Source organism: Melitaea cinxia, chromosome 8 (genome assembly GCF_905220565.1).
Source record: "Melitaea cinxia chromosome 8, ilMelCinx1.1, whole genome shotgun sequence".
NCBI classification, from domain to species: domain Eukaryota; kingdom Metazoa; phylum Arthropoda; class Insecta; order Lepidoptera; family Nymphalidae; genus Melitaea; species Melitaea cinxia.
This window is the reverse complement of record NC_059401.1, coordinates 17,082,075-17,154,163: the sequence shown is the minus strand read 5'-3', so window position 1 is coordinate 17,154,163 and position 72,089 is coordinate 17,082,075. Positions and strand designations below refer to the sequence as shown.

The window sequence follows — 72,089 nt, the reverse complement described above, 5'->3', positions numbered from 1 at the left end:
AAGAACAGTCGGAATGAGTTGGTTGGATACAGGAAATGATTGTGTAATGTCCCTTTGTATTCTTGAGGGATAATACAAAGAAAACTTCGTCGTTTCAAAAGAAGTTTTGTGACGTTGATATACACAGACAAGATGTGAAGTCATAAAGAATAACTTGTTATTTTCTGTTCAGAATCTCGTTATACAGTTTTTTATACTACAAAATCGGCTAACAAGCGTACGGTTCACCTGGTGGTAAGCGATTACCGTAGCTTACAGACGCCTGCAACACCAGAAGCATCGCAAGCGCTTTGCCAACCCTACCACAGATCCTCCCCAGAAACTTACATAAGACTTTGAATATCGAGAAATGGAACTGAAAACGTATTTCAATTAAATTGAATCTTACCTATTAAAACTTTTACTCTTTATTACAATGTACCTTAATGAAATTTGTTGTTCAAGTTATAAAACTTAGAACATATAAAATTACATTGTCTTGTGTGCAAGCATTCTCAAAAAGTTTGTGGTAAATAATCTGAAATGTAATAAAAATAGTTAATTAGAAACTCAAGTAACATTTTTGTAGAATTTGTGTTTATTTGTAACCCTGCCCATTTTATATGTATACCAAAAGTCACTTTTCATATTTAAATTTGCTCGTTTCTTACCAGGTTTATTGTTTTGTTGTGGTCCCTATACTTCATAAATGTCGCAATCGCCAAATCGGGTTTCATGGTAGGTAACATGGTTTCATGGTATATTAGGATAACAAATAAAAATTTAAATATGAATAAGTTGTGTATGTAACTAGTTTTGTGTCTAAGTAAATAAGTATGACTGGTCTCTTGACAGAGTTGGCAAAGCCTCTTTTGCACTCCTCGACGGTTTAGTATTTACTTGTATGTGTATATATTTGTCTTTTATTAATATACAAATGTACATATTAACAGGTTGTTACCTAAAACATTGACATTGACTTATTCATTAAAATGTATTATTATTCCTTTCAAATAAATTTTATGGCATACCAATTCCTACTACTTTTTTCGATTGACCTTTAACATCCTACACCTGGGGAAGGTTACCTTTCTCTATATAGGTTCAAACCTTGTCGCTTGAAGCTTAATTTAGGTTCATGCTCCACTGCGGCTTGGCTTTCAATTTTACCCTAATAGTCAAACCATCATAGCTTTTTACCTCTTAAAATAATCGTTGCGCGGGCAACCCAATGCAATATTGCGATCAGACAATCAGAGACTAATTGGACGTGCGTTTGAAGTTTAAATGTTCGAACGCTCTCGACCGTTTGTATAATCGATCGCTGCATTTACCTGACAATTCGAACCATCACGGACGAATTGGTAACGCTTGTGATAATTTCTTTTGAAAATCTGAATTGTTTCCGCTCAATATATATGTACCTTTATAAATTATAATGAAGCAACTGATTTTTCACTTGTCATCTTTTTATAAAATTCGCATTTAATGCTTATTGTTTTGCTATATATATATATATATATATATGTATATATGGATGTAACTATAGCAATGAGAAATGGCTACCAAAGTTATGAAACTATAAAATCAAACGGTATAAGAAATTATAAAGGGTATATTCAAAGACTCTATTTCAGTCTGTAATATCCCACTGCCAGATACAGGCCTCTTTATCCGTGTAGTAGAAGGAGTGGAATTTTTTGTAAATTTATTGTGTTTTATTTTAATTGCATAATATTTTCATTGTTTCCAATTTAATTATTTGTAATAACTACAGTTATATTTTAATGAAGTTTTATCTTGTAATGTCGATTTTTTGTCTAGTCTTTGTATATGTTTGTATTTTGTCTAGTATTTGTATTTTATCGATGTATGTATTCGAGTGTGAAAAAACGACTATTATTATTAATCCACCACCCTGAACCACTACAGGTTGGCGGATCTATTCCCTACTATGAGTAACGATTGCTATTAGCTGTATATGATAACAACCGGGACCGACTGTTTTAAGTGCTCTCCAAGATACACTGGGGAGACCCACAAGGACAGACACCCAAACCGGAAATAAATATTTGTACAAATACAAATATCTATCCAGAGCAGAAATTGAACCCGCTAACCGTCAGTGTTTAGCGCGTACATGGTGCAAGCAACACTACACCTAACTGGATTAAAAGATTAAAAGGTTCCTGAGAGTGGTTTAGTTCAGAAATCGTATTAATGCGTTGGATGATCTACTTAATGCTTATCATTTAAGAAAAGTCATTGAATATTTAAGTATTGAATAGAAATATTTCTATGCGCTGTCCTATACCCAAAGGTTGTCTGGAAGAAATTGCTCCTTTAGCGATAAGACCACCTTTGTACATCTTCCTCTAATTATACTACTTTTGTTTGTAGCTTTTAATGGTGTGCAATAAAGAATATTATTATTATTATTAATTTTTACATCTATGTTTGTAATATTTAACATAATCGAAACAACTTATTATGTAATTAATTGATTTAATTTCATTGCTTACAAAATAGAGAAAAAAAATTATAATCCCCATTCTGCCTTGTTTAAAATTGGAATATTTTAGTATTTATTGGCAATTGGCTAAACTTTGGACAAATACTTCATTCAAAAAAACTTTAAATGCATCTTAAAGCTACGAAATGGAAAACGGAACGGTCCTTTAATTTATCACGACTGAAGGAATCGATCGGTGCATTTGCTTAATAATTCAAGCCGCTGCACCGTGACGAAATCGCTAATTAAGATCGTCGAACTGAGTTATTAGTACTATTCATCTCTTTGAATGGACGACAGTTCTTTCTACTTCCTTGTATAGCTTTGATTGATTCACTTAGAGTTTATTTGATTAGTACTGAAATTTTGTTTTGAAATTACAAAGTTGAGAGATTTGATTCAAAAATAAATCAAACATTCAAATCCAGCGCTTTTTGAATCAAAATTGTGCTGTAATGTCTTCTTTTAACATCATCAACCTGCCTTAAATTGGAAGTGTAGATTCTAATGGAAAATTTGTTGAGATACTAAACATTTACACTTTAAAAAATGGTCAATATGTGAATTAAAAACATCTTCCATCGTTAGTTATTCTACTTGAACCACAAACGTATCGTGACTCGACCTGATGAGATGCGAAAATATTAAATGACTATAAAATTGCACGGCGAAAAATCAGGTGTGGTTTTTGCAAAATTATATCTCAATAATATTTAATTTAAATAATATAATAAGTATTTACGGCTGTCGTAAATACATCAATTTTGCCATAATAGTACAGATATGGTAATCGATATCAATACCGGTGGGTGCGGGTTAAGCGAGAAGTGACAAGATAGACATACTAGCACTGGCAACAATATTAATACAGACTAACTACTACGCGTGATTTCATCTGTTTGGAAGTTAGCTTTCTATTCCTGAAACGAAAATTCTTTAGAAAAGTAGCCTGAGCTGATATTCCCATCAGCTTTTGATAGTTCTGTTAAAAACATGTCCAATAAAAAAGCGAAGTCTCATACGTAAGTACTGATTGGCTGTATTTAGAGGAGGTGGTGATAAAGATGTGACAGATAAAATAAATTTTAATGCTGAAAAAAACATCATAAGCTTTTATCTTTTGGATACTTAAACACGTCAGATAGATTTACCAGCAACCCTTCAAGGGGTTCAAGTAAGGCCTTAAAACGTTTTTGACGTTACATGCGTTCATGTATATTCCGAAAAAAGATATCATTTTGTTATTTCAAACGTACGCCTCAAAATATTTTATGTATATGGGATATATGCGGGAGGGTAGATTGAAACCTAGTAGACCGAGGTTGTTGTTGAGCTAGAAGGAAATTTCCGGTCTGTCTGCCTTCAGCCTTAACCGACGGAATTAATGGAGATTGATTGGTGCAAATTGATTGCAGTTCGACGCTGCTCGTGCTCGTGGGCTTGCATTCGAAATATTCTATATTGGGCTCCAGTTTTAAACGGATTAAGGAATCGAGGTGTAAACGTTACAACAAACTCCGATCAATAAACTCAATGTAATACTTTTTTAATTTTATATTATAGTGATAAATAGGCATAAAAATAATTAAATAATTTAATTTATAAAATGAAGATTCGATAGTGCTTTTGAAGCCTATTTGAATAAGTTATTTCCGATTGATTATTTCTATTAAATAATTTTTTATTAAATAATTGATAGATTATAAAAGCGTAACTCTAGGACTTCTTATCAATTCTTTGTAAATTCTATATTCCTAATATGTGATAACATCACATAAATTAATTATGAAATATGTTGAAAAATAAATTAAATGAACTTTTAAAACCTACTTGAATAACAAAAAAAGTGTGTGTGTCAGCTCCGACGCACAACTGGAGCTTACTCCTTCAGATCGACTGTCTAAACAGGCACAAAAAACGACTTACTAATCTAAGAAAAAGATTAATCTAATGTAAATAAGCGAATCAAATAACGCCATCTATCGGAACCAAATGGCGTTATTAGAAAACATCGTTACGCCTTTAGACTTTACGCGATAGATGGCGTTATGAGAAACGTAACGAGGTCATTCATTCAGTAGATTTTACTCCTTATATGAACATCGATTTTTAAGGTATAAACTGCAAAAAAAATCACATACAACATTTGCACATTATATTACTGACATAAGAATACTTTATGTATCATTAGACTTATGTCTACGAACTTACGTACTACGTATAAACCTATCCACATTTTTTCAGAGTTGTAACTCCTGAAGAAAATGGAGGTAGAGCTTTTAGCTCATCCTCCGTTTCTTTGATTCATGCAAATCATACATTGCTTTAGCAATCTAACACACGTTTGTGTACACAAAATGAAAGAAATAAAGAACGAAAACTTCATTCACCGTACTAAAAAGTTTACAATTGTTAAAAAAGAAATAATATAAAATAATAAATAGCACAAACATAAAAGAATAGATAAAAAAAGGGAAAGGGGACACAAAGACAGCGACAAAAAGGAAACGCCAACCAGGATACTGCCTCAGCATAGTTTTTGGTAGCAAAATATACAAAGACGTAAAAAACACAGCAAATACTACTAGTATTTGGATAAATGAGACGAAATACTATTCCCAAAACCTTTTAGGAAATACTTGTAGTACAATATAGCTGTAACACAAAAATGGACACGAATGATATCGGAAATTAAACTATTGTTAATATTTTTATTTTAGTTTATTATTAAACAATTCTACATTTAGTTTCTTACAAAGAGACAGACATATAAAAGAGGATTGAATGACTATTTTGTACTAAAATATATATTTCTATTTATAACCTCACAGCTAGACAAACCCTACCGGATATCCGGCAAAATGTTACGGATATGAATGTGTGTGTATTTTATTACTGGTAGTTACATATTGTACGTATTATATTTTATTTAGTAACATCGATAGCAAGTAAGGTGACCTGGGGGGATCGAGGTAGGGTCGGAAACGCACTTCCAATGCTTCTGGTGTTACAGGCGATAAGTGACGGTAATCTCTGATAAGAAGCGGAAGAGAGTGGAACAGGCGGACAGCTTTTACGATGAAGGAGTTAGATTTGAAGGAACTTGTGTGGGAAGGAGTTTCTAGAAGCTATAAATAAGAAGTAGAGTCACTGCCACTAAAAATACTATATTACGAATTCGTATTACGAAGTTTTTAAAGTAATAAATAAGAAAACTAAAGAATTTTTTTCATACCCGGATCAACTTTAAACTAAAATAATCATAAAAAAGTGTTCTTACGTAAAAAAAAATGTGTATGTACTTATAAACGCAAGTAAGAAGTTATACTTCATTGGCTAGCTAACTTCACGTTGCTAACTTCTTCTGCGTTGACTAGCTAACTTCATGATGTCGGATAATAAAAATTTGACGGATTGCGCGAATTTGAAAATTTACCCTCATAATTTTTCCCTATCGCGCCGAAAGATATATAACTTCAAAACTTTCATACGAAATAACATAAAAAGCTAGCATCATTTCAGCTATCGAAATCTATAATATAATAAAACTCGATCAAAGCAGAAATTCAATATCAAAAATCAACGTACCCCATACTGTAGGCTTAAGTATATTTTAGACTTTCAGAGAGTTCGTTCACCTGTCTAGCGAAACCCGACACAGCCTCGGGTTGTACGAACACAAAAGAAAATTATACATGATAAAATATTACCGTAGCTTGTTATACCATTTGTAAGCAAACAGTCATTTTAATTTTTTAACATTTAGGTATTTAAGGAGTGGTGACTGCTTTGAAATTTGCTCGTAATCTTTAACTCTGTTTTTTTTTTTAATTATCTTTGGTAACGCGTATTTACTTGACTATTTTTTCGTGTATCTACGTTGTATTACTTGTCGATGTAATTGAAGTTGGAACTACTGCTACCAATAAAGGTTGGCACAGATAGCGATAAGGCCGCCTTTGCGTACTTATTTGTTTGCACCTAATGTTTCTAAACTTAGCACAAGCTATGTTTATTTCTATTTTTTACGTGAAATAAAGTTTCAATAAATAAATATGATTTTAACATAGCTTAATTTTCATTGTATAATAATTTATTATCTGAAATGGTAGCAAAGCCAACCTTCGTGCATCTTAGTCACGAAATAGCTTAAATCTATTTACGTTCATATCAAAAAGGCAATATCTTTAAGTAAGTGATGTTACTGACTGCAGTCATTTACCTAAAATTTAGTAAAATCTAAATTTATCTTAAATTTAACGTTTTTGTACAATATTTCAACTCACTACGCTGGTATTTAATGTACGATATATGCTTCGTTTATCAAAATATGAAACTAAAATTAAATGTGAATGTCTAAATTAAAGTTTAAACCCTAATTTCTAATATCTCACGCACCGATTGTGTCTGGTGAGCTAATGCGTTAATTATCATTATCCACGTGTTTTGTTTCAATATTATTATATAAAGACTTCTTTTGTAAATATTCGGAGAACAACAGAACGTGATTATTATTAAATACAGATTAGCAAAACATAAAAATTATAAAGTTAACTCAAAGGCACAATTCTCGTAAAATAAAAATAAATCTGTTTAATCATAAAAGTACTTTTACCGTAATTATCATTTAGTTAAATTTAATACGAAATGGAATTTTCCAGCGTTCAACTTCGAGAGCAGATAGAAATTCTCGAATGTTCACTTATGAAATATGGGGACCGTTATGTGAATACCTATACGCTACTGGACGTGAACTCGAGTGTGTACTTTTATTAAACACGGGAAATCTTAAAATGGTTCTTTGTAAGATCAAATTTAAAAGGAAATGTAAAAAAGGACAGAACCATAAAATATAATAAATGCTAACTATCGAAATAAATATATTTTTAATCATAACAATTCTTTATTTGCAAGAATATGGTATGCAGTTGTACAACGTTAATATTAATATAGGCTTCAGCCTGTAATATCCCACTGCTGGGCATAGGCCTCTTTTCCCATGTAGGAGAAGGATCAGGGCATAATTCACCACGCTGCTCTAATGTGGGTTGGCGGATATATTCCCTCCTATGAGTAACGATCGCTATCAGATGTACATGATAACAACCGGGACCGACGGCTTAACGTGCTCTCCGAGGCACGGTGGGGAGACCCATAAGGACTGCTCAAACACCCAGACCACGGTAAACATCTGTATAGCCAATACAAATGTTGTGCGGGGATTGAACCCGCAACCGCCAACGCAACAACCACAAACCAGTACGTGCTGTGACCGTTGCGCCAACGCGTCGCTATCGATATAATGAATATTTACACAGGCAGGGCAGAGCAGGAAATATCTCCAGATTATCAGAGCTCCGGGGAAGGTTAAGGGGTTGGGCTCGCCAACGCGCTCGCGATGCCAGTTTGCCAATTTTAAAATATACTTATTTTCGTTTAATTGAATACAATTTAATTTCAGCGCCTTTCCTTACATCTTATTTGTCTAAATTTAAAAATTATGGTTATTGATGATAATTTTGAGTACACGCTAATCATAATAAATAAATTGTATCCCACACAAGAGCATTCTTTGATAAACACTTCTCGCACGAATAAAGTCGCACATACTGTAATAGAATTAAGGCCGTTCAACGCAAGAAGTTAGTTAGCAAACGTCGGGACGGTCAGCGCTGCGTGAAACGGAATCAGCTCGTAAATCGTGTTAGGATATGAGACACGTAAAAACTCTAACTAACCGTGATCGTACATTCGAGGTTTGTAATAAAATATACTGAGAAAATGTTATCGAAATATTACTATAATTTCATAGTTTTTTTTTGTTGTCGTGTAATTTTTCGATTACACGTATTCGTGAAGAAAACGAATATTTATAAAAATATTTTCAATAACGACTATATATATTAACGTTCCATTGCTGGGCAGAACTTCTCTTTCGCATAATTACAGAGTATAACACGTAATTGTGTTTGCTCGCAAACGAAAAAAAAACCGACTTCAATTACATCGACGAGTAATACAACGTAGATCGACTAAAAAATAGTCAAGTAACTACGCGTTATCAAAGATTACTCAAAAAGTAGTTATCAGATCTCAATAAAATTTATATGTGACCACATGACAAACATCAGCTTTCGATTAAATTAAATATTATTAAAATCGGTACACCCAATAAAAAGTTATTGCGGATTTTCAAGAGTTTCCCTCGATTTCTCTAGGATCCCATCATCAGATCCTGGTTTCCTTATCATAGTACTAAACTAGGGATATCTTCTTTCCAACAAAAAAAAGAATTATCAAAATCGGTACACCCAGTAAAATGTTATTGCGAATTTTCAAGAGTTTCCCTCGATTTCTCTGGGATCCCATCATCAGATCCTGGTTTCCTTATCACGGTACTAAACTAGGGATATCTCCTTTCCAACAAAAAAAGAATTATCAAAATCGGTACATCCAGTAGAAAGTTATGCGGTATAATACAACGTAGGTCGACGAAAAAAGCGTCAAGTAAAAACGCATTATTAGATATAACTCAAAAAGTAGTTGTTAGATCTCAAATAAATTTAAATGGGACCAATTGGCACACACCACCTTTTTAAAAAAAAATTTGTCGAAATCGGTCCACACGGTCAAAAGTTCTGATGTAACATACATAAAAAAAAAATACAGTCGAATTGAGAACCTCCTCCTTTTTTGGAAGTCGGTTAAAAATCGCTTCCCGCTCTCGTATGATTAGATCTTTAAAACGCAACGGATTTTGATACGGTTTTCTTTAGTAAATAGAGTGATTTCAGAGGAAGGTTTATATGTATACATGCATAATATAGGAACACTGATAGTTTTTACAACCATACGAAGCGGGGGCGGTACCTAGTAATGAATAAACTAATTCTCAAATATTACATCACTTTGCTTAGACAATTATAGTCTTCAAATAGCTGTGCCCGCGATTTCGTCCGCGTGAAATTTAACAAAAAAAAAATATTTTTCAGTTCGCAGAGTTATAAAATAAATACAGTTCTAAAATAAAAGTAGCCTAAGTTACTCCTTACTACATCAGCTATCTGCCAGTGAAAGTCCTATCCAAATCTGTCCAGCCGTTTCGGAGATTAGCCGCAACAAGCAGATAGACAGACAAACAAAAATTATAAAAGATGTTATTTTGGTATATGTACCGAGTATACGTCCATATACATTTAGTACAAAGCGGTTATTTTAATATTACAAACAGACCCTCCAATTTTATTTATTTGTATAGATATATACAGAATGTGTGACGGTTTTCCCCACCGAGCGTAAGACAATTTTGTAGACAAAATTTAACAACTTGTGTTAATATTATCTTATTTGATGTAGATGTAAAAGTTAAAATTTTTATCAACTTAGTCGACATTAAGGTCTTCGTCTTCGCTCAATTTCAAATATATTAGATAATGTGATTCATCATATAACATGTTCAAACAAACAAAATAACTGTATTGTTTCTTTTTATACTTAAGCGAATTAAAAAAAGGAGAAGGTTATCAATGCGACTATATTTTTTATGTTTGTAACATTTTACTGGATGTACTGATTTTGATGATCCTAATCGAAAGCTGGTGCTTTTCGTGTGTATCCATTCAATTTAATTGAGATCTGACGAGTACATTTTGAGTTATCCCTGTTAATTCGCATTAAATCAATCATTATTGCGTAAGTACGTTGTGTTACTTGTTGATATAAGTTGAAGTCGTTTTTGTGTTTGCTTCATCATCATTTTTAACCGACTTCCAAAAAAGGAGGAGGTTCTCAATTCGACTGTATTCTTTTTTTTATGTATGTTACTTAAGAATTTTTGACTGGGTGGACCGATTTCGACAAAATTTTTTAATCGAAAGGTATGTCATTTGGTCCTATTTAAATGTATTTGAGATGTAACAAATACTTTTTGAGTTATATCTAATAATGCTTTTTTACTTGACTATCTTTTCGTCGACCTACGTTGGTTGTATTATACCGCATAACTTTTTACTGGATGTACCGATTTTAAAGACGTTTAATTTAATCGAAAGCCGATGTTTATCGTGTGGTCACATTCAAATTTCATCAAAATCTGATAACTACTTTAAGTGTAATCTTTGATAACGCGTATTTACTTGACTATTTTTTTGTCTACTTACGTTGTATTACTTGTCGATGTAATTGAAGTCGGCTTTTTTTTTCGTTTGCGAGCAAATACAATTATTATACGTACATAATTAGTAGCACAGCTGAGTGTATATTATTACTACGTCCGAACGTTGAAGCTCATTAAGGCTCACTACTCATTACATAAGTACACGTGTCTAAAAATATATTTTGAAGACAAAGCATGCATTTTTTATTTCATTTTAGCATTTAAAAATCATTGGTGCCAGCCAGGATTCACAGTGGACTGATCTGGTAATAGAATAATGGAAATAACTTGTTCATTTAACTAGAATAATTCAATTGGGCATATGAACATTAAGAAAATCTATATAGCATTCAATCGAACAACATGCATTCAGTTCGCGGTGATAGCAGTCATCGTCAACTAAGATACTATATTAATCAATTAATAAAGTAAAAATAAAAATGTAAGGCGTTTTAGCATAAGCCGTCCAATTTTATTTATTTATTTTTTAAACTTTATTGCACACACAATAAAGAAGATACATTTAAGAACGATTAGATACAAAAACAAATATTGTATACAAAGGCGGCCTTATCGCTAATAGCGATCTCTTCCAGGCAACCTTTAATAAAAGTAGTATAAGAAAAATATGTCGGTAGTAGTGCGCAATCAACAACGCAAGTTTAGCACATATAATTAAATTAATTTACAATACATTTAAAAGTGTTATTTACAATGATGTGTACTTGATCATTTTTATTAAACGCATAAGGGTATATATTCCTGATGCTAGATCTTAGACCATAATTATGCTAAATACACAGCGCTTTCCGAGCAGCTCTGGTTACATTTCTCACAACAGGAAACCCGCGCTACATTTGGGCAGCCACAGGCATGCTGATCTCAATTATTGGTAATTTACTAATTTTGTCGCTTACCTGTACATCAAAGACTGTCTATAAATGTACATTTGTCTAGTTTTATTTACGTTTTCACAAATAAAAGCAATGCCAAAGGATCAACAAATTTGTTACTAGCTGTAGAAATAAAGGTTTGTAGGAGTAAGCTAAGGGTTTAGGATATAGTGTTTAATATAATATGGTATAATATCTATAAATAAAATTAAAGTGTCTGTTTGTAATAATCAAATAATCGCTTTTTACCAAAAGCATATGGACATACACGGTACATATACCAAAAAAACTTTTTATACAACATTTGTCTGTCTGTCTGTCCGTGTTTTTGTTCCGGCTAATCTCTGAAACGGCTGAGCCGATTTTCACGAGATTTTCACTAGCTGATAGCTAATATAATAAGAAGTAACTTAAGCTCTACTTTTATTTTAAAAATTGATTTATTTTATAACTCTGCGAATTGAAAAATAGCTTTTTTGCTAAATTCCACTATACAGCACACAGCTTGGGTTAGGGTAAATATTCGCTTCTAGTTCAATCAACTACAAGAAAAAATAATGGCCGTAGCAACTATTTCACATTGATTTTCTATTAGAATAACAAACTAAAACTAAAGCTTGTACATACAAAGTTTTTCTTTAGTTAATTACCTTTAGTCAGATTCAACCACAAAAGAAGGCTTAGTGAAACAAATGATTGCTAGAATTTAACTGCAAATTCTTTAAAAAAATATCTCACTTAATTGCACCTATTAGGCTTTAGCAAATGATTACTGAATAAGACCGTAACAACGTAAGAGCTTCCATTAAGCGGTTAAATTGTTTCATTCGATTCGAGATTTAATTACAAAAGTGTGATTAATACAAATGCGGAGAACTCTCTGGCTATTTTCATTCGTTCCTGGCTTTTTGCCAGTTACTTATTATTCTAGACCAGATACGAAAAATTACGGAATTTTTAGACACCGATTGCCATCTATCCTCCCAACCCTTATGGGTAAACCGGTAAATGTTTAGATAAGAATAATTACCCTTCCAGGAGTAACGATTATTCTCAGGTACGATAAGAACGTAAAGGGGTATTCCGGACGTGTATTTACATATTCTTTGAGTATAATGACAACCCAACACAGGCACAAACTCTATATAAAAAATTAAGACTAGAAAAGTATGTGTGGGAAATTTCGTGATCCAGTAATGAGATGTCCGAAAATTCCTTTGATTTAAGAATTTAATATAATTAAGCGAAACTACCACCGATTCGGAAATGAGATTCTGCAGAGAAAGATCAGCAAGAAAATGCGCAGTTACTTTTTAATTTAGTCGTGTTTTATTTATTTAATTTTAATTTCTTTTTTGATGACGATGCGTGAAATACAGCGCTATTGACTCCATTAAAAAAACGCATAATTATCTAGGAAGCTAGTATAAGCCAGTTCTATAAGGTATAATCTGTTCAACTCATCTTAGTTTACAGCATTTAGCTATAAACTAAGATGAGTTGTGTGCGAGTTACTGTAAAACACAGCTCATTATTTTATTTATTACGTTTTTATTTTATTTAGTTTACGCGTGTAACGCGGCAGGCATCATCATGTACTACATGACTACAAAAGTTTTTTTTAAATATATAATTAGGTCGGCAAGCAAGCGAATGGCTCACCTGATGTTTAGCGATACCACAGCTTAGGTATAGGTAACTATATACCTGCAACACTAGAAGCATCGCAAGCTCGTTGCTTATCCTACCCCCAAACCTCCCCAGAAGCTCTGGTCACTATACTCACCATAGAAACAAACCATTACTTTAGAGCACTGTTATTTAGCTGAAATCTTCTGTAAGGTCGAGGTACTACCCCCGTCGGACTGCTCCAGATTTTGAGCGGGATATTTCCTGCTGTGCCCCAGCTCAGTTAAAAACATCTATGGTCTGTTTTGTGTCCGAGTAAATTATTTATTGAATACGGTATGATATTCAGACCCAGACTAATTTAAACAAGGTTTTAATTTTTATGAAATCAAGTTACATTTTATTTGCCATTTAATCTGTGTCAGACCTTAGTTGTTAGTTAAAAACAAAAAATAGTGACGCATTATTGTCACTCAGCTACATCCCTTGACCAATTAGATCAAAGTGAAATAGAACGTTATTTTCATATTAACAAGTTGAAATAAGCCCTTCTGATTTACACATAAGTGAGTGACATTTTATCAAGAACAGACAAATAACTTATTATACACAGGACCACAGGAAATATGAAACAGGCCTCAACCAACAATCAATCTTTGGCTTTTGCTACCACTGGTTACAAATATATTTGACAGGTAAAGTGAAAGTTAATGGTTAAAAATAAAACAGATTAAAAACTTTTATCGGTTTTTTTTATGTAAGTGATTTATCTACAGACTTATAATGCTCGTGCTTTTGTTATTCCATATTTTTTAATTTTTTTTTAAACAATCATCGGTACTTTTACTTTTAAAAACTTTTATCGGTTAGATCTCATCAACTATCTTTACCAGAAACCGGTAAAATTGACCTCAAAACAGATATTAAGAATTTAAATTACTGCCTTGTGATTTAACAACGTAATGAATAGGTATTTGATTAGGTCTCGCCGGGTTGAGATAAATCGTTACAGATTAAAGTAATGTTCTTTATCTGCACTTACTTAGTTGGGTTCCCGCGATTAATTATTCGGAACGCGACCTTTTTATTTTTACCCTATTCAAGGAAAAAGGATTATGTACAATGCGAAGGTTTTTGGGTCGGCGTTGTGGACAACAATGTCCACATCTGAAAAAAAGGTTTCAATTGGAAGTTTAAGTATGTTCCTTTATATTTTTATTTGCTTGATTTCTTTAAATGTTAATTAGTAATCAGTTGTTAATAAATGAATAAGCAGTTCACACACGACTTAGTTTTAAATCGTGTATGGGGTATCCAAAAAAAACGCAATACAAAGACACAAACTCCTAGCCCATAACAAATTTCTACAAAGTCTACATAAATATCTATCACACCACACCTGAATGCCTTAATCATTACTTTTAAATTAATAATTTCAAGAAGTTAGTCTTTGATTCTTATAAGGTTGAGTCATTTTTCATTTCTTTTTTTTTTTTTGTTAACACTATACTCGACAAAAATTTAACTTTAACTCGAGTAAAACTGGGAGAAACGCATTTCTTAATATAAGTCGTCTGAGTTATCGTCATTGTTATAATGTATCTCATCACATGCTCATCCTAATGCCTCGCACTCTCGTATTCTCTTATGAAATGCATTAAACAAGTGTATGGAATAGGGTCTTAAGTCAGGAGCTGAAATACCAAACGGATAGCTAATGTACTCTATATATAATGTACGCTTTTCAGATCCTGGTTTCCTTATCATGGTATCACACTTAGGATATGTACATTAAATATATATATATATATATATATATATATATATATATATATATATATAATATAAATTTAAATGAAGTATACTCAAAAGATTTCAATTTTATGAAACTATCGAAAGCCGATTCTAGCTGCGGTGTTATCCCGTAAACGTTCAATTATAGGCAACGCGCTGATTTTCATCTTTGAAATCTCTCGAAGGTAATTGATGGATCTGACAAAAATAAGTATTCTTTTAAAGTCAAAAACTTTATCTAATAAGCGTGTTATTAAAATTTAGTGTTTATGCAATATGTTGTTACAAAAAAAAATTAAAATAAATAAAAGGCATTGTGTACCTACTAATTTTGACACAAATTATATTGGTCCCATTACATAGAAAAAGTCTATTCACCTTATGAAAGCTTTATACCTCAAATAAATCCAATCCATTCCTGTGCATTGATGCATTTTTTTACAATAATAATTAGTGCGAGTTGTCCTTTTGTTATTGTGGCTAAAATTATACACAGCATCAAATTCACTGGATGGAATAGACACGGACGCAAAACCACACGATCCGAGGTTTTGACGTTTAACAATAAGCTTCGGTGACACAATGCAAAGCTAGTATTACTAGTGGTCCAGCGGTCGAAATCCGACCATAATTAAAAATTTAAATTAAAAAAAAACAACGTACAATGAAAATAAAGATTCTTTTTTCAAATTTTTCAATTTGACTGCAGACTAACAATAAACAAAAGAGTATATACGCGTGTGTGTGTCAAATACATGGTAGTGTATGTAATTTTTTTTTATTTATTATTTTAATAATTAATTAATTATTAAAATAAAAACTAATTAATGTCGTGGAGTTATAAATACGCCTGAAAATATAAAAATCCACGCAAGCCAGTCTACTAAAAGTACTATTCCATTAGTATATTCATAAAAATATATAAGAAATCGATGTGATACGTTAAACAAAACAATAATTACAGATATATTCATGTTTCAGGCAATCAACATGAAATGCTTAATATTTATTAATATCATGATCACAGAACATCGCAATACATCAGTACACATCTAGTGCAGTAATTTGCTAATTGACAGAGACGTGCCTTGCATGCGTTCACGTTTCACCGATTCGCTGATAATTATAACATGTCGCTCCTTGAATACGAGAGGGCCACAATCAAATAAATGTATCAATCAAGGAAATGTATTTTTGAAGTAATACTTCTTTTGGCGTGTTAAGGAAAAATTATGAGAGTAAATTATTACGACGCGCGCGCACACCGTCACGAAAAAACCGACACCCTGAAGTTAGCTAGTTAACGCAGCGCTAAGGCTGTAAGCTATAAGCTAAAGCGTACATAATTAAATACACACAATTTTTTTTCCAGGAGGACAAAAACATAATTAGAAAATCCATTTTATCGTATTCAATAATAATGGTTGCATTTTTTTTTTTTTGAAAGAAAGAAGAAAGAAAGAAAGAAAGAAAAATATTTTATTGTTCACAATAAAAATATCCAAAAAAAAATACAAATACAGTTTCATAGATATTACGAACAATACAGGCAGCCACTCAGCATTTGTCACACCATTGCAAACAATAGTGAGACGCTGATATTCAGTGACTCCTCATTCGCTTGGAGCGACATCACTGACAGCACTCAACCAATAACACACTCACACAATTATAGCTCACTTAAACCACCCACTTAACCGACACCAACATACACCACAAGTACACTGCACATATCAGAAAAACATAAACATCCGCAACCGCCATACACCACCTACACCCACAAAAAAAGAGCAGCACATCCACACTGACAATATATATACATAGCATACACATACATATACACATACATACACTTACATATACACACACACACACACACATACATATGCATATACTTACACTTAACGAATATTTTGACAGAATCTATCATATTATTACAGTATTTATCATATTATTATATTGCGCGGCGAGGATAGAGAAGAATAAACAAGACAAATTAGCATTTAACTAAAACCAAAGATCTAAAGATCTAAGACTGGCTGCAAAACTCTGCTACTAACAGTAACTTATATTTCCTCTTAAAACTAGTGACCGTTAACGCTTCTAGTAATGGAGGAGGTAGGTTATTCCAGCACTTACTTGCGCTGTACTTGAAACTCCCCCTAAAAGCAGCGGTGTGAAATCTAGGCAGACAGAGCTTACGTAGGTGTGACCTGGTTCTATGTTGTGTGTTTCCCTCTCCCATCCACGATAGTTTGTTGAAGAGATATAACGGATACTTATACTTGATCACATCGAATAATAAGCAAGCAAGGTGCAGACGCCTACGATTTTCCATATTTAGTATGCGCTCCTTAACAAGATATGGTGTGATATGACTACGAGGTGGTACGTCCCAGCAATATCTAACACAGGCATTTTGTACTCGTTGAACAGCCAATTTGGAACGCTTTAACAACCTAGGGTCATAAATTACATCCGCGTAATTTAATTTAGACAGCACCAATGATTCGCATAACCTAACACGCAACTGTGTACTAAGGTATGGACGGATACGATAGAGCAGCCTTAAACGGTAAAAGCAATTAGCGATAGTAGTGTTAACATGTTTTTCAAAACGAAGGCTTTCATCGAAAATGACCCCTAGATTACGTGCCTCTGTAACGCGTTCGATGGGTTTATCCTTTATACGTACTAAAGGAATATTATGTTCTATTCGTTTGACCTGACTAGTGGACCCAAGAATCATATACTTTGATTTGGAAGGATTCAAGACCAGTGTGTTCTTATCAGACCAAGAAGAAATGCATTCCAAGTCACTGTTAAGTTTCGCAATTGCTTGCTGTGTCTCAGAAGGGCGAAAAGATATATAAACTTGAATATCATCAGCATATAGGTGATAATTGCTGTAATAAATGCAGTTGACGACATCGGCGCTATACAGGATAAAAAGTAAAGGTCCCAAAATAGAACCTTGAGGAACACCTCGGCCAACAGCTGAGCACTGAGAGAAACACTGAGAACCATCCTCTTTTGTAACTACTACTATTTGAGATCTATTTTTTAAGTAGCTGTCGAACCATGAAATTGTTGATCTACTAAAACCATAATAGGACAATTTTGAGAGCAATAGGGGGATATTGATGGAATCAAATGCACGTGAATAGTCGAGCAATGCAAGCACTGTACCCATCCCCCTATCCTGTGAAGTTATGATGTTGTCGACTACATCAATCAATCCACCAACAGTAGACCTGTGTCTTCTGAAACCTGATTGCATTTCATTTAGAATCTTGTTAACCTCCAGATACTTTAATACTTGCATATGAACGATTTTTTCAAGGATTTTCGACATACATGGAAGTATACTTATAGGCCGGAGATCCTTGACTTCTAGAGGATTCCCGTTTTTCGGGATAGGCTTTACCAAAGCCTGTTGCCAGATCACAGGAAAGGTATTTGTCTCAATAGACCTGTTAATAATATGAGTGAGATGGGGTAATGCTTCTGACGCAACCATTTTAAGCATATCCAATGAGATGTCATCAACACCCAACGTTTGCGACTTCAGACTATTTAAAACCTTCGCGACCTCCCCAATGGTAACAGTCTCAAGCTCAAAGGTAACATCACCAAGCCTATGGAATTCATAAAATGTGAGATTTGAAAGTGGTGCTATTTTTTGTCCTGGCACATCAAGGAAGTGTGCAATTGGTTTATATCACAGAGATGAGAAGGAATTATGCAATTTTTGTATGACTTAACCTTCACCAATTCCTTTACATGCCTCCATAGTGTACGAGGGTTTTTAATATTAGAATTAATGAAAGTCTCAAAAAATGCATGTTTTTCGCGAGTTAAAGCCGAGTTAACATATTTTTTCAAATCTGTGTAGAAAATTATATGCCCGGGTTGCTTTGTCTTTCTAGATCTTCTTTGTGCCTCGTCACGACGCCTCATCATTAATTTGATATTGTATGTTATCCACGGTGGCTGTTTGCTCTTTATGTGAATAACTTTTTTAGAAGCGTGTTTATCAAAGAGTGCCAGGACATAACTAGAAAAGACAGCCACAATCTCATCTACGTTTTGCAAAGAAAAAATAATATCCCAATCCAACAAAGTGAAAGACTCATTAAAATCTTGAATATTTATATCCTTCAGTGGTCTGTAAACAATCCATTTAGGCGTTGGCTTGTCCTTTCCGATATCTAGCACACATGAGACAAACGCGTGGCTACTCAGGGCGGATATGTAGTCCACGTTAACGTTTAACACGGTAGTGTTCGTACATACAAGGTCAAGTAGGGTCTCACTGGTATCTGTGAAATGTGTAGGTGTGACAACCAGCTGACTTAAATTGGTGGTGGTTAAGAAATCACACAAATTCCTATAATTAGTGTGGCTTTTATTAAGAAAATCAATATTAAAATCACCCGTCAAAAATATATTATCACTCCATACGAAAGATGTTACCGATTCCGTAAGAGCGGCGAAAAATAGATCTACTGTAAGCCAAGGTGGTCGATAAGCTGTACCTATCACAATAGTTTTTCCTCATATCAAAATTTTAACCCACATTTGTTCTACTAACTCATTTTCTGGATGCGCAAGTGCCCGAACAGTAAGACCGTCCCTTATATAGAAACCAACACCACCTCCCCTTGAACGAACCGCAAGTGGACGCGGTATGTGCCGTAAGCGGTATCCGGGTACGTGGGGTGCCCTGCCCTCTTCTCCATCCCGAAGCCACGTTTCATTAATAGCCATTATATCGACCCTATGTCTATCCATGGCAACCAGAAACTCGTCATGTCTAGTACCTAACGATCCCGGGTTTAAAAGACCAACTTTTAACTTGTTTTTCAGGTTAAAGATAAATTATATATTGTATCACAGACATATACAACAACCTGAATAACCAATAAGTATATAATACTATAGTAGGCCAGCAAATAACATACACCCACACAGAGAAATAAATGAGTGTAACACAGCATTATGTCGGTATGATGTAAAATAATATTATTCTGAGTCGTTCGATAGACCCTAGCATTCATTCGATTAGATACATTGAGACAAAACATTTGAAAATGAATAGTTACACCACAAAAAAACACAACAGCAAAATATATATTGATAAAAAATATCTCTAATGTGTTATTTTTGGCCAGTTTATAAAGTAATTTACAGTAAAATCCTATTGATATATTGTTATTCGAATGCTTCATAAAATGTAATACACAATATTCAAAACCAATACATATCTTCATAAAATAATTAATTCTATTTGTCAAATTTTCACAGCATGATAGTAGGTTATTATGACACCGTTTCACAACATAACAAAAATATAATATCCTTATTACGAATTTTAAGAGTAATACTAACTGAAATACAAACAAGGGTTTCTGAGTTGTAGTGTGACTTTTAGTAATTATTACATAAATTAAAGTACCAGAAATAACTAAGGTAATTGAGTCACAGTAATCCTGACATTCGGTTGCGTAACAATTTCTGCGCAAAAATACTATATACAAGGAGTACGCACACCTCTCTGTGAAATGCGTTACATAACTTAATACTAAAATTACAAATAAAATATAATATATTATATATAAAAACGAGACAGTAGGTAATAAAGAGTTAATTTAAATATTATATTCACATACTTGTCTCTCTTGCCAATTATATAGCCTATATGTTTAAATAACACTTTATACAGACACTTCGTAAGTAGGTAAGCAACAACCATGTGCAACTTGAAAGACGGATCTTGGGTCGTTGTCGGGGCCAGCTTAATACATAATTTGCTGCAGTTCAAACATGATCGTTCCCAAAAATCTTCGGTAGATCACTTTCAGTGCGAATAGCATGGGCTCTTGAACCCTGTTCACGTCGCACGTACACCCGTCCTCCTCGTGTCCATATGTAACGCCAATTTTCTTTGCTACCCATTTGCCGTGCCAGATAGAAAATTTTTCGGTTTTCCCGAGATAAACGCTCATTAACATAAAAACGAGACGGCTTAGTGGTCACGCCCTCTGTGTCCGCGCCACGGCGTACGCGCGCCGCGCGTATTATTTCGTCCCGAAGATGCCTGCGAGTCAACCGTACCACCAATGGACGTGGACGGGAGTAACTGGTCCCACCCTCACTTTCGCGACAACCAGGATGTTGTTGCCGTACTCCAGTTCGCTGTGCACTAACAATATCACGCTCCTCGATGGTAATACCTATTTTCTTTATTAGCGCCATAGCTGTATGAGTAGCATTCTCTCCCTGTTCTTCATAAACACAGGTGATTTCGACATCGTTCAGAAGATTTTCCTGCTCAGACTCATTTAAGCGTATTTGGAGTCGTTCTATAGTTTTATTAATATCAACGCTTTGTGTCGGGTTTTTCAGGGGGTGCTGGTTCTCCAACTTGGACAATCTCCCTTCTATGACTTCCAACCTGTTCTGAAGTTCAGTATTCGTAGCTGAAATTACGGACATAATGTCTTTGCGCAGAGTTAATCTCTGACCGAAGAAGCTTAATTTCTTCCGAAAGGGATGATGGTTCTGCCAGCCGAGGGACATCTCCAGACGTTTCGCCGTTATCAGCATAAGTAGGCTTGCGTTTACAAGTCTTACAATGCCATTTCGGGCCGACCTTTGAATTCGGACTTACATTCACGCATTGTTTATGATGTACTGTATTGCATTTACTACACTTAACGCCATCTGACGATGCAACGAATTTACCGCAGCTAGAACACTTATCGGTCATGATTATGTTGTTGTCAGAATCTACTTCTAGATGGCGCTAAGGAATCAAATTAGAAAACAATATTTTGAAACTTAACAATGATGAATGCTATTATTATTCTTATTCAATTTCTATAAATACTTTACCACCCCAGAGTTCTTAACGTTACTCCACCCCACGAGTCCTCAAAACGTAAACGACTTAAATCCTTTGTTCACTTTAAACTTTATATTGAGGGTATATCAGCAAAACAGGTAATCGTCAGCTGTTTTCTTAATTGAACAATAAATATCACACTATTCACTGCACATATCACTCCAATAACATTTATGCATATAGTTTTAGTGTTATTTCTGAATTAAATACTATTTTAATGATTAAAGAATCGATATATATAATTTTTACAAAGTTAAATAACATAAGTACGACTGTCAGCTGTCACTCCAAACGAACGAAAAAAAAAAAAAAAAAACAAAAATTTTTTGATGTCGTAACTTTTTAAAAGTGTATATCCTGTTTAGGAAATACCACATACGGTCCTTTTACACTGAAAATTGTACCTGTTACTGTATTAATTATAGAAGAAAAATAATAGTTTTAAATCAAAAATGATTTAAACAAAGCTTTTAAATATATATAAATCGAATAAATGAAATAATATAAACGATAAAAATAATTTCCTTAAATATAATTTATTTTAAGTAACTTCGTTCCAAAAAATAAAGATTATAATTGTTAAAAAAAATCACTATAACGATTTATATATTAAAAATTATATTTTTTATTTATAAACTAGCACCTTTGTACTATGTTTTTCTCAATTAGTCAAATATCTTCCTTCATTAGTATAATTGCTCCGAATTTATACTTGTGTATATATATGGTACTATTGTCGTACTACTCCACTTTCATTAGAAGTCTTAAAGAAAAATGTGATCTTATTATTCCTGTCTACTATAATTACTTTCGTTTCGGATCATTGAACTCTTTTTCTATCTTCTATCAAAGTGTATCTGGTAATAGCAAAATATTTTAGGTCCAAAAAGTTCGTGGATTCCGAAGGTTTCGCACAGACAGTACTATACTTCAAGACAAGATGTTATGAACCAAATGTAGCAACACTAAACTATTATATTATCTATGACAGTTAGTATAGTTTACGAAATGGTTTTTATCTATGAGCTGTCATTCGTCACCTTTTGAATTTAAAAATTTGCATCGTTTTTTCCGGTCTCCGTATAAAAGTTACGCTTTTGTTTGTACTTGTTCGTTCTCGCGAAAAATTATCGCCTTTTGTTGATCGAACCATCCTTTGTTGGTTGAAGTAATTTAATTGTTAATAGCAAATTGTATTCCTTGTATTCCTTGTTGAATTATTGTGAAAACCGTGAGTGAACTACGCCGAACAACGGCCATTTTGATTGCTGGTTCCTGCTTCAGCCCGCCACTTCAGTTAAGTATAATTGATTAGCATTAGACGTAATGATTGGCCAATTATAGTTTGATGTTAATTAAGTTATACCTGGCGAGGCTTCACCGAACAGTATTCAGTGAAACTAAGGTAGGATTTTTATTTAAGACATTGAGTGTTAGCTCTGCGTACTGCAGACAATTGTTCGTCCCGTTCGTACCTGAGATCACGCTTCCACTCGTTTTCAATATACTCCAGGTCGGACGTAACAAGTTTTGGTAGCAGAGCGTGGTTAACTTATTGTTGCTCAGTTTATTATATTGTATGAATAAGTTAGGTCACAATTTGTTTAATTCTTTCTTTATTAAAATATTATATTTAGATACTTAAGGTCTAATATTTGGATTTGAGTTAATAACAGCTGTTGTCTTATGCTTTATTGAAGGTTAATTTCTTATAAATACTCTTGTTTGTTAGTATAAGATTAGAAATAGCTGTTTAAATGGGTATTTATCAGTAAATTCATTAATTTGTTGAGTAAATTGTGTTATTGCTTTGAATCTAGTTTGTTGAAATATTAGATTAAAAAACTTAGTTTTAATTTTTTCTTGTATTATTACTGAAGTTATTTAAGATTTGATACTTGATTTCAATTCAGTGATAGCAGTTGTTTCATTGGAATTAATTTGATTATTGTTTGTTGTTACTGTTGTTATATCTGTGCCTTTGAAGATGACTTCGACCGCGGTCACCATGGTCCGTGAATCTTGTTCAGGAATCACAGCTCAACTGAGATGGTTCAGTTCAGCGGTCGCCTTGGTGAATAGGGAAGACCGCACGGAGGCCTTAATAGACAGGTACGAGAAATGCCCGGCTCGACTTGAACAGGTCGAGACTCTGTACCAGCGCCTCCTTCTGCACCTTGACGATGTGCCAATGGAGTCGCTTCCGAAGGAGCGACGGGAGCAAGTCCACGAGGACTACGTCCAAATTTTGGGCCTCGCCGATGAAATCTCCCAACGCGCCCGGGAGATCTTAGCCTCGCGCGCCGGAGTACCGCCTACAAGGGCCTCTTTGAAGACTCCCGTGGGCCTTTTGACCCGACTGCCTAACCTGGATCTCCCCCATTTCGATGGTCGACTCGACGCGTGGATGGGTTTCATCGGCCTGTTCGAAAGCCTTGTGGACTCTAGGGAGGATTTGAGCCTGTCCCAAAAGCTGGCCTACCTGCTCTCAGTGCTGGATGGAGAGGCAAGAGAATTGGTGCAGCACCTCCCGATTTGTGAAGGGAGCTATGCGGTCGCGCGGTCATTACTCACCAAGCGCTACCAAAACCAGCGCTGTCTGGCCGATGCTCATATCGACCAGATAATGGACATTCCTGTCGTGAGTAATACCGCCCAGTTGAGGACCAAGATGCTTAACCCCCTCGTTGCAGCTACCAATGCTCTTAGCCGCTTGGGCCTGCCGGTTGACCAGTCGTCATACTGGTTGGTGCGTATTATGCTCAAGCGGTTGCCGGTGTCCCTGAGAGCACGTTTTGAACAGGCGCACACTAGGGATGAGGCATCTCCTCTCCCTAGTTATGAGCAATTGTTGGCGTTCCTGGAGAATGAGTGTCGCATGGGCGACGTTATGGATGCGCCGGTGGGACTATCAAGCTCCGGACCCACCAACAAACGGCGCACTGCTCAAATGGCGCCAAAGGGAAGGGCGTCCCCCCGCTTTGCAGTCGCGCAGGCTGCGCGACCGGTCTGCCGGTTCTGTAAGTCCCGGGGGCACCGAACGATGCAGTGCCCGGACTTTGTAGCGTTGCATGTGGCCTCTCGTAGGCGGATTGCTAAGGCCCGAGGCTGGTGTTTCTCCTGCCTGGGGGACCACTTTCAGCGCGCTTGCCCCGACATGCACCCGTGTCCTCTTTGTGGAGGGCAACATTTAAAGGTGCTGTGCGCCAACGCAAATGGCCGCCGCGACCACCCGGGGTCGCCTTCGGGCGGGTATGAGAGCGGACACCGGGCTCAGTCCCGCAATTTGGAGTCCGGCTCACCTCCCCCCCGCCACGCAGATTGTGCTGCTGTGGATCGCCGACATGATTCGGCGCGCAGCCCCACGGGCGGGTATGGGAGGGGGCCTCGGGTTCAATCCCGCACCTTTGTGCCCCGTTCGCCCTCACCGCACCCTCGTGACCAATCACGGTCACCTCCAGTCATTTACCACGATTACCGTGACGCACGTCCGGTACGATTGCCGTCCCCCCCTCTGGCGGAGCGTTCCCGTTTGGAGCCGCGCAACCCTCAGTACGGACGCTCCCGGCGCTACGAACCGCCGACTATGGCTCGTGGCAGTCGCCATCGAGAGGAGGGCGAGTTTAAACCACTCCCTCGTTTTGACGTGCCGTCCCGGGACAGCGGCGATAGATCGCCGCCACGCCAACATTAGGATGTTGGCGTCTGCCCCCGCTATGCACCACCCCCTTTTGAGACCGTCCTCTTGCCCACGGCCTATGTCCGGGTCTGGGGACGGACGGGCGCCTCGGTTGTAGTCCGAGCAATATTGGACACAGGCTCACAAGGGTGCATAGCCTCGTCTTGGTTGGTGGGGCAGACTGGCCTGAATATTAAAAAGTATTCAGATGTAATAAGAGGTGTCGGGAACGCCCCTGTAACCACGGTTGAGGGCCACGTTTCGTTTGAGTTCTCGCCTTCAAATTCTCCACGCCCGACGCTGAGATCGTCGGCCATTGTGATGGAGAACATCTTGGGCAGTCACCCGCAAGTTCGGTTGTCTGCGGATGCGGTAAAATTGACCGCCGATTTGGACTTGGCTGACCCTAAATTCGACCTACCTGGCACGGTCGATTTGTTGCTTGGCGCCGATGTACTGGGCAAAATATTACTCGGTAAGGATCGTGTTTTGCAGCCAGGTGGCTTAGTAGCCCTCCGGACCATATTTGGGTTCGCATTGATGGGGCCTGTATTGAGGGCTCCCCCTCCTGCTGAACCTGGAACGGCTTTGATGGTGGGCTCCGCCCTCTCTGACGCCGTGCAGAGATTTTGGGAAGTGGAAGAGCCACCACAAGCACCCCGCTCTGATCCGGAACACGAGGAGTGTGAACGGTTCTACAAGAGCAACACTAGTTATCTTCGTTCTGGCCGGATCATGACAAGATTGCCATTTCTTGCCGTACGACCGCCCCTTGGCGACTCGCGGCCTACTGCAGAGAAGCGTTTATTGGCAATGGAGCGCCGCATGAGCAGGGACCCGCTACTCAAAGAGAAGTATATTGACTTCATGCGGGAGTATGAAGATTTGGGACACATGTCTGTGTCAAAACTTGACTGGCGCTCGACGGAGCATTTTTTCCTCCCGCATCATGCTGTGATAAAGCCGTCAAGTGGCAAGCTGCGCACAGTATTTGATGGTTCTGCGCAGACCACATCGGGAGTGTCCTTGAACCAGTGTCTTCATTCTGGTCCCAAATTGCTTAAGGACCTTTGTGACGTCATCACGCGGTTTCGGCGTCACCAATTCGTTTTCGTAGCTGACATCAAGATGATGTTCAGGCAAACGGTAATCCACCCTGATGATCGTCGATACCAGCTGATATTGTGGCGGGAAAACCCGCAAGATCCCATACTTGTCTACGAACTCAACACGAACACATACGGGCTGCGGTCTAGCCCCTTTTTGGCCATACGTTCGCTTTGGGAGCTCGCAGATCGAGAGCGTATGTCGTTTCCTCGCGCAGCCGCCATTTTGAAGGAGGACCTATATGTTGATGACATATGTACTGGTGCGTCCACGGAGAGAGAGGCTCTCCTTTTGCGTGACGAATTGATTGGCATCCTAGCCTCCGCAGGATATGAATTGCGTAAATGGATCTCCAACTTACCTGCGCTCTTGGATGGGCTACCTGATGACCACCAGCAGGATCCTCACCTATTTGAGAACCGTGACAATCCTACCATGATGACAGTCCTTGGAATACAGTACAGACCAGTCCAGGACATCTTCACGTTCAACGTCGATTTGGATTCGCCTCGCACTTGGACGAAACGGCTGGTTCTGTCGACTGTCGCGAGAACGTTTGATCCCAATGGTTGGATATGCCCAGTCATATTCTGGGCCAAATGCTTCCTGCAGAGACTTTGGACTGCAGGTCTTGGATGGGACGAGCCACTCCGCGAAGCTATTTTGAAGGACTGGCTCCTGTTTGCTTCCTCATTGCCTGCTATCAATATGATATCGTTGCCCCGTGCTATGCTTCCACCAGGGAAGCATACAGCGTCCCTTCATGGGTTTTCGGACGCTTCGGAACGTGGGTACGCAGCAGCCGTATATTTGCGCACCGTGACCATGGATGGTCAAGTGAAGGTGTCATTGGTCATGGCGAAGAGCAAGGTCGCGCCTCTTCGAACTACCTTGACAATTCCCAAGCTAGAGTTGTCAGGGGCGGCCCTTCTTGCTCGCCTCTTGAATCACGTCATGTCCACCTTGTGCCCGTCAGTTAACATTGAGACAGTCTATGCATGGACTGACAGTCAAATTGTCCTATGTTGGCTGAAGACGTCAGTCCACACCTTAGAGGTGTTTGTTGCAAATCGGGTCTCTCAGATCCAGAAATCGGAAACCCCGTTAATCTGGAGGCATGTGCCTGGCGAAGTCAACCCTGCTGATTGCGCATCACGGGGATGTATGGCCCCCTTTTTGGTTGAGCACTCCCTGTGGTGGGGACCTGAGTGGTTGACCAGGTCAGAATCTAATTGGCCGCGAACACCGGCCTTGGATACTGTCACATTGCCTGGGTTGCGAACCCTTGCGATTGAACGGCGGGACCATCCGTTCGACCCAGATTTCCTAATGAATCGCTACAGCTCATTAGACAAATTACTGGGGGTCACCGCTTGGATCAAGCGCTTCACCAGAAATTGTAGACACCCACAGAACAAATGCTTGGAGGCGTTCTTATCGCCACAAGAGCTCCAGGATGCTCTTCTTCATTGGGTTCGTTCTGTGCAAGAAGAGAACTTTGAAAATGAGATTGATATTTTGAGAAAAGGCAAATGTAAGCTGTCTGGAGCCATTTGCAAACTGAACCCCTTTTTGGACAGTGCGGGTCTTTTGCGAGTCGGAGGGCGTCTAAGGAACGCAAACCTCCCGTATGGAGCTCGTCATCCCCTCCTGTTGCCCAAAAGTGGCCACTTAGTGAGTTTGTTGGTGACTGATCGTCACATCAAGAACTCCCACGCCGGCTGTAATGCCTTATTGGCCATTTTACAACGAGAATTTTGGATTTTATCGGCCCGAAGGACGATCCGTAGTGTGGTCTTTCGCTGCATGTCTTGTTATAGACTCAAGGCCTCTACCATGCAGCCTATCATGGGTGACCTGCCGTCGGATCGGGTCACAGGGACAAGGCCCTTTGCTGGAGTTGGGACGGACTTTGCAGGTCCCTTTTCGGTTAAGACCTCGACCCTCAGGAACAGTAAAACGGTCAAGTCCTACCTGTGCGTCTTTGTTTGCCTGTCCACCAAGGCGGTACACTTAGAACTAGTCTCAGCCCTCTCGACAGAGGCCTTTGTTGCGACGTTAGATAGATTCGTGTCACGACGAGGACTACCGTCCTTGATTCGGTCGGATTGCGGCACCAACTTCAAAGGCACAAATAACTATTTAAAAGAGATATATGAATTTTTGGCGTCTAATGAGACTGAGATTGCGTCTAGACTAGCTAGTCGCAGAATAACTTGGAAATTCAGTCCCGCGTCATGCCCCCACTGGGGAGGAATTTTTGAAAGTGTTGTAAAGGTTGCCAAAACACATTTGCGACGAGTAATTGGCGAGTCCGTATTAACATTTGAGGAGCTCGCAACTGTGTTTTGCAAAATTGAAGCCATGTTGAATTCACGCCCGTTGTGCCCGATCTCTTCAGACCCTAACGATTTGGAAGCCCTCACACCGGGCCATTTTTTGATTGGACGGCCGCTGAACGCCCTGCCGGAATACCCCTATGTTGATGTGAAACTCAATCGTCTCTCGCGGTTTGAATTGATCCAACAACTCACTCAGAGCTTTTGGAAACGTTGGAATTTGGAATATTTGCATATTCTCCAGCAGCGCGTTAAGTGGACTGACAAGACTGATCCACCGCATGTTGGTGACCTCGTTCTGGTTAAGGACGCTAACTCACCGCCACTGTGTTGGCGCAGAGGGCGCATTCTTAACCTCGTCTTTGGAGCAGATGGAGTGCCCCGTTTTGCTGAGGTTCGGGTGGACGGTTCTGTTCTGAAGAGAGCGGTATCAACCTTGTCACGACTGCCAATTGATTAGCGGCCAGGTAGTCCTGGCCGAGGCGGGTAGATGTTATGAACCAAATGTAGCAACACTAAACTATTATATTATCTATGACAGTTAGTATAGTTTACGAAATGGTTTTTATCTATGAGCTGTCATTCGTCACCTTTTGAATTTAAAAATTTGCATCGTTTTTTCCGGTCTCCGTATAAAAGTTACGCTTTTGTTTGTACTTGTTCGTTCTCGCGAAAAATTATCGCCTTTTGTTGATCGAACCATCCTTTGTTGGTTGAAGTAATTTAATTGTTAATAGCAAATTGTATTCCTTGTATTCCTTGTTGAATTATTGTGAAAACCGTGAGTGAACTACGCCGAACAACGGCCATTTTGATTGCTGGTTCCTGCTTCAGCCCGCCACTTCAGTTAAGTATAATTGATTAGCATTAGACGTAATGATTGGCCAATTATAGTTTGATGTTAATTAAGTTATACCTGGCGAGGCTTCACCGAACAGTATTCAGTGAAACTAAGGTAGGATTTTTATTTAAGACATTGAGTGTTAGCTCTGCGTACTGCAGACAATTGTTCGTCCCGTTCGTACCTGAGATCACGCTTCCACTCGTTTTCAATATACTCCAGGTCGGACGTAACACAAGATTTTTTTTATTTAAACTATTTTTTTTTAGTCTAGTTCGTTTATGATAAGGTCACCAATTTTTGCTCAGACTAATTGCTATCAGCTTTCAACGTCCCATAGAGGATGTTTAAATATATCAGATTTATATACGGATACTAAATCAGAATTACTATCATTTACAAGTGCGTATATAACAAATGCAGAATGGATGTCACCGAAAAAAATATCTTAAAGAAAAATTCAATGTCGAAGAATGGAGACGAAAAATGTGGAAAAATTTAAAAGAAAATTAGTCGAAAACGACGAGGAACGCCACAAAACGACCAGGTCTATTCTCATGTCTACAATTGCGAATGTGGGTCCCATTATCGAGTATCATTGTCACAGAATGAATAGACGCTTTCATTTGAAGCGAACAATTCAATATTTTGACAATTCTGAAATGTTGGTATCATTTTCGTTCTATATAAAAGTTAAAAGGAAAAATGTGTCTTGCTTTTCAACGGAAATTTTTTAATCCGATTCAAATTAAAGTACATGTGATTATATCGACGCTTTTGAATCTTCATTTTACAAAAATCATATAATTTAATGGTTTTTTAATGTTCTAATATTAAAAAAGCCCAATTGTAATGATATTCAAATTTTCATTGAAAATAACTTATTTCTCAAGGATCCCTCCTCCCATTACTGTTTTTTTTTTTTTTAATTATGCGATGTATCCACAGGCTTATTATGCCCGTGCTTTTGTTCCATATATTATTATTATTTTTTTTAACATGCATCGGTACTTCACCGCAACTTTAGAATCTAGAAGCCTTAATAACTAGTCTTAAAATTTCAAATTTCTAAAAGTCGACGCGACTCCACTGACCAAGACTATTCTACATATTGCTTTTTTATATTTTTATATACTAATTGTTTTTATTATATTTACACTTATTCCCATTACTGTTGACATTGTAAATCCTCAGTACAGTCAGCTTTACGGTTCTGCCTGTAATATTCCACTGCTGAGCATAGACCTCGTTTTCCGTGTAGGAGAAGAATTGAAGGCTAATCCATGACGCTACTCCACTATGGATTGGCGAATATATTCCCTTCCACGAGTAACAATCGCTATCATGTGTATGTGATAATAACCAAGACCGACAGCTGCATGTCTCCGAGGCACAGTGGGGAGATCCACAAAAACAGACAAACCGGAAAGAAATATTTGTACAAACACAAATATCCGTTCCGAGCGGGAATCGAAACCGCAAACCACCTTTGTTTTAGGCGCCAACACGCACCACTACACCAGAGCGGTGGTCAAAGTTAGCTTGGAGTATACATACAATGCAAAACATGAAATATATTGAGTCAAGGTCAATAAACTTCGGATAATCTGATTTCAATATAGTATGTATGTTCACTTTTAGCTTATCTTTTTCAAAGCTTACGTAAATGTTGCCCTAAAAATATTACTTTGGCGAGAAGGTTGTGTTTGTAATTTGTTTTCTGTAGATAATTTAGGGTTTTATATATGTGTTATGTTCCAATTAGGGACTATTAATTACTTATTTATATTGTACCCTGAATTATTGTATTATTAAGGCCTGTTGGTCCACCAGTTGTTAATAACGGTATTTGGAGAATGATGATATCTAATGAAAGTTTTTTTATGTATTATTCTTTTACACCATTGAATTCCACTGTGTTTATAAGGCTATTACTTCTAGAAGCTGTAGTCATTTATTAAGGTGAGAGAGGTCCTAATGGCCTCTTCTACCTCCTGCTATTGGTGGTTGTTGTGGTAAAATAGGCCCTTAGTACACCTGAGTTATTGTAAAAAAAAATTGGAGGAAATATATATATATATATTACTAGCTGTGCCCGCGGCTTCGCTCGCGTTGAAATCAGTGTGTCACAAAGTTTTCCCGGTAAACCTCCAGTGAAACTATCATCAAAATCGGCTTAGCCGTTCCGTAAACCTTCCTCTTGAAGCCCTCTCTCCATTGGTGAAACCGCATAAAAATCCGTTCAGTAGATTTTGAGGGAATCGATCACATACACTTTTGGGGACTTTGTTTTATAATACCTGTTACTACAACTGTTACCCGCGACTACGTTCGCATAGTTATGAAGATATGTACTACTAAGATTTTTAACGCAAATTATTTTTTTAAATAACCTATCAGGCGAACTTATAGCTGCTGTATACGTTTCATACAAACTATCATCCCTAATTAAACCCCCTTAGCGGTGGAATATCACAAAATCCGTTCTTAGCGGAAGTTTACTTACTATAATCTACCCCTCCCCCTGCCAAATTTCATCTTTGTCCATCCTGGGTGGATAGGACTATCCAGCGGTTTTTGAGTTCTCGTGATGAGTGAGTCAGCGGCCTTTGTCTTTTATATATATAGATCACGATGCATTATTTGGACAACTCCTCACCATCTATAGAGCATACATTGTAAATTTCAAGTCTCTTACTTCAAAAATATAGGACTTTCATACAAACTTCCAACCCCCGTTTTATCCCCTTAGGGGTTGAGTTTCGTAAAATCCGTTGTTAGCGAATGTCTAAGCACTATAAGGAACCTACCTGCCAAATTTCAAGTTTATAGCTGTTATATTTTCGGGCATTTTGTGATGAGTGAGTCAACCTACCAACCCCGTTTTAACCCCAAAAGGGAGTTGATTTCTAAAGATACATTATTCGAACACCTTCTCGCTATCTATAGAGCAGACCTTTTAAATTTCAAGTCTCTTACTTCAAAAACATAGGATTTTCATACAAACTTTCAACACCACTTTTAACCCCTAAGGGGTCGAGTTTCATAAAATCAGTTCTTAGTAGATGTCTACGCCCTATAAGGAACCTACCTGTAAACTTTAAGTTTGTGGCTGTTATAGTTTCGGAGATTCCGTGATGAGTGAGTCAACCTACCATCAATCGTTTTAACCCCAAAAGGGAGTGGATTTCTAAAGATACATTATTTGGACACCTTCTCACCATGTGTATAGCATACATTTTAAATTTCAAGTATCTTACTTCAAAAACATAGGACTTTCATACAAACTACCAAACCCCGTTTTACCCCCTTAGGGGTCGAGTTTCGTAAAATCCGTTCTTTACAAATGTCTACACCCTATAAAGAAACTATCTATCAAATTTCAAGTTTGTATCTGTTACAGTTTCGAAAATTTCGTGATGAGCGAGTCAACCTACCATCCCCCGTTTTAACCCCAAGAAGGGGTTGATTTCTAAAGGCACATAATTTAGACACCTTCTCATCATCTATAAAGCATACATTTTAAATTTCAAGTCTCTTACTTCAAAAACATAGGACTTTCATACAAACTTCCAACCCCCGTTTTATCCCCTTAGGGATTGAATTTCGTAAAATTCGTTCTCAGTGGATGTTTACACTTTATAAGGAACCTACTTACCAAATTTCAAGTTTGTAGCTGTTATAGTTTCGGAGATTTCGTGATGAGTAAGTCAACCTACCATCCCCCCTTTTAACCCCAAAAAGGGGTTGATTTCTAACGATACATTATTTGAACGCCTCCTCACCATCTATAGAGCATACATTTTAAATTTCAAATCTCTTACTTCAAAAACATGGGACTCTCATACAAACTTCCAACCCCTATTTTACCCCGTTAGGGGTCGAGTTTCGTAAAATCCGTTCTTAGCGGATGTCTACATCCTATAAGGAGCCTACCTGCCAAATTTCAAGTTTGTAGGTGTTATAGTTTCGGAGATTTCGTGATGAATGACCTTTCGCGTTTATATATATTATAGATATATATAATCGTGTCACGATGTATATTAACGATAAACTCCGAAACTACTGAACCAATTTTTATCAAATTTTGTAAGCATATGTAATTTGGTACAACTTGGGAGATAGGGTAGTTTTTATCTCAGTTATTAATCTCAATATTTGTTATTACAAATTACATGTTTATTTTACGACTTTAGTGTGTATTTATCGGTTAATTCTATAAAATCCTAATAGATGGCGGTTTGGCACATAAGCTACACAGGTATCTGGTAGGTGGCGCCGTATTTTGATTTCTAGATGATGCGTTTGAATATAGAATTTACATTTATTTTAACAAATTATAATTACTGAGCCATAACAACGCGTGGCTGGGTCAGCTAGCTATAATATAATTGAAACCTAAGCCAATACTTTTACTTCTTTTTATACTTTTCACTTTTATCTATCTCTTTGTCTGCCTGTCTTATTGTTATATCATTGTCATGTATTCTTGTGTTAGTCATATTTTAGAACTATTTTTTTTAAAGTATCGGTTAATATCACTGCTAAGCAAATACTGTTACTATCAAAATAAATTAATTGCGAGTCGGACTCGTGCACCGAGGGTTCCGTAATAATAAAATTATTAAAAATATTTTATTACATGATGTAACTAAAAATTTACGTTTTTCGCAATTTTTCCTTTATCTGTGCTATAAGACGTTGCTTCGTACCAAATTCCCTGTAGATTTTTACTCTGCAAAAATGTAATAGTAAACAAGAATGTCAACTAACCTCACAAGATTACTACTCAAAGGGTAAAAATGTATAATAAGACTGATTATACAATACATACGCAATTATATTAAAAACATCAGTTAAAAAACTTTTACACGAATATAAATTTTAACAAAAATAATCTCAGAACAAACTCGGCATTGTTTTAATAAAAGCGCTTAGGCTGAAATTTGTATGCGTGTCGTCGACCCATTTGATAAATACGAATGATAAGAAAATGCTTTATTTTTTCTTTTGAACGTAACGAGACGTAAACGAAACGGTTTTAATAATTGCGGCTTTAATGGCCTAAAAAAGGCTAAGCTAAAATTAAAAGTTCAACTTACATACGGAATCAGATTATCCAAAGTTTATTGACCTTAACCGAATATATTTTATATTGTACATTATTTGTATACTATGAGCTAACTTTGACAATCGCTCTGGTGTAGTGATGCATGTTATAAAACACTGACCAGTATTTATAAAATCATAAATAGTATTTTTGTTTATTGAATGCAGCTTAAGAAAGGAATAGAGCAGTCATAACACTTATACAGCTATGCTTACGTAGAGACACTACGATTCTATTTTTAAATTTTTATTTATCAACAATTATAATCGGTGGGTAGTAAAAAATTATCAAAACTCACTAATAAATAAATTTAAAAATCGAATTTAAAATAATCTATTCATTGAATTCACATGCTTGCTACGGCTTTCATTTGCCAGTGTGTGTGACGTTGCTTAATGTGTGTGTACGTATATTGAGTGACAGTACAGTATATTTGATTTTATTGACAGTACAGTATATGTAAACTTATTAAACGTGTTAAATATTAGTGTGCCGCTTTTATACGTGTGCAGGCACACAATCAGACGCCTTATTACTAATTCTGAAATTCACTAAAATGCTTTTATTTATTATTACTCTTTTTATATAAAAGTATAATGCGAATATCCCACTCTTTTTACGTGTTTGTTTCATCTCTCTGTTATATTTACTTAACAGGATTGCGAGGCAAGAGATGCATAACAATGCATTGAAAACCAGATGGAAGACTCCTTTACGTATTCAAATAAAGCGTATTCGAAACGTTCTCGATTGTTCTGGAGTTTACAAAAAATCAAATGTTTCTTTTATATTTTAGCGTTATACTATCTATTATCGTCACTCAGTTTATATGACATCTTCGTTGTAATTTCACTAAAATTGTTTCTAGAATATTCCACTTTTAAATCGTGTATCGTACACCAGATTATAATTATATTGATAAATTATTTCTATATGATTTTTATTATTAATAATTTATTTACGAGCTCTAAACATATTTATATAATGCGTGTTTTACGACGCTAGATTTGTATCTCATCATCATCATCATCATTACAGCCTATACAGTCCACTGCTGGACATAGGCCTCCACAAGTTGACGCCAAAAATAACGTGAACTCATGTGTTTTACCCATAGTCACCACGCTGGACAGGCGGGTTGGTGACCGCAGGGCTGGCTTTGTCGCACCTAAGACGCTGCTGCCCGTCTTCGGCCTGTGTCTTTCAAAGCCAGCGGTTAGATGGTTATCCCGCCATCGGTCGGCTTCTTAAGTTCCAAGGTGGTAGTGGAACCTTGTTATCCCTTAGTCGCCTCTTACGACACCCACGGGAACAGAGGGGGCGGCTTTATCGAATGCGCGGTCTGGAAAATATAGATTTGTATCTATTTTTACTCAAAAATAATACAGCGATACCAAGTTCGCCGGATCGTCTAGCTAGATTGATCTTAAATATCGATAATATATAATTAAAAAATAATTTTAGTTTTAAAAACATGTCGCTAGAAGGATTGTCGAAATTTCATTTTATATTACCTCGTAATTACATTAATATTACTGCGCTATGTCGCTATTATATATGCATAGCCACTTAAGTACCATAAAGGATTATCATTCTATTTATATAATTATGTTATGCGTATTATTATCAATTTGTATTATGTGGATTAAACCACATACAATACATACCATTTCTAAGCCATCATCAGTAAAATACAAGCAACTAGCATCCCGCCCCAGTTTCACACGGGTATTTAACAAAAATTTCAAAATATTTTCCCTAAATTTTTAGAAAATATAATATATTATGGCCTATGGCCACGGATAGTGTAGCTTTCCAACAGCGAAAGAATTTTTAAAGTCGGTTCAGTAGTTTTGGAGCCTATTCAATGCAAACAAATAAACAATCAAATCTTTTTCTTCTTTATAATATTAGTATAGATTTAATTTTTAGTTGAAAATTATCCGCCAACCAGCGGTGGAGCATCGTGGCTCCTTCTCCTACATGGAGAACGAGGCTTATGCGCAGCAGTGGGATGTTACAGGCTGAAGCAAAGTTTAGTTAAAGTTATTTTAAGCCTGTTAATCATTACAAACAAAAGTAAAAGAGATATCAACCAAATACGAAACCGACCGTAGATAAAAGTTGAAGTAACAATCACAGATTAATCAATTCACAATTATTCCGTTTGATCCAAAACCTTAACGCGCTACCCACCCTGATAAATTAGCGGCCGTTTAAACCGTACTACTAATTTAGTGTTTTTTTCAAAAATGACAAATGTCGGGAGATAAAGGTCGGCGACAGTTAGAAGTGGTCTCAATTTAACTTTTGGGAACCTTTGGAAGGTTGGAGCTCTGTCTGAATTGTAATGAGCGCCGTGACGTGCCTTGTCGTGCCTAACGCGTACATGTCGGGAAAGTAAAGTTTGAAGTCTATGAAAAATTTCTGGTTTTATACAAAAAATAAAATGAAAAATGGAACATCAAACAGTGATAAAGTATTAGGTACTTACTAAAAAGTGCATAAAACGTTAATTAAAATAAATAAATAAAATTTCTGTCGGTGCCTCACGAGCCGTCCATCCTCACTATCTTGGCATTATTGAAACCTATAAATCCAAGTGAATGAAATTATTCGAAGTTGAAAGTTAAAAAAACGCAATCAATAATTGTATTTGCTCGCAAACGAAAGAAACCACCACTTTTCGATTATTTTTTATTTTTTTACCGAAATCGGTACACCTAGTCAAAAGTTCTGAAGTAAGTCAAAATTTAAAAAACAAAAAAAAATTCAATCGAATTGAGAACCTCCTCCTTTTTTGAAAGTCGGTTAAAACAAATGAAAATTATTTATTAATTATTTTAGAAGCGTAATATTGAGGAACTGCTGGACCAATTTCTTAAATTTTTTAAATATTTTAATACAATTTTGAAGGTATTTACGCTAATTGCACGGAAAATCACGATGTACTCTTTTGTTTACTTACTTGTGTTTGGATCAGTTTACTAACTGATCCAAACACAAGTTACTACTCTTTCTAATATAATTTTAAGACCTAACGTGAAATATAAAGATATACTGAAATTCTCAATAAAGAAGATCGTCATAAAAATTATCACATTCCATAATCCACAATGTCTGCACTCTAAATTCTTTTGTAAATTGTGACTTTGTAGTTTACGTTCAGTAAAAGTTGGCCGGAGGGACAAACGAGCGGGGTTTTGTGTTAAACTTGTAAACTTGTTTCTTTAGGATCTTAAATACACTTCGAAAACTATTTTTCTTTACGAGCTGATGAAAAAAAATCATGTACTTATCAGCTTACGTATTTTGCACATTTGTGTCTTTTAAGTTATAATAATTTTAAACCTCAATTGTAATTGGTTCGTTGATATTAAAAGATTAAAGCGTAGCTAATAGGTAGACTATGAGAAGAGTGAAATCAAACTAGTGAAATTTTTCCTGTTAGAATTTCAGACATAGAACAGGATACTCGGGCAATCTTAGCACTTTTTAAGCAAGGTTTAGTCTTGACATTATCAAATATTTTGCACTGTTCATTTTACGTTGCCAAATTGCCAACGTAAATGAAAACAACCAATGATTTTCTATAAGGTATAATGAATACATATTTAAGCCCTACAATCCTATATTCTGAAATTTCGTTCCAGGTAATATTAAAATAAGTTATTTTTTATAATTTAATTGTCACATTGAAACTCTGAAATAAATAATTTCATTTCAAACGAATCTAATAATCTAGACTCTGGGAGCTTAGTAAAAAGCTATTAAGTTAATAATGGAATCGTCTGGACGAAAAATTAACCAGCCCTCTACTAGTGGGGGCGATGAGACGATTTAAATCTACTATTATCTTGAACGAGCTCTATCAGACAATTACTAACCACTCAATTTTTAATTCCGATAAAATATTATCTCAATATGTATTAAAAATATTTTACTTCTGATTACACTTTTAAGAAAAAATCACACACAAATATGTATACATCAGCTGGTTGTTACTTAAAACATAAGCGTTAAGTTACTTACCTTCATATACAACCAGTCAACAAGCAGTCAATATTTCTAATAATTTTTTTAATGCACGCAAATCTGAAAATAAATAAATGGAATCAAAAATTTAAATATTTAAAAGCATAAGAGTAGTAAAAATACTTTTTCAAACCAATATAATATATTATCTAACATTTTTTTATTCAACTCCAGATAAAAAGTAGCCCCATTATTTCAAGTGGCGCGATTAAAACATTCAGTTTTTACAATAAAACAATGTAGACGAATCCGTTTGCAGAACACTTCGAGAATAGGAAGTTTCATAGCAAACTGTTGCAATAAATCTTACGAAAAATGGAAAATAGCGCCTGAATTTAAATAGCAAAAAGTCGTTTTAAAGAAATGTAAAATAGTGATGTCTTTTTCATGTCGCTACATTATCAGATTTACATTTTTATGGTTAATAAACTTAAGAAATACGTTTCAAAACGTCATTGTTGTGGTGATTCGTGATTTTTTTCTTTGTAGATTAATCAAAATATATAAACAGCTGATGCGGTCTGAAAGACCTAGTCTACCATCTCTCGCATACTCAAATCCAGGAAGTCACTGCGAAATCAATATCACTTGTCAGCACTGCTTACAAATTTCTATATAATTATGACTTAAATATTATTACTTAAGCGGTCGTTGTTGCGTAAGTTCGATTTATATATATATATATATATATATACATATATTAAAAAGTACTGAAAAATACACATACAACGAAATACAAGTTATACATTTTAACACTTACACGTACTACTCACGTGATGAATCGTTTGTAATCCTATTTTTACAAGCACTACAATTGCAGGTTAATCGAGCTTTGAACTGTTTACGTGCAGGTTTCATAATGATAGTTTTTCTGACAACAATATAAGATGAATTATGAAGACAAGTAACGAAATGTGGTGCGGTTAAGCGGCAGAAAGTAATACGAACGGAATGAGGTACCTTATATATAAGCTTTTTTAATTATGAGATTCATAATTTTTAATTAGTGTTTGTTCTCAAATAAAAAAACTAAGTTTTAAGTCTCGTTTATATTTATACAAATCTAAAGAATTAGATTTCCGTTTCAGCGCCATCTAGTTAGTTTGCAATGTAATACTATCGATATTAACGTAACAACCTTTGTAATAACCATAGTACACGCTAGGTGGCTCTGTTGTTCGATAAAAAACGTTGTACATCTCCGTGACGCTAATATTATTATTATTGCGTTTCATCCGAAATTTTTTTACCCTCATGTGCCTAAAGAAGTTTCACTTCAAAAAATCTTCAGTATACATCGACAGGATAGATATATACTATAGTATACATTGTTACGGATAACGCAAAAATAACTCGTTGTATCTTACTCAGATTTAAAAAGAACCACACTAGCAATTACTTTTAATTAAAATAAGAATCATGAATTCTGTACACCCAGTAAAAAGTTATTAACTTCTTCTCCTCATATAAAAAGAATACAATAAATAAAAAATATAATATAGTTGATTTAAGAACCACTTCCTTTTTTGAAATCAATTAAAAACAGAACAAACGTTTTCAATGTTGTTTATATTAATGTTTTAATGTACAAGAAAGTAGAAACTATTTTAAGATTTTTATATTTAAAGATTATTATATTATACAATATACAATTTTCGTAACCTTATTATTTTGTAACATCTATTTTCTATATATTAATAAGTGAAGCAAAAACTTTATACCCTGTTAAAAGTGAAGGGCACTCACACGCACGTTTGCGTCACTCGTACATTTAATATTTTTAATATCATTTAATTAAAGTCATTAAAAAATACGATCAGAAGTCTCTTAAGTACAGCAGTCTGTGAAATGATCTTGACAGCGCGATTTAACACATGCCACAACGCCATCTATTAGTAAATAAGGGAACTAAATACATTAGTCTTTGACTCGGACGCACATCGCCATCTATTAGTAGATGAAGGTACTGAATACATTATTCTTTATATCAAATCAATATTATAATCTTTTAATCAACCCCTTTTTAAGAAAATTGCACGGACGGACGAGTATGAAATTTCGCACACTTATAGTTTATGTAGAGAAGGAGTGTAGAATGCTAATATTTTTTTTAATTGTGCATAAAAATACATTAAATAAATTTAAAAAATAACATTACACACACTACCATGTACCCTGAGAGTCTCTGAGATCTGATAGATTCTTATAACTCGGTATGAGAATTTGGTCTGCATTTGTCCATGTTTTATGAGATTATTTCCATAGCCATAGGGTATTTCACACGTGCGCATATATACTCTTTTGTTTGTTATTATAGAAGTATAGTCTTTGACAACATGTTCAAACTTATAATTTAAATTAATTATGGTCGAATTTCGACCACTAGGCGACCACTAGTAATTATAAATCGCTTTAAGTGATCAATCAGGATAGACGACATTTGACGTTGTTTTTCGATTATCAATTTAAATTAAAAACATTATTTTGAAATGTTTTCGTATCGAAATTATTAATAACGGTCTTTATTTATAAATTTGAAATACTGATAATGAATTATGTCTATTAACTGATGTTAATTAATTGAGTTCATTGAATATTTGTTCCTTTTAGCAAAAAAGGTTTTCGAAATTATATTTGTTACTATTATTTATATAAATGACAAACCCGTCGTTCACCCGCGTTGCAGTGCTTGCTTATTTTTGCAGGAGTTGTGCGTTTGGTTCATCCTTAAATCCCTTAATAATTATTATGTTTCTTTTTAATTATAGTATTTTCTTTATTTATAACTAGATTGGCAAACAAGCGTATGGCCAGCTCACCTGATGGTAAGCGATTACCGTAGCTTATAGACGTCTGCAACATTAGAAGCATCGCAAGCGCGTTGCCAACCACACGCCCATTTCCCTCCAGGAACTCTGGTCACCTTACTCAGCAACAGGTATACAACACTGCTTGAAAACAGTATTATTTAGCTATGGTCTTCTGTAAGATCGAGGTCCCTGCTCTCAGTCCCTGGTCCTCAGTTAAAAAACATTAGCAGACAGATATATATTTATAAAATTTGCACAAATTTTAACATTCAAAAGATTTTGGGTTGTTTAAAATATTTTTCATCGGACTAGCCCAGTTTGTGCTTGTATATTGTGTTTTTTCCGGACACCCGACGCAGAATAAAATTTTACTGGAGGCAATTGAGTAGGATACATTTTTTTTATATAATATAGTAATATTTAATTTCTGCAATATTCGAAATCAAAATCATAAATCAAACAAACGTAATATTAACATTTTTGTAACATACGAATAGATGGCACATACTAATACACAATTTTCGAATACAATTTTAAATCGAAAGCTTCAAACAATACACTGCTTTGAATATCAAATAATTTTATATACTATTACGTATTCAGGAAAGAACGAAAACGAACATTCGATGCATAGTTTTCAGGAATACGACGCCACACAACATATTGTGGCGTATATCCTTCGCTTTTAACCGAGTCAATAACTTAGATATTCGCTTTGAGGTATTTTATTAATAGAGAAGTTTTTTAGATCATTTATATAGCCCTAAAGGATATCGTTTACACTTTAGATACATAGTAGTATTTGCTAAGAGCGCATTAAGTGGTTATTACAGAGTCAGTTGAGGTGACAGCAATGTCACACACGCGGCAGCGAAGAGCGTAGGTATTACTCCGCCGATACATGATACTGTCACGCAGTTTGGCGGATTATGAAATTGTACAGTATTTGGTCAAATAAAGAATTTATTATTTATATTATTATTATATTATTTTGTTTATATTTATATATGAGTATATGTGTATATTTGAATGTATGTAAGTGTGTAAGCATATGTATGTATGTATATATGTATGTATAATTTTATAATCTATTGTGATGTATTCTTATTTCTATAACAATTATTTGTACACTTCCTAACCGCTTTTCTATGCGCTGTCCTATACCCAAAGGTTGTCTGTATGAAATCGCTCTTTTAGCGATAAGACCGCCTTTGTACATCTTCCTCTAATTATACTACTTTTGTTTGTATCTTTTAATGGTGTGCAATAAAGAATATTATTATTATTATTATTATTATTATTATTATTATTATAATTATTATTATTATTATTTATACTGTAACGCGACAGGACTATACACCAGGCGCGGATCCAGCCCTAAGAAAAGGGTGTGGTCACAGCCAAGTTCTTGTATTGTATTGTTGTGGGCTCGGTTTTCTGCATTTAGACACAGGTCCGCTATGCGTCAAAAGAGGTCTGACTAATTCAGCCAGCCCAGCTCCTTCCAGAAGCTCAGAAGCCTCCTGGGGCGTTCACAGGCTTCTCGGAGCGTCCTTATTTCCCTAAGGATGGTAGCCCAGTGTGCGGGCACTCCCTCGCATTCCAAGATCACGTGGGCGGCTATTTCTTCAGCAGCCAGACATCCACTACAAAGAGGACTGTCCGTTGCATTCATAATGAATAATAGCCAAGTGCTAGTCGGAGTACGAACTCGCTCATATTAATCATAATTTATAAACTGTCATAATCATTGTCAGAAGATGGACCCAATTTCAGATAATTCAGTTTCGATTTAATACTAACCCAATTTTAATAAATATTTCTCTTCCCAATAAGCCAATGCTACAAGATTGTTTTTTAATTCGTTGAATATATAAAAATAAAGTGTTTTTTTTTTCCTAAGTTCCAGGAGAGAAAATGAGCATATGTGGAAATTTCGAAGGAGGGTAATTTTTCTTGAAAAACCACAATCGTCATACATAACTTTTAATTTATGCCATAATTCTGCTGAGCTCTTGGTGTTTTTTATGTGCACGTACAAAACTGGATCTATCGTTAATATTAACTTTGCCTTCGTTTTGGCGTCATCAATCGGCTTTATTTCAAAATTTGCCGTTGGTTTGATGTACTTGTCCATACCTTCAAGTACCAACAAGCTTTCGGCCGCAAAACACCACTCGTCATAGTTCTCCCTGCCTTTTAATTTCGGCACACTAGCAATATAGTTCATTGTCGTGTTTCTGCGATACAACTTACACAATTTACCTATTTTAAATTATAAAATAACTGATAAACCGGTAGAAAGCCCATAACCTATTGAAAAACGTAGTTGGTTCGCAACAGACTAAAAATATTTATTTATGCCTTGGATACTGTACATTTTGATACAACATCATAACAATTACACATACAGGTTAGAATTAAAACTAAAAAAATCATAATTATGCCAAAATAACCTAATTATTATTAACAATTCCACGTACTTTTCAATGCCATTATAAAAAAAAACGTCATAAAATATTCCAACTTTAAAACGATTCCTCGCTTACAAAGGGATTGTAATTTCTTTCGGATAACAGCGGTGTGGCTAGCCTAGCTGATCTTAATTTAACTTTCGGAAAGTTCAACACTGGATGAATTATAATGAGTTTCACGACTAGCTGTATTTCATCTTAGAATGTAGCTCGTTCTGGCTGTTTCAAAGAGTGGTTATTATTATTTATTGTTTCAATTGATTAAATCAGGGTTGGTAATTTAGACATATTTTGTTATGTTTTTTTTTTTTTTGTAGAAGTTTTGGGCCAGATTTTTTAACATTACTCAGGGTTGGTAATTTAAACATATTTTGTTATATTTTTTTTTTTTTTCTAGAAGATTTATGTCAGTTTTTTTTACAATACTCATAGGTTTGTACAAGAGAACCTGACGATACGTAACCCGACCGAGTAAAATCGCATTAACTTCGTTACCAACTGAAAATATTAAATATTAAATCTTTCTTGTTTTATTTTTATTGCTAAAGATACCGCAGACATATTCTGTAAGTAAAATAATATTCTCACAAATGGACAACGGATTATCAGTAAGTGTTTTATAAGTACATGATAAGCAGAAGATTCGTATGAAAAACATATCAAAATATTACTAATCAACTTCAAAAAAAGAAGGAAGTTCTCAGTACGATTGCGTTTATTTTATTTTTGTTAATTCGAAATTTTCAACGGGGTGTACCGATTTTAATGATGCTTTTTTATATTCGAAAGCTGATGCCTGCTATGTAGTTCTATTTTGAGCTTGATCTGTTGAACAGTTTGAATAACCACTAAAATGTGAATTTAGTAACTTTAACTACATTGATAGTGGTCTCGTTTTATTACTTGTCGATGTATGATTGTGTTTATTCGCAAATGAAAAAAACCGACTTCAATTATATCGACAAGCAATACAACGTAGGTAGACGAAAAAATAGTCAAGTAACAAAACATGACCACTCAAGAAGTACTAATCAAATCGCGGTGAAATTAAAATGAAACTATGCAACAAGCACCAGCTGTCGATTAAAAAAGAATCATAAAAATTGGTCTACCACCATACAACGACGGTCGACGAAAAAATTGGCACGTAAACACACATTATTAGATATCTCTAATATCATATCTCTATACTCAAAAAGTACTCATCAGATGTCGATCAAATTTAAATATAACCACATGACAAGCGACACCTTTCGCCATTTAAAAAAAAGGATCATCAAAATCAGTCCACACAATAAAAAGTTCTGAGGTGACACAAAAAAAGGATATTTTGAAATCGGTTAAAAAGATTTTAAAAAAATAGTTGTTCGAATCTCAAGCTTTTTTCCAGATTTAGCGAGACTAATAAGCAACGATTTGTTAATATAATAATAATGATAATAGATAATAATATTATTATTTTATTTAAACAATCTTACACTTTTTTTCAACAAACATTTTTTTTTATATTTTAGTTAAGTTTAAGTTGACACCGGCTCACCGGTATGTTAAGATCTGTCAAGCATAGGCTTCCACTAGAGCTTTCCATAGTGTGCGGTTATGTGCTTTTTGTCTCTAAGCAGATCCTACGATACTTTTAAAATCGTCTTCCCACCTGCGACATTGTCTTCCTTTTCTTCCTTTAAACTGTCTTGGACACCACTCTGTTATATGTCTCTGATTTATTGAGGTTATACATATTTGAGTTTGTTATTAACCTTGAAAGAGTTGTCGCAGCCCTGTTGTAAGCATATGTCAAATAAAATTAACCCATTTAAATATTAGAGCGTTTACAAGTGTACTGAAATGACTATATAGTAGCGCTTTTAAAACTATTAATTAATTAGAATTTATTACGTAATAATTAAATTCAATTTAGGAGCTGAAATGACTGAGTGTAACGACCTCGTGACATTCTACACTTCGAGTACAATTTAGAAAATCCTAGTTTAAATAATGTAAAATTATTTATAAATTCGACAGTATATGAGAGTGGGTAAATGTATAATTATTACGGTTTAATACATAACTACTGAATATTGCCATGAAACATGGTATATAAAGCTTAAGATTCAGAACAACGAGAACACATAGCTTACTTTTTATCCCGACATTAACAAGAGTGAGGAAATTACGCGGATAAAAAAGCGAAGCGGTGTTTGTCTTAAAACACAAAAATTATTTAAAACGGGATATTTACAATGTTGTTTTTTTTTTTTGCGTAGCTCGATATTTTCGACGTCAACATTTCCTGCGAGACTAAAGTTTGCGGGTAGATGTTGACGTCATTAGAAGTGTCCATACCGGACTACCTCCTTTCTCGTACGTTTTTTACGTAACATGGTAATGCAAAACAATGGTAATTTAAAATCTTGTGTGTTAAAATAAAATAAAAGCTGTGTTGCTAACGGAACTACTCTTCACTGAAAAATTGCGCAAGATATTCGCAATTGTTTAAAAACTTAACCATTAAATCAATTTCATGCACAAGATACGAGAAGTACAACGTCAGCTGATACAACTTGTATAATTATATTACAGTGTTGTTGCTGTCCTATGGTACCCCAATGGTACAGAGGGCCTTCGTGAGACGTTTCCATGCGTTGCTGTACTGGGCCCTTCGCTCCGCGTCCCTCCAACTAAACCTAGCTACTCGCAGCTCGGCGTCGACACCGACAGTTCGCTGCCACGTGTGCGCCGGCCGGCCCCGTTGCCAGCTCCTGCGCAGCGTCCGCGTAATTATATTACTAGTATTAATAAATTATAATAATAATTTCGCTGTGTTTAACGCCATTTGGTTTTAAATAGACAGCTAGCTTCATGGAAGAACAGAGCTGACCCAGGGGAAAACCCTTACGGATACACCACGGCCGAGGGGAGCCGTTGGTTAAGTCGGACTCGCACCGACCAAAACCCCTGGGGTGTTCTTTCGTCGCTCTTATGGCAGAATCGCGGGGACGCTATAGCTTTTCCGCAATTCCAGCGTTTGCCCTTACGAGTCCGTCGTGGTGCCGGCACTCCGAAAGGCGCACTCGAACACTAAGCGTGCCTTCCTGCACGAGGCTGATAATCACGGAGGATGGGTCCCCGCGGTCTCAATAAGAGCTGAAGCAAGAAACTTCATGGAAGAACAGCGCTGAGTCCTAACAGTTGCAGACACACGCAGAGAACCTTTAGGGGCCTAGCGTTTTCGATTCTAAGTCGCTTATTATTTTATTATTTTCTCTTTTTCATTTTTAAATGTTTTTACATTCTTTTCTGTATTATATATTCACAATAAGGAAGCAAATTCACAATAAGAAAGATATTTCACCAGCAATGGATAGTAAAAATATGTTTTAGGAATAAAATTAATTAAATTTTAAATTTTCATAATTCCCAAACAATAACGTAAACATACTGTATGAATTTAATATTTCCTGGAAATATAAATTAATTTTGTAACTGTTTGTTGAACTCCACTGTTGAAATTAATTTTAATTGAATTGAATATACAAGTGTAGGTCTAAACGCTTAATTATTTTAGTACACCTACTGTGTTTAAGCTCGCTATATTCAATGCTATTTAGAAACAAACGTGTAATCAAGTAATTATAATATGTAATGTTGAATTATTTTTGAAAACGTAATTTATATAACTTATATTTAATCTAATTTATAATTATTATAAATAAAGTGAAATTGCACACTTATATAAGTGAACTATTTTTTTTATGCTAATGAGGAGGCCACAGCTCTACGAATTTCTAAATATACTAATTAAATTAAAAATAAATTTAATTTTTTTTTAACATTAAATATTAATTTTAAATCAATAATTAAATAAAATTTTAATTTTCTAATTACCGATAGCGACCTACACGCTCAAAGTCAAAAGCGCGGTGCCACTTCTACCCAAGGGCGAATACTATTCAGGACGAACGCGTTGCTGACCCTACCCCGGTCCTTCCCAGGAACTCTAGCTAATCACCAAAACCAACACCACTTGATAGGGGGGGGGGGGTATTATTTAGCTGTGATCTTCATTAATCTTGAGGTACTTCCCCAGTCGAGCTGCTAAAGATTTTGAACCAGATATTTCTTGTTGTGATGATTTATTTCAAATTTCTCGACCTGCTTGAATCTATACAAATAAATTTTAGTGTCTGTTTTTTTAAATTAAAATAACCGCTTCTTACTAAATACATATGCATACATATACGTTACATATACCAAAATAACATTTTTTACTATTTTTGCCTGTCTGTCTGTTTGTTCCGGATAATCTCTGCAACGGCTGGACCGATTTTGACGGGACTTCCACTGGCAGACAGCTAATGTGATAAGGAGTGACTTAGGCTACTTCTAGTTTAAAAATTTATTTACTATGTAACTCTGCGAACTGAATAATATTTTTTTTAGTTCCACGCAAACGAAGTCGCGGACACAGCTAGTAACTTATAAAATAAATGTATAATAATATATATGATATTACTGTAAAACTATAAAGCAATGTTATCCCACATCCATTTAGAGATTGTACTCATAACACAAGATAAATGTTATCATAGAAAACGATATTTTAAATACATTTTCAAGTTGATAACGCGGTTGCAGAATTAAGTTTTGGTTTGTATTAAATTAATAGCGTAATGTTAACTTAGGATAATGAAAACTGTATACTGTAATACTTTATGGAACTATGTGATTAGATTCTAAGCCATTGCGTCAGATCAAAGCTAGCGTACTAAGTGAAAGATAGTATATAAGAAAAATCGAAATCTTACAAAATTGAGTTTTAAGTTTTGGATTCGTTGGAACTAAATTTATGGAATATTAATAATGATATCGGATTAATGTAATTGTGTTTAAAAAAACCGACTTCAATTACATCGACAAGTAATACAACGTAAGTAGACGAAAAAAATTATCAAATGCACTAGTCGTCAATAAGTACATCTGTGAAATAATCTTGACAGCGCGATTTAACAGACGGCACAACGCCATCTATTAGTAAATAAGGGAACTAAATACATTAGTGTTTGAATCGGATGCCCAACGCCATCTATTAGTAGATGAAGGAACTGAATACATTATTCTTTATTTCAAATCAATATTAATCTTTTACTTACTTTTCCTTTTTCGAACTCGGCTAAAAATAGGTTTAATGATATATTTTAAGATTGTTATCATAACATATGTAATGACGTCAAAACTTTATAAAATCAGTAAAACAAGGTACTTTTTACCTAAGCACGCCAGAAAGGTTGTGAATGCAAATTCAAAACGGCGGAGAACATTTACGAGTTAAGATAATATTTTATAAAATAATAGTAATATTGAAAACATAACTTTTATTTTCATTACGTTCGTAAGAAGTTCATTAATTATATTTAATTAAAGTAATTAATGGTAAAAAAAAGTTATCGATATATTTAATACACTTGTTACCAATATTATTTATTTAATATAATTAATAATTTTGTTTGTTTTTGCGATACAAATATGACGCAAGTTATTTTCCTTCGTCTAATGAACATTAAGACAGTATGTTACAGTGCTTCATTAATTTCTTGCATAACACTGTCTTTTCTCTATTAACCTGTGTACAAAATTATATATATTATAGATATTTATTAATAAAATAAGCCATAGTTTTTAACCGAATAAAATCGGTTAAGCACAGATTTTTTTTAAATATATAACTGGGTCGGCAAACAAGCGTACTGCTCACCTGGTGGTAAGTTATTACCGTAGCTTATATACGCCTGCAACACCAGAAGCATCGCAAGCGCGTTGCCGACCCTGTCCCAATTCCCTCCTGGAGCTCTGTTCACCTTACTCGCCAACAGGAGCACAACACTGCTTGAAAGCAGTATTATTTAGCTGTGACCTTCTGTAAAGCTGCTCATCCTGAAATTCAGCTGATACATGTTCTATTTAAGGGAGATATTTGGTCAAAGGAAACGGCGGTTAATAAGGAAAACGGCTGAGAGGATAATCATCAAACGTTTTATTTATATTTTTGGGGAAAAACAGGCTTGGTCGTTGTAATATAGAGAAACCAGTGAATCAAAACAGTGTCTACCCGTTTGACCCTTTCGACGGAGTCAGTAAATGTTTACGCTCGCCAAATTATGTTATTCCTTTACAAACATCGAACGTACATAAGATCAAATGTGTGCAATCTCAAGAGGTTATATAGCAAACGTTGGTGGTATATAGAATAATTGGTAGGAAAAAAAATATTTGTCAAACAAAATAAATATGTATGTACTTTATTTAAGTAGACTTATGAAATTACTCTTGTATCGTCAAGTTATGGCCGGTTTAAAATACTAGTGTATCAAACAAACGTAGATTCAGCTATTAGTAAGTGGTTACTAAAGCCTATGGATGCTTACAGTGCGTACTCACGAGCTTTGGCTACATCACAAGTTTCTACTAAGAAAGCCCACCAAGAAACTTAATATCAGTAACATTTTGAATACAGAATTTTTTTTTTAATTCATTAGATATAAGCAAAATTAATTATGTAAACTATTACATATCTTTACCACCTGAAACTATTCATTAACTACCTAATATTTTTACCAATTAGAAACATCTACATATAATCAATCGTAGCAACAAATAAGTTCAAAATAACACAAGGTTAAAATATCACAGACAATCAACCACTGTGGAATCAATATTGAAGCACGGGAACATACTGTACTCGACGTGATGATGAAAAGGTTCCAAATTTAAAATGGTTCTAAATTTAAAAAGGTTCTAAATTCTACGGCTAAATTCAGATAAGGAAAATAAATTTTACAATGACCTTGCAAACTGATTGTAGACCTACATACATTGTAGTTATCTGAGGGATACTGTAGACTCACATAACGTACATGCAGTTAGAAAACAAATGTATATGTGCAAATATCTTTTCTGAACCCATTCCACGACCATTGGCGTCAGAACGTCTTCTCGTTCCATTGTAACTATTAGAACAATTTTGAAATCAAAATTTCAAGGTTAGCTAAATTCAAATAAGTACAATTACTATCTAAGTACAATAATTAGGCTATGATGATTGGTAATTAACGTTAATAAATAATGTTATTTAATAACCTATGATGATTGGTAATTAACGTTAATAAATAATGTTATTTAATAACTTTAGCATAAATACACAACTAAAACACATATGTTTTCAGTTTGTATATTATTGTTAAAAAAGTAACTGCGGATTTTCTTGCCGATTCTTCTCTGCAGAATCTACATTCCGAATCGGTGGTAGCTTCACTTTTAAAAAGTGCTTTTAAAGCCTATTTGAATAAAATTATTTTTTTTTATTTTGATGTTCGATTTTGTGTACTTTATAATATCCCAGTGATATTTATATTGTTCAACTATCTATTTGTTTAATCATTAAAATTAATAATAAAAACGATTTATTTTTCGAAAAAATAGTACAAATAAATGATGTAAAATAACGGTTAACCTACTACATTATATACATTCTACAGATGTCTTTCAGTGTGTGAATTTTCAATACTAATGATTTGTAAAATATTACTTGAAATTAAATTGTAATTGGTTGTGTAACAATATAACAATGAATGATTTAGACCAATAATAAAAACTGACAAGTATTTTCTGTAAGTATGTACATATCCATAGTGCATATTTCATCAAAGAACCTCACGAGTGCTATAAAATAACTTTGCAGACAACACGTTAACACGTCTAGCCAGATTTAAGCGTGTTCTCGAACGATACATAACCATAAACAATTAACAGCCAAGTATAAAACATAAAATTCTTAGGATAACATTTATTTTACGAGCGCAAAAGTCTCGACCATCATTGTGAGTTATTATTGAAATTGAAATTTGTTATCTTATATGTGTATGTGACAAAGCCAGCCCTGCGGTCACCAACCCGCCTGCCCAGCGTGGTGACTATGAGCAACACATAAGTTCACGCCATTTTTGGCGCGATCTTGTGGAGGCCTATGTCCAGTAATGGACTGCAATAGGCTGAAATTTATATATTATAGTATAGTAATTTGTATGTGAATAATGCGAGCAAGGAATTGTAACACAAATATGGTTTATTTACAATACCTAAAAAAAAATTTAAATGTTTGTAGTAAAAAAGAATAGTTCAAGAGTCCTAGAGGGTCTAGACTTTCGTTATAAAATTTCTCAGCCCATGCATATTTGGCCATTGCTTATACTTGTGTTGGAAGCAGCACTGAGAAACTTTCAGCTTTAATAAAATTACCAAGACTGACCGTCGCTGGTTCTTGGGTTAGAAGTTTAAGTTAAAAAAGAAGTCTCGTTTAAATTACATTCATTATTATGTAAAAAATATCTAAAAAGAAAACTTTGTGTTGAGCGATAAACCTTTGGTGAGAAGTGTAGATTTTTTGGACATTAGATGGAGCTTTGCTGATTTCAGTAAAGCATATATTTGGACTTTCAATAGCGACTGAATAGTTATGAGATATGATTATGATGATGATGTGATGATGAACATTTTTATTTAAATTTACTATCAACTGATAAAATGTAAAATTATCTAAAAATTATTTTCAATTTTCACGTTTATTTACCCTATCATTTATATATAGAATGGGATGTTTGCCTCGTTTGCTGTCGGTCATTTTGGGTTCCCGATATTTCGATACTATCGCAAACGCTCAAGAGATAGACAGTGTTTTATATTGAGACTAGCTGTGCCCGCGAGTTTGTCGGCGTCGAATTTAACAAAAAAGTTATTGTTAATTTCCATTTATAAAATGAATAAATTTCTAAAAAAAAAGTAGTCTAAGCTACTCCTTATTACATCGGCTATCTGCCAGTGAAAGTTCCGCCAAAATCGGTCCAGCTATTTCAGAGTTTAGCCGGAACAAATAGACAGACAGATAAACAAACAAAAATTGTAAAAAATGTTATTTCGTTTATGTACCGTGTATACATTTATATGCATTTAGTAAAAAGTGGTTATTTTAATATCACAAACAGATACTCCAATTTTATATATTTGTATAGATGATTATGACACAAGCTATAAAACAACATTCCAAGATTAATACCAACGAAATAATTGGGTTTGCAGGCAAAAGAAAAAAACCGACTCCAGTTATATTGACAAGTAATGCAACGTAGGTAGACGAAAAATTAGTCAAGAAAACACGCATTATCAAAGATTACTCCAAAAGTTGTAGTCAAATCTCGATGAAATTTAACTGCGATCACATTATAAATATCGGCTTTCGATTAAAATAAAAATTATCAAAATCGGTACACCCAGTAAAAAGTTACTCGGCTTTTCGAGAGTTTCCCTCGACTTCTCTAAGATCTCATCATCAAATCCTGGTTTCTTTATCATGGTACCACACCAAAGATATCTCCTTTTCAACAAAAAAAAAAGAATTATCAAAATCGGTTCATAAACCACGAATTTATCCCCGAAATTGAGTAACCTTCTCCTTTTTTGAAGTCAGTTAATAAAATACAGATAAAGAGCGAGGTAAATCTAGCTACATAACAGTTACATACCAACATAATATGCTTTATAAGTGAAACAAAAATAGAACAATAACCATAAATTTACCGCGTTTCAAAAGTACTTAGATATTCTAATGTGTAGGAACAGTAGAAACGTTATCTTTACGAGAGCGACTACTTACATCATTCACGGCGCAGTTGAACCACGCCAAGATGCCTGATGTATGCTTCCCCAGTGTGTCTTTAAGCGGGGTGGCTTTTAAAACGGAACAATTTGTCAGACGCTTTTAGCGGTTAAGCCAGTCAGCTCTAGAGCTAGAGTCATACTAGCGGGTAAACGGTCTATTTGATATGTTAATTCTTACACAATGTACAAAAGTAAATTGTCTAAGGTATATTTAAGTAAGGGTAAGATGGGTGATATTTTTTGTTGTTCATTATAAATTAATGTGTAAGAATATGTTCCAATTTTTTTGTTTAGCTAGTAATATTATAAAATGATAAATGAACTGAGGTACGATACATTAATTTATATATCTTTAAAGTTACTAAGTACGAGATATTAGACTTAAGATTTATATGTGTAAAATACATTTTAAGACTTGATTTTGTTAAATAAACAAGTTGTATACATAAATATATATGCCGTGATTGTTTTAAAAACCTGACTTACATAATCATTTTTATATAAAATGTTATAACTGAGACGAAAATAATAAAATATATAAACAACGGAGCTCATATCATCAAATACAACTCGAAGCGTATAAAGGCGTATCTCTAAAATAAATCCAACGAGTTTGAGTCGAGCACTTTACTGAGTTATCACGTTAGCACCAGATTATAACCTTCCCCTTGTTTCGTATTAAGGCTTTCATAACTTCGTGAATACAACAACGGCTTATATAACACTTTATTTGTAATTCACTCTTTGAACTCTTTTGATGTAACTTGATTTCACTTTGAATTATTAGCATTTGTTTTGACGGTGCGTTTATTTACAATTTCAAACAATTCATATACGATATTTGTAACACATATGAAAGGCTTATTTGTATGTACGTAATCTGAATTATAAGTATGTGTTGTATTATCTTATTTTCTTTTACTATGTTTAAGAGACCGAGTGGAGACCGCGTCTTGGCAAACGCAGTGTGGGACGTCCTCCGGCCCGTTGGACCGACGATCTACGTAAGATTGCCGGTGTAGGTTGGATGAAGATTGCGGAAAACCGGGATGTCGGCGCGAACTTGGGGAAGCCTATGTCCAGCAGTGGACTGCCATAGGCTGAAGTGATGATGATGATGATGATATTTAACAGACACAAAGTCGTCTGTTCCTAAGGCAGGCAATTTAATACCTGTGTTTTCAGTAACGGGTGACTAATTAATATATGTATGTAATTATATACAAAATATTCTTCAACACTCTTGTTCAACGAAATAGTAGCTGCCGATAGCTTCATAAAATGTTTGCATTAAAGATTATTTACTAAACGAATAAAAAAAAAGATTTTTTTCCTTACAAACAATAGCTTACTGACGTCCATGTATTAATTCTTTTTAAAATCTTTAAAATCTTTGGCTATAATCTGTAAGTGATTCTAAACTGTCCTGCGATTAAGATAAATGGACGTTCGAATAACATATGCCTTTGTCTTGATGATACTTTTATAAAAACCCGATGGAATAAATATACTAATAATAAATATTAATATTTATTTTACTTTTTACTAATCTCCATAACGATAAAAATGTTATTAACATCGATATTGATTTCATTTATTTATGTTTTTTTTAACATAAGAGGCTCTAAAAGATTCAAAGTCATCAATGAGTTATTATTATAAAATTTTTAAGAACTTTATCTAAATATACTTTTTTAATGTTATTTTAAGCGTGTCGCAAGCGGTTCGAAATTTACATTGGTATGACGACAGATGATGCAGCAAAATTTTAGTACTTAATATCATTCATTAATTTTACAAATTTATCTTTAAATAGTAACAAATAAACTTAGAGAAATTATAATTATTTGTTATTTTTTTATATTAAATTTTATTATAATTTTGAAAAACCGGTATCAAATCGGTCGGTGTAAACGCGCGCAACCGTGTAACATCCGAGACAAGGGATGTCGCCACTAATGCGAATTTGTCTCCCCGCGTAATGCCGCTATCGCTCACGGGCCCACAAATCCCGAATGTTTGAAAATCTGGATTGAAAAGAATCGGAACGTATGTATTCGTCTTACTTACTGAGTCACGGTGACTTTATCTTAATTTTCAACGGGGATTTTTATGCTCATCCATTCAAAATATAATTTTAGACGACAAGTTGAGATAGCGTTTTTATATATAGCTAATGTGACAAACAAGCGTATTGCTCACCTGATGGTAAGTGGTTACCGTAATTAGAAGCCCGCAATACCAAGAGCACCGCAAGTGTGTTACTGACCGCACCCCATACCGTCCACAGGAGCTCTGTCCTACTTATTTGGAGAAATTCTTCAAACTTTTAGAAGATCACAAACAAATAATCTGCTCTCAAGAAGTATCGTTTGCCTGTTAAGAGTACAGTAACCAGAGCTTTTGAATATGTGACATGATGAGAGCAAGAGTAGGGTCAGCAACGCGTTTCTCATACTCCAGAAGTAGCAAGCGTACATTTGCTACGATAACCGCTCACCATCAGACAGATTATTTGCTTATTTGCCACGATAGTAAATTAAAGAAATCCTACTGTGACAGTATTATGTAAAGTTATTAGCTGATCTTACCACTTCTTTGATTGGCGTGGATGGAACTAGTGGACTGTATCTAAAGGTTGTGATTCTAATATGATGACTCTACATATCTCCTTAAAATGGTTTCCGATTTCGAACCAATTTAAAGTTAATTAAATGTGATAATTGGTGAAATCGGCTGTGTGATTACGACAGTACAGAATATACCCCCTCTACGACTAAGGGATACCACAGTTCCACTACCATCTTGGAAGTTAAAAAGCTGACCGATGGAGGGATAACCATCTAACTGCTGGCTTTGAAATACGCAAATAAAAGACGGGCAGCAGTGTCTTCGGTGCCACAAAACCAGCCCTGCGGTCACCAACCCGCCAGCCCAGCGTGGTGACTATGGGTAAAACACATGTGTTCACGCCATTTTTGGCGTGAACTTGTGGAGGCCTTTGTCCAGCCGTGGACTACGATAGGCTAAAGTATGTGTGAATTGGTAAAATCGTATGGGTCATCTAGTGCATATATTTAAGTACTAGACTTATCTATAATATATATAATAGCGAAAGGTCACTCACTCATCACGAAATCTCCGAAACTATAACACCTACAAACTTGAAATTTGGCAAGTAGGCTCCTTTTAGGACGTAAACATCCGCTAAGAACGGATTTTACGAAACTCGACCCCTAAAGGGGTAAAACGGGGGTTGCAAGTTTGTATGAAAGTCCTATGTTTTTGAAGTAAGAGACTTGAAATTTAAAATATATGCTCTATAAATGATAACAAGGTGTTCAAATAATGTATCTTTAGAAATCAACTCTCTTTTGGGGTTAAAACGGGGGATGTTACGTTGACTCACTAATCACGAAATCTCCGAAACTATAATGCTTACAAACTTGAAATTTAGCAGGTAGGCTCCTTATAGGGCGTAATCTATTGCTAAGAATGGATTTAACGAAACTCCTACGAGACCCCTAAGGGGGTAAAACGGGGGTTGGAAGTTTGTATGAAAGTCCCATGTTTTTGAAGTAAGAGACTTGAAATTTAAAATGTATGCTCTATAGATGGTAACAAGGTGCCCAAATAATGTTTCTTAGAAATCAACCCCTTTTGGGGTTAAAACGGGGGATGTTACGTTGACCCACTCATCACGAAATCTCCGAAACTATAACAGCTACAAATTTGACATTTGGCAGGTAGGTTCCATATAAAGCGTAGTCATATGCTAAGAACTGATTTAACGTAACTCGACCCTTAAAGGGGTAAAACGGGGGTTGGAACTTTGTATGAAAGTCCTATGTTTTTGAAGTAAGAGATTTGAAATTTAAAATGTATGTATAGATAGTAAAAAGGTATCCAAATAATGTATCTTTAGAAATCAACTCCTTTTTGGGGTTAAAACGGGGGATGGTAGGTTGACTCACTCATCACGAAATCTCCGAAACTATAACAGTTATAAACTTAAAATTTGTCAAGTAGGTTTCTTATAAGGCGTAGACATCTGCTAAGAACTAATTTTACGAAACTCGACCCTTAAAAGGGTAAAACGGGGCTTGGAAGTTTATATAAAAGTCCTATGTTTTTGAAGTAAGAGACTTGAAATTTAAAATGTATGCTCTATACATGGTGAGAAGGTGTTCAAATAATGCATTGTAATCTATATATATATAAAAGAGAAAGATCACTGACTCACTCATCACGAGAACTCAAAAACTGCTGGATGGTCCAGGATGGACAAAGATGAAATTTGGCAGGGAGGCAGATTTTTTTTTTTTTTTTTTTTATTTAACAGGTCTTATACATCCACGGGCTTATGAACCCATGTCCTTTTTTACTCTAATACATGCAAATTTTTATTTTTATTTTTTTCTCTATTTCAAGGTAGGCGTTAGTCAACAACATCGCTGTTCAAGTCAGACTATGTTTGTTTTTAATGTCTCCAAAAGAGACGTGAGTCCACCGACCGGTTCTTAATCTAATCTATGGTACATTTTTTTTTTTTTTTTTTTTTTTTTTTTTGTATTATTATTATTTCCTTATAATACTATACTTATATCTAGCTAAATCTTACATTATTTACATGCGTAATAATCGTTTTCTTAGAAATATATTTTTTAATATTGTCTATATTACTACCAAACTTACTCCTCCCAAGCAAAGCAACCTATTCGAATTTTATTTTGACATCTCGAGAATACTCTCAACGACGGCGGTGTCTCTATTATGAATCGCCATCTTGAGACTATGCTCGAGGATGTCTTTTTCCGTAGCCTCCGCCGCCCTCCCGACGAAACGACAGATCGCGTCATCTCTGTAGTCGGTGTAGTAGACACAGGCCTTGGTGTGTCTAGTCACCGCGACTATCGCGTGCGAAACGCTGTCATGTATTCGCAGCCTCCCACTCCTCGTCTGGATGACGATGACACTCTCACTCGTCTGGCCCTGCGCCTCGTGGATAGTCAAGACACGCGACCCCTCCCCTTTCCCGTATCCCCGGTCCACCAGCAACTTCTTCTCTTCCTGCGTGAAGACCAGGTATAGGGTCCAGTTCTGTTTTGCAGAGATTTGCGCGCCCGTGAAGCTTTCCACGCGCAGGGAACGGATTATTGGGCTTGAGCTATAAATATCTTTGTAGACCTCGCTGATGGCGAAGGCGACATCCTTGGGGTTTCGGTGCGTACAAGACAGCTCCCACGATATGCCTGTTATCAGGGTTGGTCTGCTGTACCGCATCTTGAACAGGTTTTCCCTGTCGATGTACGGCAGCTGGTTAATATCTCCGATGAGGACCACCTTCTTGGCCCCTGATAGTCGGGCTGCCATCACTATGGCCCCGAAGTGGTTCATGAGGGCTTCATCTACCGTAAGACGGCTGATTTTTGCGCCCCCTCGAAAACCATTGACCAGTACGGAGGCCATAGTGCGCACCTTAGATTTGGCTTTAACGCCATAGCGGTGTGCCAGCTTCTCCTTAAGTTCTTTGGCAGCCTCGACTGTGGTCGTAATGACGACTTCCTCGTCCTCATCGAATTCCCCGACTATGCGAGTTGTCTTGCCACATCCTGGAACCCCATTTATCCATTCCAGTGAAGGTAGCCCCCAGACCACGGAAGAATCATCGGCGTCACGGTCCCCCGTGATGGTTTGAGCCATCCGGAGTATCCGATCATCCAACATTACTCTCGTGCATCTGGCCACTACCACCACCGGGTCCCCTGGTGGTGTATTGAAGATCTGAGGCTCTTGTTCCTGCCCCTCAGACTCGACCGCGCTCACGAGGAGGGAAGCAGATTATAATTAATAGACGTCCGCTAAGAACGGATTTTGCGATATTCCACCGCTAAGGGGGTTTAATTGGGGTTGATAGTTTGTATGAAACTTATACAGCAGGGTCGGTTTAAAGCAAAATAACCGCGTTGCAACCCTATGTGTTCAAGAAACATTAATATTGATCACTTATAAGTAGAACAAAAAAATATATTTTTTACAATATCCAACCTTTACGTTACTAGAATACTTTTTATTTACCTCTGTCTTCACGGAGTCACGGAGGAGCGTGCGTTACGCTATTCTGTGACATATAGTTACGTAGAACCATATTAAAAACTGAATTACATGCAGTATAGTTAAACATATTTACACTACAATACTACATTATTACTACATTATTTCATACCACAATTCTGACGAATTCAACGAACCATTTTGTTAAACGCGACGCGCGCTTCACGCGCACGTAGTCGCGGGCAACAGTTAGTGTATTATAAAACAAAGTCCCCAAAAGTGTATGTTATCGATTTCCTCAAAATCTACGGAACGGATTTTCATGCGGTTTCATCAATGGAGAGAGGGCTTCAAGAGGAAGGCTTATGGAACGGCTAAGCCGATTATGATGAGAGTTTCACTGGAAGTTTGCCGGAAAAACTTTGTGTCACACTGATTTCAACGCGGGCGAAGCCGCGGGCACAGCTAGTATTATATATTCTATACTAGAATAATGTAAGCAATAACGTAGATTAAACATTTTTACTTCTAAAAGAATCTGAAATTGATGTTCATCTCAAAGCAGATGTAAATAAGGGGGACCTCAAGCGGCTTTGGATTTGTTACTATGAGATCTTTGTCACTTAAGGCCGAAATTTGTATGCGTGCCGTCAGTCAATTCTATGTACAACGGTGATAAGTAGGGGCGTTTAGATCGCCTGTGATTCTAACGATTTTACTAATTACATTTTCGACATATTTATATGTATCCTACTTTATAGAAGTTATAAGTGATTCGAATTTTCATTTTATTATAATTTAGTCCTTGTTTATTTTATTGTATTAGTCATTGCTAACCTATAATGCAAGGCCACCAAAGATTGTTTATTATAACGTGCCTATATAAAGCTGAAGAATTTGTTTGTTTGCTTGAACACGCTCTCAGGAACTACTGGTCATATTTAAATATTCTTTCAGTTTTAGATAGTCCGCTTATCAACAACGGCTATAGGCTATATATTATCACGCTAAGACCAATAGGAGCGAAGCACCAATGAAGAATGATTCAAAATTGGACTTTTTTTCATTTTGAGAGCCTCCCCAGAGTAACTATTCAACGCGAACAAAATCGCGACAAATATTGTACTTTTGAACCTTTGTAGAAAATCCCATCGAACCATAACGAACTGTTCAAGTTTAATCAATTAACTTAAAAACTATTCCACACCATTCTCTATTGAACCACTATAGTCTTTACGCTGTGGTGGTATAGTCAAATTTTTTTTTTTATAAATGCGTGTAAAAAATATGAATAAAAAATCGTGTCTTAATCCTATCGTGCCACATAAAAGTTTCAAAAGAAAAATCCCTCGTTGTTAACAGAGACAACAGATTCCTATTACGAGAGCGATTCGAGTTTATACTCGAGGGGAATTTTTAGGAAAAGAAATTAATTTTAAGAAAGAAAAAAAATTCAAGCGGGGCCTAATCAAGGTTTTGTGCTAAATCGTCGAACGCTCCCAGACGCGTTCAACTGGCGGAATTTAATCTTTTTATCGCTGTAAGGCACTCGTTGTTTATTAGAATAACTCTATTTTATTATTTCGTTTTTATTTTTATGTCAATTATATTTTTTTAAGAACTATGTTATTTGTTTTTTTTTTTTATTATATGAAGAAATTCTAAGAAGTGAATTGCTTGGTTTAATTGCACAGAATATTTTAGAGATTCTTCTGTTCTTGTCAGATTAATGACCTTGGTGATTATCGTTACCCGCGTTTGAGCTGCAGCGTATTGTTTTAAGGCCTAAAAATCTTATTGGTCATAACGATACACCACCTAGCTTTTCTTTGGATTACCTCTGTCTAAAGTCTGCCTGGATCACCTAATTAGCGATAAAACCACGTTTGTAAACAACCTGCGTGTTTAAATGACTGTTTAATGAAAATCCGTTCAAAGTAGCGCCCATTAAATTATATTCTATTCTATTCAAAATATATTTAGTAACTAGTTTCTGCCCGTGACTTCGTTTGCGTGGAATTAACGAAACTTTAACTGTTTACACAGCGCACGTAGCGGAAGCTCTAAAAAGGGAAACAAACCGATTTCTAAGCATTCCTCATTGATGTTCCGCTTCTATTTGTCTTGGAGTGAGAATATATAGCCTGCCTTCCTCGATAAATGAGCTATCTAACACTGTAAGAATTTTTCAAATCGGATCAGTACTTCCTGAGATTAGCGCGTTAAAGCAAACAAACAAACTCTTTCCGTTTTATAATATTAAGTTAAGATATTGTATAAACAATTTAACATTTGCCTGTTAAAAGAAACGCGCTTAATCGTTGTAAAATATGTCGTGACTTTGAAAGCACGTCGGGTACAATTTGTCGCTGAGCTGGCTCCGTCGTGATTGGAAGGAGTAAATTGAAATCGGGTGAACGTCTAGAAATTGACTTGTACTAAGCGCTAAGGCTATTTCTACATGAATTTTTAATTTGTATGATTTTATTTTGGTGTTACCCATACATTAGAAAATTCTAAACATTTTTTAATATCATATAAAAAAATGCTTATGGATTTTAAAGTTAAATAACGTATTTTGTAAAAAACGTATTGCCAACCCTACCCTTAACCCCCCAGGAGCTCCGACCACCTTACTCACAACACGAGCACAACACTGCTTGAAAGCAGTATTATTTAACTGTAATCTTCTAAGGTCGAGATACTTCCTCAGTCGGGCTGCTCCAGATTTTTAGCAGGAAACCTCTTGGTGTGTCTTACCTCAATTATTTCTAAGACTTATCCTCTATTTATAAAAAGGTGGGTACTTACATTTCTTTCCTCTATAGGGAATCGATACTCTTATTGTCACCCTTATAATATAAAAAAGCCACACAAAGACTTCAAAGAAAAGTCAAGTTTTCCAAGGCATCGTGAAAATAATTCCAAAAGGAAAATTACCTCAACAACATTTTCTCAAAAATGTGTCATCGGCCCATCAGCCTAGAGACCTAAATTGTACTTGCCATCTACTTTACAGTACTTTCGGGAATCAACAAGATGACTAAATCGGTTGAGAAAAGTTTTTGGATTTTCATTGTTGATATACTTATTCTTAAGCGTTAAATATCCACAAAACTTTTTTGTATTTTTGAATGAGGTCGATTGAATTTATTATATATTGTTACGTCCATCGCATTTAAATTTAATTAAAGTCGAACTTCTTTTGGAAAAGTGATGAGAGTAATTTTTTTTTAAAAACCGACACCCTTAGGTTAGCTAGTCAACGAAGAATACATTAGCAACGTGATGTTAGCTAGCCAATCAAGTATAACTTCTTACGTGCGTACATAAGTACACACACACTTTTTTCTTTAATCAAACATCAGTAAATTACTAAAACAATTTTCAATGCGTTAAATTAATGCGGAAAAACATAAACAATTAAAGTAATCAATTTCATCGCGACGATCATTCTATAAAATATATTCGTATTAAACAATAAACAATTCATATTTCACTCGAAATATTCAATATTGAAATCCAGCTATTGGCATTCCATTTAAAATCACTAAACTCTCATTTCGAATAAAATAATAATTAATTTATTAAATTTAAATAACGATAGAATGTAGTTGTAATTACAGGAATCATTTTAAACTTCGAATGTAAAAATTATAACAGATAACTGCAATGATTGTCATGTAGCCTAATTATAATAAAAAAAAATTAACAACGAGCTAAAAGTCTACCGTTACTTAGGGAAAAAAGTAAAAAAAAAGTCTGTGTGTCAACTCCAACACACAACTGGAGTTTACTCCTTCAGATCGACTGTCTAAATAGGCACAAAAAAGGCTTATAGTCTAAGAAAAAGATTAATACCATATCGAATGGTAAATAAATGAATCAAATAACGCCATCTATCGGAACCCAATAGCATACAAAACGTAACGAGTTCATTTGTTCAGTAGATTTTACTCCTCGTATTTTTTCATGCCGGAGCTTATATGAAATTCGATACTTAAGGAGTAAACTCCAAAAATATAGTTCACTCCTTTTTTGTTGATTTTCCTTATTACCCGACTGCCAAGAAAGGGTTATGTTTTTCGCGCGTATCTTGTATGTATGTTTGTATGTAACATTCTTTACTACCTCATATTTCCAGAACCAGTGAACAGATTTACATAATTGAGGTATCGTTAGGTTCGTCTTAGCTGCCCAAGTGTTCTTAGATAGGTGACATTAAAAAAAATCAAACATGGCGGCTGCGCGAAGCCATTGTAGTTAAAGAAAAAAAATTTTTTTCTCGAATACTACAATATGGGTATCAAATTGAAGGGCACAATACAAGGATTTTAAAAAGGTATATCATGATTATTATTACCATAATACTAATAAAGAAATACAATATTAAAGTTTAAAAAATGTGGACTTTGCTCTTTCCCACGCCTATGCCATGCCAAACTCACCTCCTAGGCGACGATCAACTTCGGGGTGTAGCCTTTCTAATAAAATACAATGGTTAAAAAAAAACATACAATTAAAATTACAAATAAAAATTTATAAATATCACACCAATTTACAATTACATTAATAAAATCAATAACAAATACATAATACCAAATACAAACAAATAATTTTAATAATAATTTCATTATATTAAAACTAATAGTTGTTGACTTAAGCAGTCACCTATTTGCTAAAGGTCAGGCTTACGTTGCTTTGAGCAGAGTGAGATCTTTCTCCGGGCTTGCTATCAGTTCTCTTGACCCTAAAAAATTACTTAATCAATGTAAAATTGAAAGATAAGTCAAATCATTCTCTCTTTGTGCATGTCTCCGACTGCATGTTATGTACGACGTTGCATAAAGTTTCGAAGGACTACCGTATTAATATTTTAAATGTACAGCACAAAATGTTTGATATTGTTTCTATATTTCGCTGACTTTGTGTGCATATTGAATTTTTATCTTGTTCCAGCTTTTTCAGATGATTTTCTATTAGTTGTTCTTCACGCAGGCGGGTTTTTTTTATAAATATAATTTTTATAATAAAATAAAAGTCGTTAATCGACATTTCAGCTTAAAGTTCAGTGTATCGTATTATTTTAACTTATTTCTACAGCAAAATTGCTGTTAAATTGCTGAAATGCTTAAAATATGGAGCAGCCTAACTGGGGCAGCACCTCGACCTTACAGAAGATCACAGCTAAATAATACTGTTTTCAAACAGTGTTGTGTTTCTATTGGCTCCCCAATAAGCTACGGTAATCGCTTACCATCAGGTGAGCCGTTCGCTTTGTTTGCCGTGTTGTGTTCCTGCTCCTGCCGTGCCCAACTTCAATAGACATTTTGGTTATACACATAATATGACAATTTGTTAATTCTTTATACCATAAACCCATTCATTACACTTTACCTATTAAACATGCTTTTATAAATTAATGTCGTAACTAAAATTAACGAAATAGATTACCATTATGTTATATAAATATATGATATTTATTTAGTTACAATTGAATTTATTATTCAATATATTAATACCGTATTTACGTTAATCAATATGATATTATCGCTACAAATGTAGTCATGGGCTAGTGCCCATTAGCGCAGTTTATACTGAAGCTGATTTCTGGTTCGTTTTGAGTTCGATTCTCATCCCGAATATGTTTAAAATGCATTTGTTTATACATGTATTATTTATATGTCGCAATATTGCGAAAAATTATGTTTCTATATCAGTTGGATGTTACCTTTAACAGGGATTATGCTGGCCAGCTTACGAATACACGACAGTATGTGTATGTTAACATATTAAAAATATATCCTCCATAAACTATATGTGAAGTTTACCTCACATTCATCATATTCATCATTTCAATTATTTGCAGATATATGCTATTGTCCTATGTGATCCAGCAGTGGGGACTTTCAAGCGGACTCAATTGTTTTTAGTGTCCCAAATATCATAGATCTACCAGTTCATAGTAATGAAATTAGTTACACTTGTTTTTAATATGATACACAAGAAATGAAAAGAAACCCTACCACCTACAAACACACACACATACACACTAGCAAAAAATAAAATTTATAAAAATACTCACATTACATAAGTATAAAACTTAACAACTACGAAGACCGTGTCCAAAAATAATTCTTTCTTGACCATTGTACAGCACGACCTCTTTTTAAACAATAATAACACAACATTTAACCCATTTCAGCGGTAATTAACAGTATTGTGACAAATGCAGTCGTAATGATGCAAGCGAACCGAGCGATGGAACCATTGTACTGGGACATTTATACTATTTTTTGTAATTTTAGATTTATTTGTATTATATTTATTTATACTTGTGCCTTTTTTTTTTAAATTGGTTCAATAATGGTGTTTGCTCGCGAATGACTTTGATTACATCGACAAGTAATACAACTTAGGTAGACGAAACAATTGTCAAGTAAATACGCACTATTATAGGTAACTCAAAAAGTATCGTGATTTAATTTAAATGAACTTCATAATAATCACCAGCTTTCGGCAATCAAGCGTACGGCTCACCTGATGGTAAGCGATTACCGTAGCTTATAGACGCCTGCAACACCAGAAGCATCGCAAGCGCGTTACCGACCCAATCCCCAATCCCCCCAGGAGCTCTGGGGTCACCTTACTCACCAACAGGAACACAATACTGCTTGAAAACAGTATTATTTTGCTGTGATCTTCTGTAAGGTCGAGGTACTACCCCAGTCGGGCTGCTCCATATTTTGAGCAGGAAATTCCTGCTGTGCCCTACCTCAGTTAAAAAAAGAGTCGATTCTATTTTTGATCGAAGACAATCAAAATAAAATCGTCAAATCGTTACACCCAGTAAAAAATTCTGAGGTAACACACATAAAAAACAGTCAAATTAAGGACCTCCTCCTGTTTGTAAGTCAGTTAATAATCCATAGTTCTGTTATCAGTACGGAATGCCTGTTTTGAAAAATATTTTTTTACAATAAAAGTGACGAATTGGCGAATCTTTCGCCATACTTTATAATGAACCAACGATAAATACATATTTATACTACCTGACCTGGTGAATTTCGTACCGCCTTATTAAGATAAAATATGACCTATATTTTGAGCAGGAGTAAGATACATATCTGTGCAAATTTCATTAAAATCGGTCCAGTTGCTTCGGAGATTAACCCGGACAATCATTGTGACACGAGATTTTGTATATAAAAGATATCTTAAAACTGACATAAGAAATGAAATTTTAACCACATTATATAATCGAATGTTTTATACGAGTTATATGAAGGGGCAATTGACTTGTACTAAGCAATCGACCGCGGCATGTACGCTTCATTATTTTGCTTCTTTTCCTTTCAGAACGATGATACAACGTCCATTCTGAGATGTTCAACATCCCACTGCTGGACATAGGCCTCATTCTTGGCCCATGTAGGAGAAAGATTAAAGGTTAATCCACCACGCTGCTTCACTGCGGGTGTCCGGATATAATCCCAACTATGAGTAACGATCGCTATCAATTTATAATAACAACCGGTATCAACAGCTTAACGTGCTCTCCGAAGCACGGTGGGGAGACCCACAAGGACAGACATCCAACTCACTTGAAACTCTAATGTAATATATAAACACAATATATCTCTGAATCATTGTAACGCCTAAGATTGAACAATCCTATTTATATATTATTCTCACAAAACGCTCGAAAATAAATGTAAGTTACGATTCATAAATTTTTATTCAAGCTTCTTAGCTAATGGAGGAACGGTACTTCGAGGTTTTTTGAAGCCTTTACTGAAAGGGTGTGCCGAAATATATTGTTATATGAAATTACGGCCTGAGTGTCTGTTTATTGATTTTATATTTTATCTTCAAGAAGTCTGTAACATCCCACTGCTGGGCATAGGCCTCTTTCTTTATGTAGAATTAGAATTTGAGTTTAAACCACCACGCTGCTTCTTAATCTATTTGGAACAACCTTCGCTTTGCCTCTGCCATTCCTAACTAGGTTGTGTAATCTGGACTCTTAATATGTTTCTGTTACTTCCACATAGGCTAATTCTAGTAAGTATAATTGTGTTTGCAGGCAAACGAAGAAAAACGAACTTCAATTATATTGACAAGTAATACAACGTAGGTAGACGAAAAAATAGTGAAGTAAATACGCATTATCAAAGATTACTCCAAAAGTTGTAATCCGATCTCGATGAAATTTAAATGTGATCACATGATAAACATCGGCTTTCGATTAATTAAAAAAAATTTCAAAATCGGTACACCCAGTAAACGTTATGCGGATTTTCGAGAGTTTCCCTCGATTTCTCTAGGATCCTATCGTCAGATCCTGGTTTCCTTATCATGGTACCAAACTAGGGATACCTCCTTTAAAACAAAAAAAGAATTTTTAAAATCGGTTCATAAACGACGGAGTTATTCCCGAACATACATAATATACGGTCGAATTGAGTAACTTCCTCCTTTTTTGAGGTCTGTTAAAAATAAGACTTATTCACTTTGGTACAGTTGTTTGGACCTGATGCTTTTACACACAGTTCACTAATTAATTTTCGTTTATCATTACACAGTATAAAACAAAGTCGCTTCCCGCTGTGTGTATTCTTGGATCTTTAAAACTACTCAACGGACTTTGATGCGGTTTTCTTTTGTAAATAGAATGATTCCAGAGGAAGGTTTATCTATACATCTATACAAATAAACAAAATTGGAGCGTCTGTTTGTAGTATTGAAATAACAGCTTTATACGAAATGCATGTGGATGTATAAAATAAATGTTTGTCTGTCTGTTTGTTCTGGCTAATGTCTGGAATAGCTGGACCGATTTTAACGGTACTTTTACTGGCAGATAACTAATGTAATAAGGAGTAATTTTGGCTACTCTTATTTTAGATTTTTTTTTTATTTATTTTATTTTATAACTCTGCGAACTGAAGAATCACTACTTTGTTAAATTCTACACGACGAAGTCGCGGACACAGCTAGTATGTATAATATGTTAGAGGAACACTGATAGTTTTTGGACCCGTGCAAAGCCGGGGCGGGTCGCTAGTATACATTCAAATCTAAAACGCATTCAAAAACTTGTAAAAAAGCAATCACAATAAAAACAAAATTCTCTTAAAACTTTAACAATTAGTGACGAAACGACGTCTCGTTCAAAACTCATCAAATAAAAGTCTCAACACCAACAGTTAACACACCTGTTCAGAGTTTGCGCAGCAGTTATAGTTTTAATATTCACAATAAGCTGCATAGCGTATTAACTTGATGAATAAATAATAACGAAGTTTTAACTTCGCTAAATATTGTATGATCAAATTAATTTCAATAATACGAGTATATAACACAGGTTTTTACAGACCCCTTTGAAATGAGCACCTTTTTAATGTGTAGTTTCAGATTATTACAATATTGAAGTTTAAAGGTCCGTGTTGTATAGCTGAGGAAACAGCAGGAAATTTCCTGCTCAAAATATGGAGCAGCCCGACTGGGGTAGTACGTCGACCTTACTGAAGACCACAGCTAAATAATACTGCTTTCAAGCAGTATTTTGTTCTTGTTGGTGAGTAAGGTGACCAGAGCTCCTGTTGTGTTGCAGGCGTCTATAAGTTACGGTAATCGATTACCATCAGGTGAGCCGTAAGCTTGTTTGCCGACCTAGTTATATAAAAGAAAATATGGATTCAAATCTACATAGATCAGTCGATTGCTTCATAGAATTATACAATTTTCGATTGTTCTTTTCATCAAAGTTATATAAGCTGTAGCTTGCACTATCTAATTTTAAAAAGAATAGGCTTAAAATTTGTTTGTTCTTGGGCATTACGATTCAAGCGGAAATATCACTTGACAAGGGTTTGTTATAATTGTAGTTCGAAGAGTCTAAGAATTCGTTCTTGAAATATGTCAGGACCAACGTATTTTTGTAACGAACAATTTATTATTAAAAAGCCTCTACGAATAATATTTGGTCCTGAAGTAAAAATCTAAATAAATTCGTTTAAAAATTGCAAACTGAAGTACACATACGAACCCACTCTCGTATCACGACAATCATCTGTATAAGGTTTTCATGGCCTATATTATTGCACAACAGCCAGACGCTGTGACAACTGTTACCTTAACAATTTTATTTAAATTCTATTTAAAATTTCATCTACCTTTAATATACGGTACGTCCTCTTAAATAAGAATCTAATTTAAAACGCAAAACCAGTCCATATTTGAATAAAAAAACCGTTAAGCATTAAAATATATCCGTAACAGTGTTTCCCAAATTGGGCGATAACGCCCCCTTGTGGGGCTGCAGTACTAAAGGGCGGTGAGATTTAGAAAAAAAATGGTGCCGTAAGCCGTTGTTTAGAGGCTTGGAGGGCGATTTGTCATTTAATCTATAAAGACTCTCGACTACAACTTGTGAACATCAACTAATATTCATTAAAATATTGCTCAAACAGTGCCCCCCACTATAAAATAATTTATTCTCTTAGTGGGCAGAAGACAAAATAAGTTTGGGAACCCCTGGTATAGAGCATTAAATTGAAACATAATATTTTATTTAACATCAAACATAATACGATTAAAAACATTTATATAAAATATCCCACGTGCGAAAATTGTTCTTAATTTATCCATAAAACGGCTCTGCGGTTCTCTATTAGTCGTTCAGTTCAGGTTACTTTTATTTGAAAGGCTACGTCATGCATTGATATTTGAGGCAATTTGAAGTGAAGAGCGCATTAAATATTCTCAGCGGCTAGAAGGGAAGACTGTAAAATGAGACCGCGTCGAGTGCATGGAAAGAAACGTAATCCGTTAAAAGGTTTCCACGGAAATGTGTAATGGTTTAGAGGTGTGTCATATTGACCGCTTTGAAGCGCTTCGATGACTTACGATTGATAAACGAGAGTATTGAGGGTAAATTTTGTTTTTTTAAATAGTAATAGATTCCTGTGATATAAATCATAATCAAAAACAACTTTATTCAAATAGGCCTCAAGAGCACTTTCGAATCGTCATTTTTCATACTAAAACTTTTAAGTGATTATTGTTTTTGTAAAAGTAAAGCTACTACCAATTCAAACCGATATAAACTATATATACCGAATAAACTATATACATATATAAACTATATGTCACGATATACATTAAAAATCCTAAAGATTACGAACTCGTGTTGGTCAGCCATTAGATTACAATTAAAGGCTAAGGTGTACAGATATTCAGAACTTTATAATAGCGTTATCAGCTCAGCTCAGCCTATTGTAGTCCACGGCTGGCCATAGGCCTCCCCAAGTTCGCGCCAAACATTCCGGTTATCCGCAATCCTCATCCAGCCTACACCGGCAATCTTACGTAGATCGTCGGTCCAACGACCCGGAGGTCGCCTCACACTGCGTTTGCCAAGACGCGGTCTCCACTCCAGGACCCGTCTGCTCCAACGACCATCGGTCCTGCGGCACAGATGGTCAGCCAACTGCCACTTCAACTTGCTAATTTTGTGGGCTATGTCGGTTAATAACGTTATAATGTTCTGAATATCTTTTATGATAACAAGTTTGTGACGATGGATATATATTTTAACTCTTTCACGCAAAAACTACCGAACTTAGAGTGTAGGAAGCTGAAGGTGATATATAGGCACCATTTTATCCCGACATTTCCATGCGGTCGGTAATGTAAGAGTGAAAAAAAAGTGTCCCTATCTATCGGCTGTTGTGTTGACAGTCGACCGTATATCAAAGTAGTAAAGATAGATGAAGTACGCTTCTCACAACCTAAATGTGAAACATCCCCTTTCCAACTTCCCGCAATTCAATGCTGGACAGCTGTAGAATGTAAACACAAGCTCGAGGTTTCGAACTATTTCCTTTAAAAGTAATTTGTATTTCAGAAATGTTGAACGTAAAGTAAATTAGCTTAGTATTGCATCGTTTTACTTGTATCGAGTGCTTAGTTGAAAGTATTTCTCTTCCTCAGTCTTTGTGTTTGAAGTTTAGGTATTAGAAATGTACATAAATTGCTCTGATAATTTAATATATTTTT

At 35.3% G+C, this 72,089-nt stretch overlaps 1 protein-coding gene across 1 annotated transcript; it reads left to right on the top strand.

Moving 5' to 3' along the window:
* Positions 1–25,869: 25,869 nt before the first annotated feature.
* On the top strand, positions 25,870–47,443 carry LOC123656084. Its single transcript, XM_045591808.1, has 3 exons — positions 25,870–28,189; positions 46,845–47,038; positions 47,303–47,443. The coding sequence occupies exons 1-3, from the start codon at positions 25,870–25,872 to the stop codon at positions 47,441–47,443; spliced, it is 2,655 nt and encodes an 884-aa protein (XP_045447764.1).
* The last annotated feature ends 24,646 nt before the right edge of the window (positions 47,444–72,089 follow it).

What these genes read in the sequence shown, in the direction of transcription:
- LOC123656084 (XM_045591808.1), top strand. Translation starts at nt 25,870, where the DNA reads ATGGAGAACATCTTGGGCAGTCACCCGCAAGTTCGGTTGTCTGCGGAT. An exon ending in TATTTTGAGAAAAGGCAAAT is followed by an intron (nt 28,190 to 46,844) that starts GTAAGCTGTCTG and finishes ATTATATTACAG; the next exon opens with TGTTGTTGCTGTCCTATGGT. An exon ending in AGCTCCTGCGCAGCGTCCGC is followed by an intron (nt 47,039 to 47,302) that starts GTAATTATATTA and finishes TGCCCTTACGAG; the next exon opens with TCCGTCGTGGTGCCGGCACT.